Here is a 60,453-nt window from a genome sequence, read left to right on the forward strand (position 1 = left end):
GTGTTTTGTTGGTTCGTTCGTTTGTTTGTTTGTTTGTTTGTTTGTTTGTTTTTGTTTCGTTTGTTTTTGTTTCGTTTGTTTGGTTGTTGGTTTTTTTTTGTGTGTGTGTGTGTGACTGTATTACTTTACTACAGGTGATCGAGGGAACGAAGTTGCTCTTCGATGGAACGAAGATCCAATCCAGGAAAGAAAAGAACTGAACAGAAAAGAGACCGTCAAGTAGGGCGCTCCGCGGAAACGGGGGGGGGGGGGGGGGGGGTGTGGAGAGGCAGGCCTAGGGGAGGCTGCAGCCCCCTCCCCACCTTGCCCCACCTTTATAGCGAAGTGATACCACTGATCTGGGGTTGTCGTTATACTGGCCCCCTGGCCCGCATTCATGCACCCCCCCCCCCCCCCCCATTTGAAAAACCTTGCTCGGCCCCAAACAAAACAGTATGCACGCTCATTACAGACAGCAGAGAAAAGAACAAAGGAGCGCTATACTTGAGTATGCGTCATAATCCAAGCTATATTCACTTTAATTTAATTTGTCAGAAGACCAGACTCCAATGCTCGGATTTGGCATTGCAACAACTGTGCGAATTAGTGAATGAAAAAAAGAAGAAGAAACAACAGATATGAAAGATACTGCGACGAAAATGATGTTTTTTTTATTTTATTTTGAACAGCACAGGTCCATGGTAAAACTATTTATATGAAAAAAAAAAAACCAACTCGAATTTCTCTAACAACTAACTACAGTGTACTAGCATTCAACAAACAAGATAGTACGGGTTGGCCCACAAACTTTACTGAAGCTAATTTCATCAAGTACAAACTTGATCACATCGAGTACCGTTACAAAACAAAACGATACAATACTATAAAACACTAAAGTTTTAATGTCAAATTCATCAGTACTAGTATCCCCATGATTGTACTTGGGTACTGCGTAACTGAGTAAGCATAATTGAATGTCAAAAATTAATTTGACTAGCCCCATCTACGTTTCAGTTTGCCCAATCCATGATCCGCCCAACTTCCGCCGCCAGCTCAATCCCGAGCTCTTTTCCCATTCATTTGTACATGATCTTGGTGACACGCCATGCTATCGTAAGATCTTGGTGGAGGAAAAAGGTGGGTGTGTTCGGACGAAATTCAGTGAGTATCACGAATTGTTTTGTGTAGTATAATCGCAACAGTGGACTGAAACATCCGTTAGTATCCCTCTAAATGTTTATGTGCGATTTTCTGCATGTGCAGCTACATGTATCTTGATACGAACCTCCCTTTGAGCATGATCGAGACGATTGTACAGTGAAAAGAGTGTGCATGCATACTGGCAGTGCAAGTGAGTGCTTTACACTGATCTTACCTTTGAATACATTGCACAGTAGTGGCAGTGTGCAGTGCAGCGCGATCAAACTGCAGTGCAGGAATGGAATCTAATGTAGAAGACAGTAGAGTATCTAGTCAAGTAACTGTTAGAGACCCTAACATGAGTTACTGTCTAATTGTAGAAAACTGTTTAAGAGCTACATATGCAGGAATTCCAAGTGTAACACGAAGGAAAGATCATGATCATGAAGAACCAGAACAGAAGTTGAGAGCTAAATATGTCTTAATACTCTTATGATCTATTCTAACGTTAGGATTGCACAAGTCGAGACAGAAAAATCTGTCTGGAGGAGTTCTTATCATTTTTTTTTTCTTGTACAGCCCTACTTTGTTTAAGGGGATTCCGTGGGCTACCCATTCCGTGAAGCCAAACGTCTCCGCGGAACATATCCCCGACAAGATACAGACCGATTGATCTTTCGATCGAGCACAGGTCGAGCAACAAGAAACATTTGTTATCATGGTTCAATAGGATTAGGAAGATGCACTTCTGGGGTGTCGGTGTCAGTGTCATTTCAAGATATAATTTAATATAAAGCAAGCTGCCCATAATTTGATCATAAGGCTGTCCAAAATTCCACCACCTGCTACATGTAAAACCTATTCTTTTTCGTGAAAAATTTTAGGTGGAACCCAAGTTGGTGCATAATAGGCTCTACATGTAGACTCTATCAATATATTTTGTTCAGTTATGAATATGATAATGCCCAATGGTGAAGACCCCTTGACTTGTCCCGTGGATCATGTCTCTTTGCACCCCCTGTTTAATTTCCCTATAACATTTCATCATTTACATGTAACATGTAGTGTATACGCTATAATTTTCGCGTACATAAATTTTCGCGAATTGTCGCTGTCACACATTTTCGCGAGTGGTTAAATTCGCGATTGGGGGACAGAAAATATGAAGTGGCAAAGAAAGTGTGAATTTTCAACTTACTAGCAAATAAGAATGACACTAGTTAGAGTATACACTGCATGAAAAAGACTTGCCAAACTCTACGAACTAGTAAGTTAGAATTCAACATTTTTGAAGTGGTTAAGTCTGTCGCGCTAGATTTCTGACGAGTGGTCCCCTTGCGATAATGGATTGGCTCTCTACAGTATTCGTAAGTAGACGTGGACGTGCGTAAACAAGCTTAGCCAGTATGGTCTGTTCGGTAAGCCGTGACATGGTATACTAGTACTGAAATGTTCGTATCACCAAGGCAAGGGATTCATTTTGGAAGGTTATATTTTCGCGTGTTGTTAATTTCGCGAATAGCTCCCGACTCGCGAAATTCGCGAAAATAAAACCCCCGCGAAATATATAGCGTATACAGTACAGTAGATAGATGTTTAAACAGCATGATGATAATGATGAGACCTAAACAGAGAAAGTGTGCTTGGAGTTTTGCTTGTATCTTGATGTGAATATCTAACGTCAGATAAATATTGCGGAGAGGTTTGTCTTCTTCTTCTTCTTTCATAATCTTCAAAAGGCTATGCAGCCTATCACGAAGATGAACTTGACTTCCATGTTTGTTTAGGGGAGGCTCATATTTTTGGCACAAGTTTACTACACTTTTGTAAATATGGTATACACATGTGCTGGAGATTGTTTTCTATGTAGACTGTACACATAATTAGATTCTTAGTAGAGGCAAACAATTTGCTCAAAGTAGATCTATCATTACTAAAGTGCCCACATTTGTATCAGATAATTGCCAGGAAATCATATGAAAGCATATGAATATTTTTTTACCAGCTCAGCAGTGCTTTAGTAGCTGAACTAGAGATCGTAATACTACAATTTGTACATGTACATACATGTACAATTGTACTAGTACTGTTTACCTGCTACAGTATGCAACAATACCAGCCATCATATTACTTCACTTAAATGTACTTTAAATATTAATCCACTAATGATGTCGGACAATGCCTGTGCATCATTCCACTTCAATCTCAATGTTTCTACATTTTCTTGGGACTTGTGAAGTTGAATGTGATTCTTTGAATCAACAATCCATGAGAAAATAAAGCCTCCTTAAAACACAAATATATTGTAATATTTTGTGTGTGGCCTCCATCTCCAAGTTGGAAAATGGCCAACTTTTCTCCTGACAAGTGCTAATACTCCTTCATGTTGTCAATGTACAGCTTGATTGGGAATTCAAGTTCAACTACGGTACTTGTGAAATTGTCTTATAATTCCCAATTTGCAAAGTATGCTGTGTTATACACTCATTAAATATATGGTGCATACAGTAAACCCAGATATGTTTATCATTGTAGTGATTTATTATCACACACTTTCATTCAGTAAAGAAAAATGGAACACATAGTTCCAAAAAATGTTGGTGATTTCAGTGGACTTAATAAATGGAACAGATCAATAATGATGACCAGAGAGATTGATTCTTTGCAGAATTTGTGGGAAGGAAGCAATGTATTGTTTTGTTTTGTTTTCTTGGAAGATGTACTGATGAAATTATGTTGTATCCTTGATGAATACATCCTGTGCAGAGTCACAGAATAAATATTATTCAAAGGTATATTCTGTTTGTGATATTCCATGCATGAGACAAGCATACAGTGATATTGACTGCTTTGTGAGATGATGAATATGCTGACATAAGCTGAAATATTTTGGAAAGTAGCAAACTGAACTGAACAAAGTAGTTTTGGTATTATAAAATGAATGGCTTTTATTCACTTCTTAAGTTTCCTGTTAAGTACAGATATTAGCCAAGTGTACAGTGTACTTTGGAACTGAAATGCTTTGTGCTGTCTCTGTGGCTATAAAGAGTTGTAAAACTCTGAAGGTATTTACTGGTAAACACTGTAGATGTGACTGACCTACAGTACACACACACACTGTACTAACTTCTCTTTTGTGAATGTGTCCACAGGATGATGAGCTAGCCGAAGATGTTAGGAGGACTCTTTATATACAATCACAAGGGGGAGGTCCTCATATCACGAGTATTTCGAGATGACATAGGGTGAGTGCTGAGTAAAATGTGATGTTTTCCTAAGTGGAGAGTCTTGTGAGGTCGTATTTGAGGCTACCTTCTTGTAGAATTGAAATTACGACAAGGTACAATGTATTCAGGCAAAGGTGTTTATGTTGACTTTTGGGAGGTACAGTACCTTGGTACTAGCTTTATACTTTGAAATTGCATTGTGTACTTTTTACAGGCATATGTACAATTTTATTTCTTGGACTGAAATAATGCAGCAAGAATTCAAATCATTTTCAGATATCTACCCTAAATGCAGAGATGCCAATGGCTACATTTTTTGATAGTATTTTTTTTATTTTTATTTTTTTTTTGGGTTGGGGGGGGGGGGGGGGACCAAATTTTTTTTTTTTTTGGGGGGTGGGGGGTGGGGGGGGGACCAAAAGTACAATGTACTGCAGATTTCATGGATAATACTGTTTTTCCCTAATTGTATTACGACTCATACAATGTCTATTACAGGAAAGGTACAAATACTGTTTTGCCACCAGTAGTATGCCTTTTTAGCCTTCAGAATATTGCAGTGCTGTTTATACAAGGTTAATATCTGTGTTTATGTAGTACACCTGTATCATGCACCATGTAGCAAGCTTTATATTGATGTTCGTGTGTGTGTGGTTTGTCTTCGCTTGCAGACGTAATGCCGTGGATGCGTTCCGAGTGAACGTCATCCACGCGCGCCAGCAGGTGCGCTCCCCGGTCACCAACATGGCCCGCACCAGCTTTTTCCACATCAAGCGGGGCAACGTCTGGGTCGCCGCGGTGACCAAGCAGAACGTCAACGCCCCCATGGTCTTTGAGTTCCTGGCCAAGCTGATGGAGGTCATGACCTCGTACTTTGGCAAGGTCACGGAGGACAACATCAAGAACAACTTTGTGCTCATCTATGAGCTACTGGATGGTAAGATGAGGCAACAAGCCCTTCCCCTTAATTCTTTAGAACAATCATTTCTCTGTGTACAAGTGTGTAGCTGTAATAAGATGACATGCAATCGTAGTATAAACTGCACATGCTACGGTCCAAACTCTGACAGCGGAAGACACTCGCTGTACTAGTGGCTTACTATCAGAATTTCATAGTTGTTCAATGACATCTCTATGCAATCTTACATTGCATCTTACACCTAAATGAAACTTGACATGACAAGTTTCTGACACTTGTCCAAAGTTGACTGTAGTTCTAAAGAAAGCGAACAAAGCGAGCAAAATCACTACTTGCTTATCACTAAACATGTAGTTCTACGTTCCTCAACATTCCATCTCTGTTTAATCAAAACTTGGGCTTACCTCTGGTATAACAAACTTGTGATATTATTAACGCCATGAGTTACCTGCAAAATTAGTGTCGAGGGCTTTGCGTGTCAGAATTGCATGTAACACAGTGAAATATAGCAGAGCTCAGAACCTGTACTCAGAAATGTGCTTACCTGTTCATGAGAAACTATCGCAATGTCACTTTGTACTTTGAAATGTCATCCTGCTGAAAATATTTACTGATAAGTACTCGCATGTGACTTGTAGAGCATTGCTTGTAATTTTGTCTGACTTGTTTAAAGAAAGAATGAGAATGAAGTTAACATTCCCTAATATTTTTCCTGTCAGAAATCCTGGATTATGGATACCCACAGAACACAGATACAGGCATTCTGAAGACCTTCATCACACAACAAGGGGTCAAATCCTCGGTGAGTTTAGATACCTAGAGGGGTCAAGGGACTCTTTGTCCCCACTGGCCAAAGGAAACTAGCCCTGGGACTATTATCCAGAGAATGTAATTTGCGACACACAGTTGCCACCGCTAAATCGAGACTTTCTCATTGTCCTTGTTAGGCAAGTGTCCAGAATTGAAAGCAGATCTGCACATTTAATCTTCTGCATATTTTACAAAGCTCAATGCATGAACCTACCTTCGATGCAGTAGCTTGCTCAAACTTGGATATCAATTAACAAGCTTTAATATGCTGCGCTATTAGTTACCTGTATACATTCATCAAAGACAATTATTTTAGAACCAAATTTGACAGCAAAGGTTGTTACGATAGTGTTACCTCTTACCTGAGTCTGAGTTACGTGATGGTAGTTGTACTGGCACAGATTCAATTTCATAGTACTTTATAACAACACTTTTAAACTTATTGGAGATGGCCAGGCTATGCAAGCCAACAGAGAATCTGCAATTACAGTTTAATATCAGTTCTATGCACAGTGCCAAGCAATTGGGGGAGGATTTTGATTTAATGAATTTAACCTCACTTGTTGTTTAGGGGTAACAAGTAGATGAATCTATCAAATTATTCTGTTCCTGAATGAAATTTAGGGGATTAGTGTTCATTTTTATACATTTAAAGTGTTTAAATGATATTATGCTGTGTGCAACAGGGCAAAGATTAAATGGGTCATATTACAGAACCAACTGACAAGCTATTCATTTCATTTAATTCATTATCTCTTCCATTGTTGTCACTTAATCTAAGAATAGGAAACATTATCTGGTTTTCTGATAGTGTAAGTAGCACTCAAGAGGAAAAACCAGAAAACCAAATCTCAAACTTTGCACCACATGCCTGATGAAGTATTTATAAATCTTTGTCTGTCTGTCCGTCTGTCTGTCTGTGCAGAGTAAAGAGGAGCAAGCTCAGATCACCAACCAAGTGACCGGTCAGATTGGCTGGAGGCGGGAGGGCATCAAGTACCGCCGCAACGAGCTCTTCCTTGACGTGCTCGAGAACGTTAACCTGCTCATGTCGCCGCAAGGTGCGTGGTTCAAAAGGGTGTCTTTGCTCTCATGATCCAGTCACAAATGCAGAAGTACTGCACAACAAATATTTCTTGGGGTTTTTAGTTTTCGCGAATTGTTCCAAGTTGCGTGCTATTTGCGAATTTGATAAAACACAGAAATTTAACTCTGATCTGACATTCGAGTGCAATCTGCACGCGTAGATTTCATCATCCGTTGCTGTACTCCATGTTTGCAGATTTAGCCACTTGCTTAAAATGTCGGGAATTCCTTATTCATGAAAAATTTGACTTGCTAAATATATGTCACTTTTACAGGAACTTCCCTTCCCTCCCCGAGAATCGAAGAAGACAGATATTGTATGGGCTCTCGATAAAGAGAAGCTTACTACTTCAGTTTTGACTGGCATATGGCATATCCCTTTACATGTATGTACCATGTACCCAGGCACTTCATGTAACTTGCCATCAGTTTTCATCAGCAGTCAGCTAATTCCTCAAAACTCAAATCTACCAGTTAGCTGACTGTTAGCCCTTCCACCAAGGCATAACAATGTGCCTCAGTTCACCTGGGGACACACTAGGGATCAAGGGGATTTATAGGCAATCTCTATTCATTGGCACTTAGTTTGAAGACATTGCCAGCAGGCGTAGGAAGCATTCCTGTAGAAATGGTGATCAGTGAATCAAGCACAGTAAAGCTTAACAAGCGATGCAGTTTTCAGTGTTGATATTAACCCGTTGAGGACGAGTCCAGAGTATACTCGGGCAGGTGTGTATGGGAAATACATGTTGTAGCAAAATCAGTCCGTCCTCAACAGGTCAAATAGAATGGTACCATTGTACTGGTCAGTATGTGTTGTCAGAAACAACTGCAATGTCATCTAACATTACATCACCATTGACGTGGTAGATGATTTGGGCGTGCCTGATCTATTGCCTCTTGTCAGAGTGGTTGATTTTTAGCTCACCTGAGCCAAAGGCTCAAGTGAGCTATTGCGATCGCCCTTCGTCCGGCGTCCGTCGTGCGTCGTGCGTCGTGCGTCGTGCGTCGTCCGTCGTCCGTCGTCCGTCGTCCGTCGTGCGTCGTGCGTAAACTTTTTACATTTTCATCTTCTTCTTGAAAACCCCAAGACCGATTTTCATCAAACTTGGCAGGTAGCATCCCTAGGGGGTTAGGAACTCAATTTGTTAAAATGGGCACCATGCCCCACCCAGGGGGCCCCCAGGGGGCCCAAACCCCCCAAAATTAAAGAATCTGTAAAAATCTTCTTCTCTAGAACCAGAAGTGATAGAGCTAAGTTAATACTATGAGTTAGTACATTGATGACTGTAGTTTCAAGTTTGTTCATGGCAGAATCAGGGGTGCCCCCCTTGGGACCCAGGGGAGGGGGGTGGGGAAGGGTTCTAATGGGGCCTAAATTGTACATTTTCATCGTCTTCTTGAGAACCCCATGACCCATTTTCACCAAACTTGGCAGGTAGCATCCCTAGGGGGTTAGGAAATCAATTTGTGAAAATGGGCACCATGCCCCACCCAGGGGGCCCCCAGGGGGCCCAAACCCCCCAAAATTAAGGAATATCCGCAAAAATCTTCTTCTCTAGAACCAGAAGTGATAGAGCTAAGTTAATACTATGAGTTAGTACATTGATGACTGTAGTTTCAAGTTTGTTCATGGCAGAATCAGGGGTGCCCCCCTTGGGACCCAGGGGAGGGAGGGGGTGAGGAGGGGTCCTAATGGGGCCTAAATTGTACATTTTTATCTTCTTCTTGAGAACCCCATGACCTATTTTCACCAAACTTGGCAGGTAGCATCCCTAGGGGGTTAGGATCTCAATTTGTTAAAATGGGCACCATGCCCCACCCAGGGGGCCCCCAGGGGTCCCAAATCCCCCAAATGAAGGAATCTTTATAAATCTTCTCTAGAATCAGAAGTTATATATAGAGCTGAGATAATACTATGAGTGAGTACATTAATGACTGTAGTTTCAAGTTTGTTCATAGGAGATCCAGGGGTGCCCCTCTTGGGTAGGGGGGGGGGGGGGGGTGGTGGTTGGAAGGGTCCAAATGGGGGCCTGAATTGTACATTTTCATCTTCTTCCTGAAAACCTCATGATGGATTTTTGTCAAACTTGGCAGGTAGCATCCCTAGGGGGTCAGGATCTCAATTTATCAAAATGGGCACCATGCCCCACCCACAGGGCCCCAGGGGGCCCCCAATCCCCCCAAATTAAGGAATCTTAAAAAAATTGGGCCCTTATTGTACATTTTCATCTTCTACTTGAGAATGCCTGGTCAAATTTTGGTAGAGCTGTGAATAATTTAGATTAGTGACTGCGTGAAAGGTGAACTTGCGATACTCAGGTGAGCGCTAGACCCGCGGGTCTCTTGTTATTTATTTACATTTTTTTTTTTTTGGGGGGGGGGGGGGGGGCAGATGTTGCATTCTCAAAATGTACCTTCAATACATGGCATGTAATCCAGATATTGTGATTGACAAGGTGGGATAACACTGTGTTGCAGAGTGCTGTGGGAACTACATCATGGCAGTTGGATGCTATGTAAAAAACGCAAATGTCCTCTTTTGTTTTCCTTCTTTTTCTTCTTCTTCTTCTTCTTCTTCTTCTTTTCTTCTTCATTTTCTTCATTTTCTTCTTTTTCTTTTTTTTTTCTCCTTCTCATCTCACTCTTGTGTACTATTATTATCGTAGTAGAAGTTGTAGTGAAGTAGTAGTGAAGTATTTGTAGCTGTGGTTGTAGTATAGTGCTCACTCGTTGATTGGGAACCGCTTTAGCGGGAACATGGCATAAGTGCAACAAAACTTGATGTAACAAATTTTTGATGTGTTATTTCCACCGCTTAATCGTAACCATGAACTGCTTTATCGGGACAAATCTGGCTGAAACACTTTCATAGTTCAAATCATTAATGTCTAAAAATAATGTCTATAAAGTGTCTATAAATGATAAACGGGAGAAATACTTGTCTCCCTACCCCTCTCGTTTAAGCAGTGAGTACTGTAATAGGAAAAGTAGTTGTAGTAGTAATAGTGTCATCATCATTATCATCACATCAGCATCATGTATTGTTGTTAATATCTGAATTTCCGTTGTTTCCTTTGTTGGTATTTATAGGTCAAGTGTTGAGTGCCCACGTGGCTGGCAGGGTAGTGATGAAGAGCTACCTGAGCGGGATGCCCGAATGCAAGTTTGGCATGAACGACAAGATCACGCTAGACAAGCAAGGAAAGGGAGATGACCCAGCCAAGAGGTTAGTCCCACTTATTTACTTTGGTGTGAATGTCTGGTACAGTGAGGGAATACTTTGACAAGTCACTCCCATGTCTTTACATTGGACTTTGTACAGAAATGCATTAATAGAAGGATGGTGGTAATGTGAAAATCACATGTATATCTGCATTTCTTGCAGTTTTTAGCTCACCTGAGCCCAAGGCTCAAGTGAGCTATTGCGATCGCTCTTCGTCCGTCGTGCGTCCTCCGTTGTGCGTCGTGCGTTGTGCGTAAACTTTTACATTTTCATCTTCTTCTTGAGAACCCCTTGACCGATTTTCACCAAACTTGGCAGGTAGCATCCCTAGGGGGATAGGATCTCAATTTGTTCAAGTGGGCACCATACCCCACCTAGGGGGCCCCCAGAGGGGCCCAAACCCCCCAAAATTAAGGAATCTTAAAAAATCTTCTTCTCTAGAACCAGAAGTGATAGAGCAAAGTTAATACTATGAATTAGTACATTGATGACTGTAGTTTCAAGTTTGTTCATGGCGGAATCAGGGGTGCCCCCCTTGGGATCCAGGGGAGGGGGATGGGGAGGGGTCCTAATGGGGCCCAAATTGTACATTTTCATCTTTTTCTTGAAAATGCCACTATGAATTTTCACCAAACTTGGCAGGTAGCATCCCTAGGGGGAAAGAATCTCATTCCCATCAAATGGGCACCATGCCCCACCTGGGGGGCCCCAGGGGGCCAAAATTTGGACCGAAATTGTAAATTTTCATTTTTTTCTTGAAAACCCTATCACTAATTTTCACCAAACTTGGCAGGTAGCATCCCTAGGGGGATAGAATCTCAATTCCATCAAATGTGCACCATGCCCCACCTGGGAGGCCCCAGGGGTCCCACCCCCTCCTGTAAGGAATCTTTTAGAGATTTTCTCTAGAACTGGAAGAGTGATTGAGTTAAGTTAATACAATGAGTCAGTATATTGATGACTGTTGTGTCAAGTTTGTTCATGGGAGAATCAGGGGTGCCCTCCCCAACCCCCACCCCCTTGGGACCCAAGGAAGCAGGATGGGATGGGGGGGGGGGGGTCCAAATGCGGGCCTAAATTTTCATCTTCTTGCTGAAAACAACACAGTGGATTTTCACCAAACTTGTCAAGTAGCATTCCCATAGGGACAAGATCTCAAAGTGTTTGTATTGGCACCATGCTTTCCTTGGGGGCCCCAGGGGGTCCAAACCTCCTAAATTATTGAATATTAAATAATATTTTTCTCTAGTTCTAATCAAAAGTGATAGGGCTTTAAGTCTTTTTTCCCAAGCTGCATAATCCAACATTCTATAAAGTACAGTGTACTTGGCAGGTATTTTTACTAGTGTGATAGAATATGTAAATGGACACCATGGCCCCATTCTCAAAGCTACCCCCACCATAAGTTTCCAATGTTCTCAGGTAAGAGTCTGCAAGAATGCATCGAAGGTGAACTTGCGATACTCAGGTGAGCGCGTGACCCCCGGGTCTCTTGTTGTAGAGATGATTTGAATTGAGATTCTTACTCTTCTTTTGTAGATCTTAAATTGTCTTTCTGAGATACAAAGTTGGACAACTGATGCTATGCAGTTACCTCTTTTTATGTGCAAATTTTCAGGCTGATTGTGATGTTTTGAAATACATATACCTTTTGTCACAGATGAATATTCCATTCTGTCTTTGGACAATCTTTTCTTGTTAGTGATACAGCTCTCCTGAAAAGGTTTCATTCTGTTAAATGTGATGGCGCTCCTTGATTTGCCTTATATACCAGTTAACCTGGCTTTTGCCATCAAGTCTTGAAGTGTCATCCTCCTCTCTGTTTCTCCCCACAGCAAATCGTCGATAGCCATTGATGACTGCACATTCCACCAGTGCGTGAAGCTGAGCAAGTTTGAGTCGGAGCGCAGCATCAGTTTCATCCCCCCTGACGGCGAGTTTGAGCTCATGAAGTAAGTCTTGTACACTGATTCAGTGTACTTAATTGTGAGCTTATCCTCGAAGTTAGCTTATTGTCTAGATTAAAGATCACCATCTAAATGCAATTGCTGTCTATTTTTAAGCCGTAATTTGGGGGGGGGGGGGGGGGTTGGTACATTTAATAGTACTTGATTTATGCACTTACATAGCAATGCACCACACTCATTGCATAATGATACATAATGCCCATCTTCTCTTCTCATGTTGGACCCCCCCCCCCCCCCCCCCCCCATTATGGCCATCATAAGTTACAGTTATTGTGAAGCCAAATTAATGTATTGTGAAGGCTACTCTACACATCTGCCTCTGATTGGTGCTGGATACATTACATTTTTTAGGTGTCTGTTGTGGTCATGTGAAAAGGAGGCTTTTTTTATTGACTCTAAACAGCAGTGAAATTAGCCTGACTTGATGGTTGGATAAGACTTCAAGAAATCAACGTTTCTCAGCTATTTGTTGGTCCAGTTTTGCTTGATATGACTTTGTGAAAGTATGAAATTTTTGTTTTTGCTTTTTCTCTGAATGAGTGTGTAAGCAAAGCCCAAATGTGTGTATGATGGATTATTCCACCATATTAAAATGTCCCCATATCAAAATGGTGTCTCCCTTCAGGTACCGTACAACCAAGGACATCAGCTTGCCATTTAGGGTCATTCCATTGGTCAGGGAGGTGGGTCGGACAAAGATGGAGGTCAAGGTTGTGTTGAAGTCCAACTTCAAGCCCACAATACTCGGGCAAAAGATTGAGGTATGTATTTCTGTGGTTTAGTGAATAAGACTGGACCCTTGATAGGAGATCCTGTAATGTCAGTGACATTGTATGTAATGAGGCAATCTAGGATGTTCATAGGTTACTATACTAATGTATTCAGGATTTCTTCAAATTCAAGAAGTTATAACTCTTGAAACATTTGCCAAATTTTGCCTACATTTTCCCCTATTTATTTGTGTTTTCTATTTTCCTTTATAATTCTTTTATCAATTCTTCTTGAACTTTCTTCTTGCAATACAATATTGGTACTTATTTAGTGCTCTCAGGAGTGATCATGTAACACAGTGCTTCACAAAATGATATCACACATTGTACCTTAAGTGGGTGGGGAAAAATTTCTAATGAAAAGCACAAAATAAACATAATTTGTGAATTAATTATTAAAGAGAAAAGTCTTCAAGGACTCTTGAAAAACTGCCAGAGACAGTGATTCTTGGATGCTCTGGAGAAGCTGATTCCATGGGCGTGGGGCAGCAGCTGAGAAGGATTTGTCTCCTGTATGAGTAAGAGTCCATGGAGAAAAAAAAGAAAGAAAGAAAGTAAAACAAAGAATACTATCAAATAGTGTGCAAACATGTGTTATGTTCATGTGGTCATTCAACCATGATAAGCCGTTTTCATAATGTATTTAAGTTCATGGATGTTTCATTCCCTAGAACGTAGAGACGAGCAATTCCATTAACCTGTTCTTAAAAGAAATGCAATTCCTGGTATCTTGTTTGCATGTGTTACTTGTTGGTATGTCAGACAAGCCTTGGTAAAGCTTTCAGGTGGTTAGAGAACAACCTCTGCTTAAAAGGTGAGGATAATATTTGCTTATACAGTGGAAACTCGATATAACGAGATGGTCGGGACCGAGTCATTTTCCTCGTTATAGCCGATATCTCGTCATATCAGTAGGCATAAAAGAAGGCATAATATAAAGACATTAATTTGCACATGTGGGACTACCCATCATATTTCAATCAATACCGGTACTGATAACTTTATATTGTGTGTGAGGGAATTACTCACCTTTATGGGTAAGAAGATGTTTTTCGCCAAGGAAATCCAATATCAAGAATGTACGTGTTTCTTATTAATTGAAGATGTTTGAATTTGTAAATTTATAGCTTGCGATTGTATCAAGATCGTCTGTGGATTGGTACATTTGTATGTGGTTATCGTATGGGTGTGTGTTGTGTGGAAAGCTTGACAATGCTGTGTGTGTATGTGACACATCCTGTATGTACATTATGACTGCGTGTGTGTGAAGATGGGGAATTCCCTACGTAGAAGGCCAATCACAGCATCAGATTGCCTCACACCTGCTTAACGTCATGATCATGTCATGTATACAAATGGCCGTCCCACCCTGTGGTCCCACCACATTTTCTGTATGTATCAGTGTGCGCGCACACACACACACTTACACGTACTGTACAGCATGCAGTGCTAGCTGGAGTGCACTCAAGAAAATGATTATGTGTGTACAAGACAGTTTTTGGCGCATCAAGCTTTACAATCTCGGAAGATGATAGCACAGGCGAAGTAAAGCTTTACCGAAGGCATTTTACCTCGCTATAGCAGGTTTGATTGACTATAATTTTCTTTGTTTGGAAGTCACAAAATTTATCTCGTTATAGCAGTTATTTCATTATAGCCGATCGCGCTATAAGAGTAGCATTTTACATAGACGTGTGCGGAAGGAAATTTGGGACCGGGAAAATTTCCTCGTTATAACCGATATCTCGTTATAGCAGTGTTCGTTATACCGAGTTTCCCCTGTATCATTAAAACTGCCTATTGTTTCGAAATCGGCAGGTGCGCATCCCGACACCCCTTAACACCAGCGGCGTCCAGGTCATCTGCATGAAGGGCAAGGCCAAGTACAAGTCCAGCGAGAATGCCATAGTCTGGAAGTGAGTATTGGTCACCTCTTCTTCAATGGTTTCTCCCTCTCCCCTTGCCCTTCTTCCACCCTCTTCTTTCTTTTCCCTCTTCCTCATTCCCCATCCTCTCGCCTGCAAATTTCATTTCATTTATTACCTCTACCAAGGAGGTTACATTTTAGTCGGCATTGGTTTGTCTGTCTGTGTGCAAAATGACTCAAAAGTTACAAATGGATTTGGATGAAATTGGCAGAAAAAGTTGATAATGCCACAAGGAACAGATGATTAAATTTTGGTAGTGATCCAGGAATTTCTTTGAAGTTATGAAGGATTTTGTATCCTTTGGTAGATAGGGTCAGTAAACTTGGGAGTTTAAGCTGGCAGGTATTGAAGGTTTGCACATGCACACTGAAGCGCTTGCTCAGCTTGGGCGAGGCACCATGCAGCTGGAAGCTGATAACGTAAACAAAAAGCGATTTTCAGCGTGCATGTATGTGTGGAAATGAGCTGCTTGATGGAGGTCTGCGCTCTCCGAGTGTTTTTCTAGTTTCCACGTAAAAATGTGTACAGCAAAAAGTGATGTTTGAACAATATAAGAGTGTGTGGGACCAATTGAAGCACATTAGGCCTGTTTATAAAAGGCCTCATACGAAGTACTAGTACAGTCCGACCCCGGTTATCCTCTCTGTCACTTTCCTGGATCTCTGTATTATCCTTGCATGGACTGAACATGATTATCTTTGCATTTTCAGTGTGAAACCTTTCTGGAAGTGCAAAACAATGATTCTCTTGCAAATAAAGGATGTCTGGACATTAATGCTATTGCTATGATATTTATACCAACAAAAATACTGTTTCTACCAAGAAACAAAGATGAAGGGGAAGGTACATTTATACTTTCCGGTATTCCATTTCACTTCAGAATTTGAATTATGAAACTTGCTGGTATATAATTCATCATAGTGGATAGAATATCAACAAAGCCATATGTATCTATGCAACACAACTTTTTCAAAAGTGAGCTTATTCCACTTATCAGGCCATGTAACTTATCCGGATTGGAGCCCATGCTGACATGGCTGTGTAACTGAAGTTTTGCTGTAGTTATATTTGAATTGTCTTTATGGTAAAATGGCTCATTCATTGGGTTGCCCTGGATTGGGCGAACAATCATTATCATATGATCTCGCTTGAACAGTGATTGTAAAATGAAAAACCCTTAACAACCTCTGAACGAGGAACCAACAAACAAGCAGCCAGTATAAAAGATTGTAATATCTGGTAGAAAGCACCAAGCGTGTGCTGCGAGAGATAGAACGATCGTTAACTTGACGTTCTTTCCGTCCTTTCTGCAGGATCAAGAGGATGAGTGGCATGAAGGAGTCTCAGATCAGTGCTGAGATCGAGCTGCTGCCGACCAACGACAAGAAGAAGTGGGCCCGCCCACCCATCTCCATGAATTTCGAGGTCAGTATGCCTCCATGTACTCCTCATAACGGCTCGCCAAATGTCCACTAAATGTTCTGATTCCAAGTGTATTTTATTCAGTGAGAATATCCAGGGACTCTTCTTCCTGTTTGTCTCCGAAAGGTGTTGAAAAGCTGGGAAGGGTTTGGGCATGATGAAGACGGCGACCAGAAATGCAGAGAGATTGCTGGATGAATGCAAATTTAATATGTTTGTATTCTGCATCTTGTCCAAGCCCTAGTGGATGTCAGGCTTTAAGACAAATGAAATTGTGATCATGTGACAGCCAGCTGTCAGTGGTATTATGTTCATTTGTTTTTTGTGGGTGCTAGTTTACTCAGACACAAGCGCCGAAATAACAGAGTTAATTGAAATTAAAAACCATGGTTTAAATTTAGTCCATGAACTAAAATGAGCACATAATAGGTGTACCTTTCACATGCACGTATCAGTGCGTGTTCATTATTTAGTGCCTGTCGGCGTATGCAATCTCTGGCGCACAAATGCAGACGAAATTTGCATAATCCATATACTAACTTGAAACTACCTTTGTGAAATCGGTCCAGTAAGACCCGACTGTTTCTGAAAGAAATATAATATGGTTTTGTATTTGTACACCCCAGGGAGAAACCGACCTGACCTGATAACTTGGGTCGCACTGTAATTTAGATTGTGATGACACCTTCTTGTGTAGGTTTCTTCGAGGCAAGCTCGTTGGCTCACCTCCTTTTCTCTTACCCCCTTTTCTCTCTAGGTCCCGTTTGCCGCCTCTGGCCTCAAGGTGCGCTACCTGAAAGTCTTTGAACCCAAACTGAACTACAGTGACCACGATGTCATCAAGTGGGTCCGCTACATCAGCAGGAGTGGCCTCTACGAGACGAGGTCGTGACCTGCGTGATGCAACGATCCCGCTCCGGTCGACAGAGGTCATTTATTTGCAGGGGTAGGGAGGGGGAGGGAGGGACTCTCCCCTGTGGATGAGTGTTGGAAAATACAATTATCATGGGAGACAAAAAAAAAAGAAAAAAAAAAGAGAGAGAAGAGAATATTTTGGAAGTGATAACTGTAAAATCAGGAAGATGTAGAATGTGTGACGTCATCCCTGGTAGTAAAAACCTCACACCGCTACAAAATATCGTTTGCCAGTGACCGGAGCAAGCATATGGGTATGTCTGCAGTTTAGCAGGTTACCGTGCTATCACCTACAAAGAGCTTGGATCATGCACGCGACTCCAAAGTATTATCGCGTTAAACTCTTGCGCACATACGTTACGTTTTATCGAGAGTTTTGTGTGCACAAAGATAGGTTGAATCACATTTTATTCAACGTCATTTTACGTGGGTCTCTTGGCGCTACCGATTTCCCCCGTTCCCTTTCTTCTCGTAAAATCTCGCTTTAGGTGATGTTTCCTCTTACAGCATGCTACAGACTCTCTTCCTGCTTTTACAGCTATCATTCTTATCTGGAGTAGAGGTGCATTGTAGATTCTCTTGAACTAAAAAAAAAAAAAAAGAATCCCCTCTTTAAGTGATGTTACCATTTAGATCTATGAAGAAATGATTCTTAGTATTATATGTATAAATCCCAGTGTTCTTGTGTCACATCTCGTATATTTTTCACTGAGACTTGCTTGTGACATGTACACTGGAAAAAAGCAAACAGCAACAACAACTAAGTCAATTTTGATGTTTGGCTGTAATATTAGCTTTCAAAGAGAAACAAAAACAAAAAAAGGTCACACAGACATTCTACTGGGCTATTAGCTTTGCAGTGATTATGTAGACACAATTTGCTGGTGAATATTGAATGCGTATTTGTTGATTGTGCATTTCACGAGGTGAAGCGATTCTTCGCGGGTGCATGCGACACAGTATGGCACTCAATATGTTGAGGTGCCCCAAATGATGAGGATCTGATTCTAATAGAGGGTATATGGATTGATGTGAAGAATATAATGAATGAAGCATGTCGGCACTGCTGTTGTCTTTGATAAAGGTGTTGTGTACTATGTGAATACGATAGATCTATCATTCCAGAATGCTTGAATATTTCATGTGTTGAAACGCCCATGCTCGCGTAGGGTAAATGCAAAGTTTTAGAGCAAGATTTGAAACAAGATTTGCCGTTGCTGGTGTGAAATAACTTCAATTCCCACATTGCTGTATAGGCATGATATCTTTGTACTGTATGCATTGTATATTTTGCGAGGTTTTTATTTTCGCGAATTTCGCAAGCTGGGTACTGTTTGCAAATTAAAAAAAACCCCCAAGAAATAAGTAAATATGACCTTTACATGAATATGATGTGCATGCGTACATGTGTCCTTTCATTGCTGCACTCCAAGATCGCGAATTCAGTCGCTCCCGAAATTTGCGAAAAATTAGACTTGCTAAATATATGGTGTATACAGTACATGTGTAGGAGACCGGGGTAGTTTGGGATTTACCAAAGGACAGCAAAATGATCTGAATCATGTCATGGAGCTTAAAATTAATTGTCAGACAAAAGCTTGCTTATGCTCTCATGATATAGTGTAAAAAAGCAAGCATTTTATATGGAAATGATTGAAGGCTGCATCATTTTTATTACTTCCAAGGAAATGAGAGTGATTAGAATAAGAAACAAAGAGAACAAAAATGAAAGAGATGGAGAGAGAGAGAAAAACAAACAAACGCACATGATTGTTTGTCAGACCCGGCATCAATTAATTTTACCAAAAAGTATGAAGTCTTTTGGAAAGGAAGTGAAGTGTCTAGACTAACGAGCATTTACAATGCATGGAACAGTAATAATCCTGCAGTTTGTATGTCCTGTTTTTGTACAACTAATGAACTGTCCAAAAGAATATTTAATCTGTTAGTTTGCTCCTCTTCAGAATGCATGAAATTGATGAGAAATTGAGAACAAAGATATATTGGATGTGTTTTCAATTCATATTGCATTATAGGCCTTCGTTTCTAATGTCAAGTGGTGTAATGAACGTGTTTTCACGCACATATCTGTACCACAAGTCCTCGCGTTGGAGTGTAACTCATCCCCACGTAGTGTCGTGGCCGTAGCAACCCAGGTAAACATTGAACTCTCTGAAATTGTGTATGGCACTTGTCAAGCTGTTGTAGAATGTGAAAATAAAGATATGTTGACAGACAGAAAACAACAACATGTTGATGTATCGACGTTTCAGACTCATTTGAGCGAAAACACTCATTTTCTCTGACTTTGTACAAGCTCTTGCCCACTGATGCATCCAGGACATGAAATCTTGAAGGAAAATTAAGATAAAGGATCATTTCGTGCACTTTCACTGTCACCGTTCTGCATGCACTTGTAAACATGAATTACGCTGGAAGGACAAGTGGGCAAGTTTATCTTGTAAGCCTTTGAATTATGAGTAAAACCAACATCTCTTGTCAGTTTCATTTTGGTCTGAGACAAATCTTGATGGGGATTAGGAAAAAAAAAAGTAAAAATGTTGAAAAAAAATCCCGATGATATTGTGAATATAGTTGCTCTTTTTGTGAAATTGTTATTATAACTATTATTGATCATTTTTTTTGTTTACCTGTGGAGTTGCTATGGTTGCACACATGATGTCATCAAAGAGGTGAATGGATGAGCCAGGGCACTATGTAATGGCTGTGTTCAACCACAACATTAGGTCCTGCAGTGTACGTTTGTGAGGATTTTTGTTACTTGTCTTTTTGTTTTTGTCTTATTTTGCACTGTTCCTTTGTTATAGTGCCACCTCGTTTGATATATGGTTGTTTATGATAGTCCGATGGAAATCACAGTATACTCATTGAAATGGTGCGATACGTGCTTATATTAACCCCCCTCATACAACAAGCATTACATGTACACATAATGTACTTGGTCATCCCATAGTGAACATTGTAAAGAATAGTATCCTTTTTATGGATGTCTCACCAACCAAAATAAATATATAAATATATACATATATCTGAATGTAGTTCCCCTGAAGTGTTGTATGTCAAATATTTAAAATGAGTTAACAGTCAAACAATTTTGGTGAGTTGGTGTCTAAAAACATGAGTGTGAGAAAAAATGAGACATAAGCTATACTCAAAATAAAATGCGACATAAGGCATAGTGTGCCTTTGGGCAACAGGACAAAAATGTAGCTCCAACAAAATCTGAACATAGGGGCCCAAACTATTAGGTATTTGAGGACATCCAGTCCGAATTTCAGAGACTGTGTAGATCTGATTTGAGCTGAATTTCAGTGACTCGATTATTCAACCTGGAGAAGGGGCAAAAAAAATGCCATGCTGATTGGCAACACCTGGGAACGTTTTGAAGCTTTAAAGTGGTTGGAGTATCGCGTGACAGAAATGAGCCAGGAACACAAACCATGCCTACATCTTCCAAGTATGATTGGCGATTTAAAAAGAAACCCACAGCAGCAGCAAGACCCCTGCCCCCGACTGTTAGGGTATCATAATTATCAGACATTATGTTTGTAAAATACAAGTCAAATCGTCTTTGAAATGATAATCACTGCCGACGAGTGCTATGGTCCTTGACCATCTCTCGTCCGCTTGGGCAAAGTTTTGTAGTGAATTTTAGTGAGGCTATTCAAGCCGCGCTTGGGTAGTCACCTTCCTTTTCCAGCAGTGGCTGTTACAGCTCATGGGTGGTTCTCTTCTTCCCAGATGGAGCAAATACACGAGATGAAATTTTGTTAAGATTTTCATGGCTTTGATTGTAGAGAATCAAGGGCTGCTGTTGTAATACGTCATTTCAAACCTGCATCAAAAAGTGCTTAGTCCTTCAATGATAAAGTCTTACATCTGTGCTGTGATAATTAAAAAAAAATGAGGCACTTTCTTGAACATTCTAAGACTGCTTAATATGCTCTTAACTGTCTAGCTTTTTTTCTATCCATCATGTTGCGAATGTCTTTTGAGTCAGCTTTGAGATCCTGTGTCATAGAAACAATTAGTGATTTCAGTTTCTCGTCATTATCTTGCGTTGTGTATCACCTCTACGTTATCTGCTGTCACCTTAGTTTGTAGTTAGAGAATCTATATCAATGTTTTTCATGCAAATAAATCTTCGTCCTGGATATCAATCCCAGACATCACACGCTGTTCTTTGTCCATTGTGTCCAAGGAGTGTTTGAAATTGGAAGTGTGTGTTTGATATACAGCACATGAAACACCACCATGTATATCACACAGAATTACGTTTGTTCTTTATAGAGACTTTCAACCTGTTCCCTACAGGAACTTGGTGAGCTGTGTGTTAATTCTATGAGGATTTCAGAATTCAGTATGGAAGAGGTTAAGTATATGAAGAGTTTGTTTGCAAAACCCGATAAGTCCATATTTGCAAAATGGAGATATTTGCGATTAAAGGTCAAGAAAAATAATCAGAATAAGAAAATTTTTGCTTCTTTTGACCATAATTTCAAAACTGTACCTGTATGTAGTGACCAATATATAATTTAAAAGGTATTATTTTGTACTTTATGATGGAGACCGTACTTCAAGTTCTTCAAAAATGGACTTATCGGTTTTTGCGAACAAACTCTTCATGTTTCCTAATTTGCTTTTTTTATGTGTGTATGTGTGTGTGTGTGTGTCTTTTTAAATTTCTAAAGTGTGTTGGGATTAATGCAAAAGCTTTGCCTCAACCAGAAATCCGCCTTGAATCGAAACAAAGGACAGAGCAAACCCTTATTAGACTTTCACAAAGTTGTGGTGCTACCTGGCATACTGTGCAAAATAATCTACAGTGCATTTGGAGAGATATGGAGTGAGATTTACTCATGTGTACTTGTAACATATTGTTAGTTAAGAAAGATAAGAGCATTAAAGGGACTGTACAGTACTGGTTGAGGTGGGGATTCATGTTTTGAGCATTTCTAAGTGCGATAATGAGAAACCTTTTTATGAAATGTGAAAGAGCATGTAATTTTAAGAAGGATTCAATGTTTATTTGATGAAAATTGGTTTTCAAATGGCTGAGATATCCCAAAAAGTGATAATAATAAAAGGCGACAAGCCATGCCTTTTATTAGGATCTCTTTGTTTCACCTTGTTTTTGGATTTCTCAGCCATTTCAAAACCGATTTTTATCAAGTAAACTTTTGATACCCCCTAGAATTGCATGTTCTTTGACATCTCATAGAGTGGTTTCTGAATATGTTGCAAAACGTTAAAAGCTAAATCCTTGCCTCAACCAGAACTGTACATACCCTTTAACGCCATAGGGTTAGTGTAGCCTTAACGCCCTTATCTTTCTCAGCTGAAGATATTAACTTAAATTGAAAGACACAGTACACATAATTCCAGTTCACAAATCAACATATTTGTATGTTGCAAATATCCTTAATTATGTTTTGTGTGTGTGTGTGTGTGTGTGTGTGTGTGTGTTTTCTTTTCCAGGTGCATCCACAAAAAATCTCCACACTTAAATCTACCAGTAACCTGTTCTCTTTCAAAGAGACTGTATGATATGTAGCCTCTGGCTACTGTAAAACCAGAATGATACAGTACATTTATGGCATGAAACTTTCATGAATCGGCAACTAACATTTAATGCATAGCATAGACAAAAACTTTCACGAATCTTGGCTCCTTGCGAAATTCGTAAAAGTTACATACCAGCGAAAATTTCTGGTTCTGCAGTATGCTACACTACTCGTACAGCAATGCACTATCTCATGTCCATCTTCTCAATGTAAATTTGCATTATTAGAGCCATTGACATTAAACATTTTATGCATTGAACTCCCGACAAAGGACACTGACACAAAACATGCTGCATTATTACAAGTATTTTAATTGTTTGATAACTTTAATTCTCTTTAACATTCTATCAAAAATCTGATGCATTTTTTTAAATACACTGCATTTCACATCCTTCCAATGGTACATGTACAAGTACCTCATTTTCTTTCTAAAGCACAATGAATAATACAAACATTAAAGGATAAGTTCACCTTCATAAACATAAGGATTGAGAAAATGCAACAATATTAGTAGAACACATCAGTGAAAGTTTGAGGAAAATTGCACAATTGATGCAAAAGTTATGAATTTTTTAAATTTTTGTGTTGGAACCGCTGGATGAGGAGACTACTACAGCTTGTGAGTCATATGCGTACAACAGTGTAAAGAAAATGTAAAAGAAAATTCAACATATTTTCACTTTTTTGGCATAATAAAAGTGCACTTGACTTGCCTCTTTCTAAAGGCAGGGGGAATAATATTACCCATAACATTTGTCGGTAACGAGTCAGGGGAATGTGTACTTTTTTCAAAAGATGGAATTTTGTGAAATTCTCTTTATATTTTCCTTATATTGTTGTACGCATGTGACATCTAAGTTATTCATACACTGCAGTAGTCTTCTCATCCAGCGGGTACTGCACAAAAACTTCAAAAATTCATAACTTTTGAACGGATTGTCTGATTTTCCTCAAACTTTCAATGATGTGTTCTACTAATATTGCTACATTCTCTCAATCCTTATGTTTATGAAGGTGAACTTGTCCTTTAAATTCTTGTCCTGTGCCTGTTAAACATACATACATGTATTTTCATGTTTCACATGTGTATTAGCTTCTGTGTGTGAAGCTGCAATATTTGTTACATGTTGAATTGAGAACATCTGCCACACAATGTATTTCTGCTTTCACTCGAGTGCATGGTTGAGAAGTTTGCATGGGAATCATGTTCATAAATATATGCAATTTACTATTACAAACAGAGCATGCCTGCTCTGTCTAGCACCAATCTAGATGATACAACAGGTGACTCCTGTTAAAAACGAAGTTCTCAGGACTGGCAGGTTTCTTTCATTAAAGCTGAACACAACAATATGATAGATAATTTGTATACTTTGCAACTGATTGACATACATGTATTGCCCTACATTGATGTAAATAAGCACTGAATTGATCAGTATTTTAGTAGTAGCCAAGATAAAAAATCATGAGCGTACATACTCGAGCAGGATTTGAACCTACAATCTCCTGATCTCCGGACAGGCGTCATCTCCGCTAGACCACCGAGCTTCCGCCTGACAGCAATGTTGGTTCTAATCCTTATAGCGTGCAGTGGGTACTGCGTAATTATTCATATTCATGAAATTTTTTCGTCGAGGTGTTTTCATTGCTACTGACTTTTTATTATGGCTACTACTAAAAGACCGATCAATTCAGTGCTTATTAATGACGATGTAGGGCAGTTTGTCAATCAGTTGCAATGAAAACATCTTGACGGAAGAATTTCAGTGCCTATTTAAGTCGATGAATATGAATAATTACGCAGTACCCGCTGCACGCTATAAGGATTAGAACCAACACTTGCTGTCAGGCGGAAGCTCAGTGGTCTAGTGGAGATGACGCCTGTCCAGAGATCAGGTCATAGGTTCAAGTCCTGCTCCAGTATGTACGCCCATGATTTTTTATCATGGCTACTACTAAAACACTGATCAATTCAGTGCTTATTTACGTCGATGTAGGACAGTTTGTCAATCAGTTGCAATGAAAAGATCTTGATGGAAGAATTTCATGAATATGACTAAATTACATACTGTTTGTAGGTACACAATAACTTTGGGACCTGAATTTTTACTTCATTGTAACGAGAATTTTGCTATATCCACGTCCGTTTTAACAGGAGTGCACTGTACGCACTTTAAATTCCTAATGAACTACCAAATGGGCCATGGTCTCTTTGAAACAAAACAGCACATGAAATGAACATGATTGTGCTAAGCACGCATCAATGACCACTCCCTATGTACTACTGTATACAGCAAATATTTCACGAGGTTTTTATTTTCTAGAATTTCGTGAGTCTGGTACTATTCACGAGATTAAAGACATGCGAAAATACTGACTCTGATCCTGATATGAATGTGACATATGCATACATTTCTCTGTATTCAGTAAAGTACTCAATGATCGGGAATTTATCTGCTTGCAAAATTGTTGGGAAGTCCCGATTCTCGAAAATGTTAACTTGCTAGATATATGGCGTACACAGTAAGTCATTTACATACCATTATTGCACTGGTAGCCACACATTCATCATCAGAGACTCCAACTCTCCCGCTTTCAACGGGAGATCTCCTGCCAAAAGCCCATTTTTGCAAAATCTCCCATTCTCCTGCTTGAGATTTAATTTCTCCTGCCCTGGCTCTATGTCTCCCGCTTGAAATGATTTCTTACTTAGTGTCATCGTATGTTGAACAATAAGCATGAGATAGCACAAGAAAGCATCTAGAACCTTAGAGCTTCCAGGGCCCTGGACCCCGGCCGCAAGGAACTTTGCACTTCACGCACATCAAGTTGGAGTCTCCTGTTTGCTAGGGGTTTCAGGCGGGAGAATCTTCAGATCAGAAGGTGCTTTGGGGTTGGAGTCTCTGCATCACTCCGTCACAACAGGCAAGCTGTTGCTTTTATATATATACAAATTGTATATATATACATGTACTTTCTTTTAATAAGTTGTAAAAGTGTAGACTTTTGAGCTGACTGATGCTTCTTGAAGGATTGAGCAGTCATTGAGCACATCTAAGTATCTTGGTACATGGTTTTTAAGCATTGTCTGTGGTTGCTAGTGTTAAGCAGGTGTTTGCTGTACACATGCAATGCAAATACACAGTACATTGACTTGTATTGATTCATTCATAGTACCCTTGTCATCACTTATGTGGGCAAAAAAAAAAAAAATCTAAATATGTGTCATATATTTTATAATTTGGTCAAGCAGTGTAAACACTTGACCAAATAAGCCTGAGATTTTACATCCCATTATCTAAAGCGCACATCACAACAGCGTGCGCACCACACCACTGTGTGAAGAACAATAGATTTAACGATCAGCAACTAGTGGGTATTTCTGTCCCTGTGAACACTTGCAAAAAAATGTGAGATTTGTGAATGTGGCTAGTGTCTTTTGTTTAATCATATTAATAACATGAGAACATGCAAGTTATGCTCAGACTAGGGAAAGGTACATTCAAATTTATTTTGTTGAAATAATGTTCATAGAGGTTTGATTAGTTGGAATACTAGGATAGGAATTAATGCTTACAGGTATGTTTTTTCTTTGTTTTTGATGCGTATGGGTATAGCGAGGAACCGGTTATAATGAGGTAATATCAGCGGTCCAAAGGACATTGTTATAATGGGGTTACACTGAATCTTTCGTTGGAATGAAAGTGGTGTATGTTAAACCAGAAATAAGGAGCGGTCACCACTTTACTGCCTACTTTGGAAGAACTCCCTGCTCAACTAGTGGCCGCGTCATGTTCGCAAAAGTTCCCTAATGCTACTTTAGATGACAGCGTCCCAAGTATGGCCACAGCTACTGCAGATGGCATTAACTATCAACCCCGTCAATACAAGCTACCTCAGCAACAGTATATATCAATCAGTGAAGGTAGGCTTCAAATGTTTGAGACAAGTTTCAGATTTTTAAAACATTGCACAGATGCCAGCATCTTTGCTTTGGGTCAGCTCATTTGGCCCTCATTCTGAGAATTATCTTCACTTTCTCCACAGTTCTCCGAGATGTGAAATCCTCTATCGTGCAGAAATATATGTGGACCTGATCTGTTGCCAACTCCAAAAAGTTTGTGGTCTATTCATCAAGTTTTTTGTTTTTCTCCAGAGGGTAAAGATTTGCATCCTCCGTTGCCTGGCAACCGTCACCTGTGGAAGTCCTCCGTGAGGTAGAGACGCCGATTCACCTCGCTGATGCTGATATCCATTATTGGCGGGATGGCATCCGGGGCTGGCGCCACCTCGGGCCGGTCCTTGGCAAACTTATCTGGAACGCACGAAAGAGGGATGCCAGTTTGAAATTTATCTGCTGAAGCCATACATAAAAGGAATCTGGAATCTTTTCTGACAGATTTTATGGTGGTAACCCCCTGTTCATATAAGCTTTGTGAATCAGATACGGATGAAGTATATATGTATCTATATAAAAATTTATGAATTTTGATAACTGACTGCAAAAAGTGGAGATCAATTATGAAAGTCATGAACTATCAGCCATGACAGAAATGTACCAAGCAAGCAAAGACACTTACAGTGCACTCCCTTATAATGAATACAATTATCACAAAAATCTTGTTACAATGAAATGAAAATTGAGGACTAAAAATTATCATCTATACATCTAAACATACTTTATTGTTAGGCTATAATGAAATTTTGATAAAATGAAAGAAAAGTACCAGTCCCAAGGACTTCATTACAACGGGAGTCACGTGTAGGCCTACATTGAGTTGTAAAGGGCAACTTACCTGTCAGGGTTTTCATAGAGTGTGGGGGAGGGGTGATGAGGAAGTTGTAGCCAGCATAGAAGACATATAAGAAGGAGAGGCAGACACAAATGTAGACAGGTAAAGCAAGAGCCCAGTACCTGCATTCACGGACAGAGTAGACAAAGAAAGAAACATGTATGCTACCAAATATGATGCATATTCATAAAAACATGAAATGTTCTTCAACAGTATTGCAGTATGGCTCAAGAAAAGGAAATATAAATGCTTTCCCCTCTAAAATTTTATGTTACTGCTGATGTTGAGCATAAGCATACTCAAGCATAAGCACACTCAAGCATCTGCTGTTGATAAGCTCATAGTGATACAGGCGACATCTTATCTACAATTCAAATATATTATACTATGAATACATGTATAAACATTATGCTGTTCTCAGATGTTACTACCCTACAATAGAGTTCCTTATACCATGTGCAGGGGAATTATGCTCTTATAGAAGGAACGATTCAGATAAATGTGGTGTTCATAAAGAATAGAGATACAGCTGTATAACTACAATTGCATGTAGTCATGACCCATCATGGATCTAGGTACATAGCAATCATACACAATCTCTATTGGAGTTTATAGTAAGATAGCTTTGTTTGGAAAGTTTTAGAGGTTGATCACAGAAAGCTGAATAGTAATCTCCAATGCTACCCCTTTCTATAGATGCAGATATATACACTGCACAATGCTACTCCATGTCATATCCAAGAACATTTCAGGAGTCGTAAGGATGAAAATATCATCACGTACTTTTACTAAAAGATATGAATGACAATGAAGATGTGTCACATCAGAAAGCAATGCTGTATCATCTGACACCAACTTTTATTTCTGGTATCTAAAAGGAGAATAAACCACAGAAAGGTGTCATTACTATCAAACATGGATTAAAGCTATGAACTGGTGAAAGTTTAAGGACAATCTGACCATGTCATCACAAATGAATGTATGTTCATTCAAATGTTACCTAATAGATTTTGGAGTATCTTGTCCTGTGCACTAAATAATACCTTAATCATTTTTAATGATAAACAAAACCAGTATGTATTTTAAACATGCTTACCAAATTTCATCTATAAATATAATTCTTAAACATTCTTATCATTCTTCACACACACAGGATATCAATTTGCTATTTCATTTTTCTTTCTAATACATGTATATATCAACATCAAATAAATTACATTATCTAAATGTTGATGAAAAAAAAAAGATGACCAAACATACATTTAGAAAAAGGGAAGGCATGTAAACATTTTCTATCAAAATTGACAAATAGCATTATCTACCAAATATTCTGCTTTTATCTCTCACATAATAGTCACATACCATGAGAAAGTAGCTAGAACAGACAAGGTGAATACACAGTACACATATCGTATACATTGAATGCACATCTACCTTACATCCCAGCCCTCAAAAATATTCATTTTTTTTTTTTTTTTGCAACTGACTCCGAGGAAGCCAACACTCAAACTTAAGAAAACAGACGTGTAATGGTGATATTGATGTCCAGACTTCGTATGATTGTTCATAAGGTTTTCAAAACAGAATATAAGAGCACATGAAAACAGGAGGAGCCTAAAAGACAAACCACAACCACCGAAGGCCAAACACGTTATTGTTTTTAGCTCTCACGTAATCGCTCTTTTTTAGGCTTTGCGTGTGATTGTCTTGACACGACAACATATCAGACGAAGAACATTTTTTCCCCATTGATGAGTTAATGACTTCTATGTGATCCAGAGCTGAAAAGACTCACACTAGGGAGCTACATATTCAGCTTTTTTTGTTTGTTTTTTTTTTTTTAGCCACTTGTCCGGTTGAGCAAGCAGATTTTCAAATTGTTGGAGAGCACTTGCCTAAACTTGAATTTTACTTGCCCTCAAGGAAAGTCCAAAAAATATGAAAAGAAAGGATATAGAAAAATCAATTGTAAATCAAGGGCTTGATAAAACACAATCATCAGAATAAACAGCACATGTTGATTCACAAACACTGAAGTGATAAACTTGGTTCGATTGAATGCTGGTGATGCATTACATTGGGGCTTCTTAATGTAAGTGTTGGAAAACTGTTGAAATGAAATTAAAGTGCATTGCATCAGTTAATGGTCATAATCTTTGGGCTTCTGTCTGGTTGACTTTGCAGGCTTGAAGGTTGCGGGTGGGGAGTGAAAAGAGGTTGGCTTCAAAACTTTTTCTCACCTGATTTGGGCAAGCATTTTTTTCTCATTGCTCCAAAACAATTTTGACTTGCCCCGGGAAATCGCTTATGTACATACCGGTGTACAATGTAGCACTTTACTCAAACAATCCAGCACTCCTTTGCTAAATTTTGGTGGCAAACACCAAAAAGAGATAAAGTATGTCAAACAAAGAATGATTAGTATCACTGGGATAATCATGAAATTATCAAGTAAAATCCATGCAGTTGACTCAGGAGCCAATTCTTCAACATCTTAATGGAGAGTATGACACAAAAAATTGATCAAACACTTACTTCTGAGGCCAGTAAGTGAGACCCACGGAGTAGAGCCACTGATCAGGGATGTATGCCCAGATCAGGTACAGAACTATACAGAGTAATCAGGGGAACAAAATGAGAGAATTGGAAGGCTGAAGGGAAAATTATGCAGAAAAATGCAACAAGTAGATACATGATACACATTATGGTATTCAATGGCATTAAAGAAGAAATATGTGGTAATATGAAAATTTATAGCAATACAAATGTGTCAAGGCACTTAGCTTAACCCATTGAGGACGAGTCCAGAGTATACTCGGGCAAGTGTCTATGGGAAATGCATGTTGTAGCAAAAATCAGCCTGTCCTCAACGGGTTAAATTGTCAAGCTTTTTTCTTTCTTTCTTTCTTTTTTTAAATCAGCAGCATTCAGTAATCCTGCCAAACTTGACCTCATTGTTGAGTTACCAAGCCCATTCAGGTGTAGTGATGCACCTCAGTCCAACAGGGAGGACATGGTGACATAATAGGGATTAGAGGGATTAGTTAATCTTGTGACAATGACAATTAGTTTTCAGACTGCTGTGCCAATCATTAAAGCATGCACTCCAGCGTTAATAGCAAACAAAGCACAGTACAGGCTAAAGCACAATAATTTAGTCTGAATGTCTTGAAATTCCACAATTTTTTTTTTTCAGTCCCATTTTACTTTTTTTAATACATTCAATACAATCAACCTGTGAATGGACTGTTCTTTCTCTTAATGCCAAGAATCTACCTTTATTTTTTTTTCTTTCCCTGTGCATACAATCAATCTTGTTCTCAACTTTTAGTGCAAAATTAATTACACTGTCATAGCCTTCAAACACAATTCTGCACAAATAATTCTCAAAGTCCTCAAGTACCTGTGGCTTGAAAGAATTATTTTGCCTGCTTGCAGTGATTTTGGTTTAACCCAATACATTATGTGTATTTCATCCCATACTTTGCCAGTATCGTAAAGAGCCTCTTCATCCACATTTTGATTAAATATCGAGGTGTGACCCTTTAAACGTGTAGGCTCCCTGTGAGTTCCTATGCTGGCAACATAAAGTGCCAGTAAGGCTGGTTGGGGTACCCCTCAGGTCCTAAACATTAATTAGGTTCCCAATGCAAGCATGTTGGCAGCAGCAGTAACTAGTGTCCACATCACAGGTAAGGCATATTTGATTTCATCACCTTACTGTATTCCTTGCGAGGAGACTTTTAACCCATTGAAGACAAGTTCCGAGTATGCTCGAGCAGGTGTCTATGGAAAATGTGTGTTGCAGCAAAATTAGCCGTTCTCAATGGCATAAAAACTTCAGGTTTCATTGTTTAGTTGCAATTGCACACAGATTACTTCCTTTGAGCACACATAAAACTAAAATCAATCCATGTTTATGCTTAAAAAACAAAATATCATGTGAAATCTATGACACTAATATGATATAATTTGATGATATAATCTACGATATAATTTGCACAGGCTATTTACTGACAGACCAGCATGCTCATCTACACAATATCAGACAGGGCTCATCATGGCCTAGTGACTCAGGGTCATTAAATACAATGTATTGATGTCAGACCATCAAATTAAAAAGAATATAAATATCTTTTGGTAGCCTGATTGGACCACTGAGATTCTACATACATTGTAGATTGATATGTTTCATTTTTGTTAGTGTAACTAAATTTGTTTTTTCCCGGCCACTAACATTTCAAATTCAATGGTTTAAAGGTGCATAGTCCCGGTAGTGTAGAGGGCGCTGTTGATGATACTGCCGATCACCGTCAGCATTGATACGAAGATAGCCGAAGGTGAGCTGTCATCAAGAGTAAAGCGCGTAGGTGTTGCTGAGTAACGTTGCCTTCGTTGTCTTCTCTGCGCATCACGCAGTCTGTAGTAATGCCAGGGTGCGTGCATATGTGCTTGTTATTATGACATCACAAAAGAAGTTTAGAGGATTATATTATTAATCAGGGCATCTGCCCTTCTCTTTCAACTGGCAGATACCGTGTTCATTGTTGGCTATAGCACCTGAAGGTACGCAGCTTTGAAACAAAGAGACAGAGTTCTTATTTATGAACACGGTATTGTGAACTTAATTCGATCAACTCGCCAACATGCCTGCGGTTAGCTGCCCCATACCCAACTGTGACTACACCACACCAGACCTTGACGCCGCCATCGTAGCTGCCCTCCTCACCGCCCACACTGCCATTCACACCTCTGGACAAGCTGCCAAGGTAGAGAAGGTTAAGAGGCCAACGGTTGCTGCTGCTGGTAACAGCGAGGAATGGAACTACTTCACGTCACGGTGGTCCGACTATGTGGATGCCACAAAGATCACAGGGAAAGACAGGGTCGTACAGCTCCTTGAATGTTGCGATGAACCCCTCCGGAAGGACCTCACAAGAGCTGCTGGTGGCAGCCTCACCAACAAAACTGAGGACGAGGTGCTGGCAGCCATCAAGAAGCTTGCGGTTTGTGAGGAGAACACCATGGTCGCCCGTGTAACGTTCCACAACATGCGTCAAGATAGAGACGAGACAGTTCGCTGCTTCAGAGCTCGCCTACGAGGTCAAGCAGACATTTGCAAATTCATCATAGCATGCCCCTCCTGTGGTGCAGATGTTAATTATACTGACGCAATTATGCGGGATGTGCTAACCAGGGGAATCGCCGACTCTGAAATCCAACTCGATCTCCTAGGGGACAAAAAACAAGATATGGGCCTAGAAGAAGTCTTCCAGTTCATTGAGGCAAAAGAGGCCGGTAAACGCTCTGCCTCCTCACTTTTTGATTCGCACACGGTGGAAGCAGCCAGCAGTTCCTATAGGAAAGCAAAGCAGGCACATCCCAAGGAACGGCAAGAACTATGCGTCTACTGTGGAAAGAAGGGGCACGGACGGAGCGCTCCCACTCGAGTCCTCAAGTCGCAGTGCCCAGCGTACGGACATAAATGCGGACACTGCGACAAGTTTAATCATGTTGAGGATGTCTGTCGCAGCAAAGGCAAGCCAAAGGTCCCACAGTCGCCCCCATTGACCACCATGTATATGATGACATTTCCAAAGCATGGCACAGGAAGAGATCGAAACCTCAACCTTACCTCAACGTGACCGTACAGGCTGTCCCAGGGGACTACCAAGCTCTCGGATTTAACCTCTCATCCCCCTCGCAAACCAGTGCCATCCCAGCCATGGCGGACACTGGGTGCCAGAGCTGCCTCGCCGGTCTGAAGGTCCTCCACCGCCTCGGGCTACGCCAGCAAGATCTCATCCCAGTTACCATGGAGATGCACATTGCAACTAATGGTGGCATTATGATCCTTGGTGCTGTTCCTCTACGCCTATCGGGCAGGAATCCCCTTGGCCATGTCGTCGAGTCTCGGCAACTGACTTACATCACAGACAGTTCTGATAAGCTCTTCCTCAGCAAAGAGGCCTGCATTGATTTGGGGATCATCCCTGACAGCTTCCCCATTTTTAGCATGGCACCAGGTGCACCCCAATTGGACACGGCCACCACCATCAAGGAGGCCCCTGAACAGATCGCCTGTACCTGCCCTCGACGCCAAATGCCCCCACCGCCTCCTACCGAACTGCCATTCCCTGCAACTGAAGCAAACCGGGTGAAGCTCCACCAATATCTCCTTGACTATTACCAGTCCAGCACATTCAACACATGCGAGCATCAACCCCTGCCGCTCATGGACAGCCCCCCTATGAAATTGATGGTGGACCCAGATGCGGAGCCAGTCGCCCATCACACGCCTGTGCCAGTCCCGCTCCATTGGCGCGATGCCGTCAAGGCTGGCTTAGATCAAGAAGTACAGTTGGGTGTACTGGAACCCGTCCCCATTGGAGAGCCCGTTACCTGGTGCCGCAGGATGGTGGTGTGTGCTAAGAAGGATGGTAAACCACGCCGAACAGTTGACCTCCAGGCTCTCAACGCACACGCTACCCGTGAAAGGACAAGTTCACCTTCATAGACATGTGGGTTGAGTGAATGCAGCAATATTAGTAGAGCACGTAAGTGAGAGTTTGAGCAAAATCGGACAATCCGTTAAAAAGTTATGAATTTTTGAAGTTTCTGCTCAGTCACGGCTGGATGAAAAGACTACTATAGCTTGTGATGTCACATGAGTACAACGATATAAAGAAAGAATAAAGAAAATTCAACATATTTCCATTTTCTCCCATAACAAAAAGAACACTCGACTTCTCTCTTTCAGAAGGCAGAGGGAATAATATTACCCTTAACATACGTCAGTAGCAAGTCGAAGAACTCTGCACTTTATTCAAAAAGTAAAGTTTTGTGAAATTATCTTTTTATTTTCCTTATATAGTTGTACGCATGTGACATCATGCACTGTAGTAGTCTTCTCTTCCAGCAGTGACTGCGCAGATACTTAAAATATTCGTCACTTTTGAACGGATTGTCCAATTTTCCTCAAACTTTCACTGATGTGTTCTACTAATATTGCTGCATTCTCTCAATCCTTATGTATATGAAGGTGGACTTGTCCTTGAAACACATCACACTCCATCGCCCTTCATCCAGGCACGATCCGTTCCTCATGGCAAGAAAAAGACCGTACTTGATGCATGGAACGGTTATCACAGCGTCCCCTTATGTCCCGAGGACCGACACCTCACCACCTTCATTACTCTGTGGGGCAGGTACCGCTACAAGACAGCCCCTCAAGGTATATTGCCTCTAGAGATGGATACACCAGGCGGTATGATGAGATTGTCTCCAGCATCCAAAACAAGACGAAATGTGTTGACGACGTCCTCCTGTGGGCTGACACGCTGCGGGACAGTTTTTTCCAGGCTGTCGAATGGCTGGATATCTGCGGCCGCAATGGGATTACCCTCAATCCCAAGAAGTTCATGTTTGGTGCAGATGTCGTGGAATTCGCTGGATTTGAGAAGTACTTACAGGCAATCCTTGACTTCCCTACGCCTACTGACATCACGGATGTGCTCCTGGTTTGGTCTCATCAATCAAGTGTCCTATGCCTTCAGTATGGCTGAGAAGATGCTACCATTCCGTGAACTGTTGAAGCCTAAAACACCCTTCGTGTGAACTGCAGCCCTCCAGAGAGCATTTGACGAGTCCAAGGCTGCTATTGCCAGTGAGATTGAAGAAGGTGTGCACATTTTTGACCCAAGCAAACCCACTTGTCTTGACACGGACTGGTCCAAGGATGGCATCGGCTTCTGGCTCCTGCAAAAACACTGCAGCTGCAACGACATTAAACCCTCCTGCTGCAATTCGGGCTGGAAGATCACCCTCGTCGGCAGCAGGTTCACTCATGCCGCTGAGACAAGCTATGCTCCAGTGGAAGGCGAAGCCCTTGCTTTTGCTGATGCCCTGGACAAGGCGAGATAATTTGTCTTGGGCTGTGAGGACCTCATCATAGCGGTTGATCATAAACCCCTCCTCAAAATCTTCGCAGACCGTGCCCTTCAGGACATCCCAAATCCCCGCCTGAGGAATTTGAAGGAGAAAACCCTGCACTACAGGTTCCGCATGGTTCATATTCCCGGCGTCAGGCACCGTGCCACAGACTGTCTTTCTCGCCACCCAACTGGTGAACCTGAAAAACTGCACCTGCCTGATGACACTGCCGCGATCGCATTGACCCCCCGCCACGTTCCTGCATTCCGCAACCCTCATGACGGATCTCCGCACCATGACCCCCCACGACAACTCTGTCGAGGTTTGCATGCTCTCCTCTGTCACATGTGCCCTGCAATCCCTCCACTTGAAGTCAGTCACGTGGGACAGGGTCCGTACTGCCACAGCCAGTGATGACAACATGCAGGCGCTCCTCAATGCTATCGAAGCTGGCATGCCAGAATTTCGTCATGAGCTCCCCACAACTATCCGGGAATACTTCCCATTCCGGGATGCACTTTCTGCAGTGGATGGTATCATCCTCTACAAGGATCGCATTGTCATTCCACCATCTCTCCGGGAGGAAGTCCTGGCTCATCTGCATGCTGCACACCAAGGAGTCATCTCTATGACTGCCAGAGCGGAGTCCTCCATCTTTTGGCCTGGGATCACTCCAGCCATCGCGGCCCTCCGTGCACAGTGTCACCAATGCAACAGGATTGCACCCTCCAACCCGAGTGCACCACCAACTCCTCTGTTGTCTCTGGCCTACCCCTTCCAATGTGTCTGTGCAGATTACTTCCACTACAAAGGCTGCAACCACTTGGTCATTGTAGACCGCTACTCCAATTGGCCGATCGTTGAGCGATCCACTCAGGGAGCACCTGGACTCATTTCTTGCCTGCGACGGACATTCACCACCTTTGAGATTCCAGAGGAACTAGCATCAGATGGTGGACCTGAATTCACGGCAGTTACCACACGCTGCTTCCTCAAGGACTGGGGTGTTAATCACAGACTTTCTTCTGTCGCATATCCACATAGTAACTGTCGGGCTGAGGTAGCCGTCAAATCTGTGAAGCGCCTTATCATGTCCAACACCAGCCCTACAGGTGCCCTGGACACTGACGCCTTCCAACGTGCCATGCTACAGTACCGCAACACCCCCGATAGGGACACCAAGCTGTCTCTGGCAATGTGTGTCTTTGGCCATGCCATCCAAGACTTCATCCCTGTTGCTCCTGGCAAATACTTACTGCACAAGGCATGGCGTGAAACCCTGGTAGCTCGGGAAGAGGCACTTCGCACCCGCCACATGAGAGATGCGGAACGTTGGGCTGAGCATACCAAACGAATCCTCCCCCTTGCTGTTGGAGACCATGTCCGCATTCAGAATCAGACAGGACCACATCCACTTAAGTGGGACAGGACCGGGACTGTAGTTGAGGTCCGGCAGTATGACCAATACGTCATTCGGGTTGACGGTTCTGGGAGGGTCACCCTCCGTAACAGGAAATCTCTTCGGAAGTACGTCCCTGTTCAACAGCGCCCACCCCCACTGACTATGGAGGTCGACATCTCTGCTCCTCGCCGGCCAGCACCCATACCCCTCTCCAGCCCTGCGAGATGCGTACCACCCTCACCACACCCCACCGGCGCTGCTGATGTTCCCCACTGCAACCCCGAACCAGTTCCCAGTGATCTTCCACCTCAGATGACGGCCAGTGATGCTTCTCCTAGACGGCGTCCTCTCCATACGGCCATCCCCCCTACTGCGGACTACCCAGGGACGCCACGCGAGACACCGTCCTCCCGCGCCTCCTGACCCGGTTCCAGCTCCTGCACTCGTCACTTCCCCCTCGCCTGGCACCCCTGCTGCACCCCGACGCTCTGCCCGTCGCACCAGACAGCCTGCTTGGCACTCGGATTATTCCATGTGATTTCGGCCATGCAGTTCCCTTGAAACTATTGTTGTGTTCCTGCATTATAGTTGTGCTTACCTGCAGTTTTGGATTTTGAACATTGTTTTAACTTTGGTTTGTTTTCGCGTTCCTACGTTCAGTGTTGTTATTATGGATTTTACTCTTTTGTGTATGGAACTTTATGGACCTATTCCCAGCGTTATTAATACCACACTGCTGTATTTTACTGGATCAGTCTTTGTCACGTTTTGGATTCTTGACATTTTCTTCGCGCCAAAGACTTGGGGGGAGATAGAGGATTATATTATTAATCAGTGCATCTGTCCTCCTCTTTCAACCTGCAGATACCGTGTTCATTGTTGGCTATAGCACCTGAAGGTACGCAGCTTTGAAACAAAGAGACAGAGTTCTTATTTAAAGTTTGCTGAAGCTGTCATCCTCCTCAGCGGAATCATGAGCCGAACTGTGATCCGACCACTGACTACAGTGAATCGGACTTCTTCGGACTCGGGGAAGTGGGCCAAAGCGTAAGCGCTAAAGAGGAGTCAATAGCATAGGTCTCTATAGGAAACTTGCGCCGTGCGCCCGTGAACGCATTTGACTAAAACACCGGGACCATGCACCTTTAAGTTGCTCGAATGGGCCACCAGAGAACAAGGAAAGTGTTGAGCCCTGCAATATCATTACATATGAATGGATGATAAGCTGGACCTAACCTCCTTGACACTCAATTCAATTCAATTCAATTTTTTACTCAACCATTCAGTAAAAACATACGTATACATGCAAGCCAAAAAATATACATGAAATTATAAGAAAATGTACATACAATGTATAAAAGACATTGAAAGGTAATGGACCCCTGTGTAGCAGGACTTGCATTAATGGGGCCCAGTAACAAAATCTTATTCTGACACAAATCAAACTTCATATTATACAAACATTTTAAAAGTTTTACACAGACATACCCACCCACTCACACACAATCACTTTTCAACATTTACAACTAAACGAAAATCATGTTTAAACAGATTTTATATCTAAAAATGTAGTAAAATGTATAAACTCAACAGTTTATTAAAGTGACAGATACTGATGTCATAAATCTCTAGATAAAACCCAACCGCATGACTCGATCTCAATAAGCAGCTCATAAACAGAATTATCCTGGGATGGTAGGCCTTGCGTCACTCTCGACACAGAAAGCCATGAAGTGTAATTCTTTGTCATCAGATTTGACCATGTGCTGGTGACATATTTCATGAGGTCCAGAAATAATGCTATATCCCCCCTAGATACAAACACCATTGCAAATGATTGCTTTACCACCATTCTTTTTATTTAATTGAATATTAGAATTCAGGCAAGACTTCCTATAAATGAGCCCAAGAATACCCAACCACTTGCCAAATGTGTGTGCATGCATCCATGCATAAGCTAACAAGGGTAAGTACATTAAAGATGGCCCTTCCCTTTTGCATTCCTTCCGGTTCCCAAATAGCACAGAACATGATATATTCCACCAGAATGACAAGACTATTGTAAATCTATAACATTTCTGTGATATTTGAAGGTTGTTAGCCATTAAAATTCAAATAATGCACCAAACGCTCACCGTAACGTATTCTGTGTACTAGGCACAGCTGCATACATTAATCCTCCTGTGGTTGTAATGATACTTATACTTCGAACAACAGATAATATGCATGTAAAAGCTCTCAGAAATGAAGAATTCACTAGCTTCTCTTACTTTGTTACCAATGGCAAATAACACCACACCACTTACATGAACTACATGTACAATAAGTGCATCACACAGGTCTGTAAAACTAGACTAGTATTTAGATTTGTAATTTTTGCGAAGTTTGCAAAAATTATTCAAATCTTAACGGTCAATTTAACTAAATAAAGACCCTCTTGAGTTCAAAATTTACAGGAGGTTTCAAAATACAGTGTAGTGTTTTCTTCAATACCTAAGTGTTCTCACCAATTTTTCAAAAATTTGCATGCAAAAGGGATTGGCTGTCTTTAATGTAGTGGCATAGCAAAATAGGGGGTGGGGTGGGGGGACATTAGGAAGTCTTTTCAGAATTCATTGGTTTTTATAAGCCACAACCGGTGACTAATGCAGGGACAAGTTGTCAAGACATCTGGAGTACTACTACTTTCAGGTTTGAGGCTCAAGTTGTCCATCATCTACAGCCAAGCAGCAACATACACCAAGTAGATCTTCGTACAGAGTAATCATCCCTGTTTGCGACAGGGTGCGTATTTGCAGCAGGGGTTTTTACTAACTGCGACCAGCAGCCCCATACGCATAGCGTAATGGGGCTGCGGACTGTAGCATTCAGGATCATGACAGGGTAGTATCGCGGACAAATATCAACTTAAAATCGAAAAATTTCTTCAATTTGAAGACTTACCAGTGAAGTTGAAGTATTGACAACAGGGTTCGTGCAACGTTTGGTTTTGCCAATAGTCCCTTTCTGTTCGAATTGATGACTTAATGTGACTTGGTCGAGAGGAACCTGGGAGAGCTACACTGAATTGACGGCCAGCGCATGCGCACACATCACATGCGCACAAATTTCATCCACTGACTGGATAAGATGTCTGTGTGCGCATGCGCTGGCCGTCAATTCAGTGTAGCTCTCCCAGGTTCCTCTCGACCGAGTCACATTAAGTCATAACCGGAGGGCCAAACCCCAAAAAGTCGCTTACTTAACGAGTGAGTTGCACTCTCTCTACAAACTAAGTAGACCATGCTTATTTTCAAGTTTTTATTGTAACAAACAATATTCCACTGGTCTACCTCAAAAAATTTGTTGCGAAAGCCTCCAAATCCAAGATGGCGTCCAAGATGGCCGCCATATTTACTGAATTTGTTATTTGAAAGATAGGATTTGATTGAAACATCAGATTTCAACAAATTTGATGTCATGTGAAAGAGAATAAAATTTTCTACAAGTTGATACCATTTTTGTGGGTTATTGTGATAAGTAGATTGAGATTTTAAGGAAAAAACACTCATTTTTTTATATTTTTCTGAAAAAAGGAAAATCATGAAAATGCTTGATTCAGCATAAATCAAAGAAAGACTGAAGGATTATCTTGAAACGTTTCAAGAATTTTATTTGACATATAATTAATATTTGAAGAAAATTAGGGGTCAGTACCGTTTTCGGTTCAGGAGTTATAATGTCTCAAACTTGAAAACTCACTATGTAAAAATGGCCACTTTAGTTGTGACAAGACCTTGTTGGTCGTAAAAAAAGCCTGCGCGCACCAAGACTACTACACGCACCACTGCCACTGGCGCTTGTAGCAGTGCCGGTGGTGCGTGTGGTAGTCTTGGTAAACGCAGACTTTTTCTTTAAAAAACAAGGGTTTGTGCCTTCAAACTAACTTTTCATACCAAGTGGTAGCTCAGGTGACGCTGATTGCTATTATTTCAAAGTAGATTGTTCTGAAGCAGATGAGATGAAGCAAAAAATATCTTTCAAATAGAGGTAGAAGCTTGAAACAACTTTGCTATAGAAAGTTTAAAACAAAATTTGGATCAATCACTCAAAAAATTCAAGATTGCAGGCCATCAAAGCTGACATAGTGTATTGCGCCAAAGTAAATGTATCATTTCGATTTTGATACAATTTTGTCTGTTTTGTTGTCTATTTATATGGTTTTTATATATTCTGAACATTTTAATGCCATTTCAAACCATCTTAGGTTTTTATGGAGACATTTTTGAGAATGCACCATGAATATTTCTCTAAAAAGTTTTAAAAAATAAAATTAAAAATGTTTATGAAAACCATACAGAAATTAACATCTTTCCCATATAATCAATATTGGAGAAAATCAGAGGTCAGTATTGTATTTGGTTCAGGAGTTATAATGTCTCAAACTTGAAATCCCATTTTACATAATATGTTATTTACACGCATCTGTTCCCAAAGACGTCACAGAGGGTCAAATCCAAGATCGTGCTTACTTTTCGAGTTCCACTCTCTCTATAAACAAGACCATACATAATATTAAGCATACTAAGCAATGTTCCGTAAGTACACCTCAGTAGATTTGTTGCAAAGTACAGATGCGGTCCAAAAGGGCCGCCATTTTATTGAAATTAACATTTCAAACATAAAATTTGATGGAGACATTGGATTGCAACAAATTTGATGTCATAATGAAGGAGAGTAAAACTTTCTAAAAGTTGATACCACTTTAGCTGTGTATTGTTATAAATTGGGGGGAGGTGTTTGCTTCTCTTTTTTTTTTGGGGGGGGGTCCATATTTTTATATTGTTTTGAAAAAAAGGAAGAAATGTAAAAATGCATGATTTAGTATTTATCAAAGAAGAACTGAAGAATTATTTTGAAACCTGCGATTGAGATTGAGATTTACTGAGATTGAGACATAATTCATATTTCTGGAATTACAGGCATTATCATACACTGTTGACAAGTTAACATCTAAAACTTGAAAAAATTATATTTATGCGTGATAAATTTTGCTTACAATGTGTTTACATGGTCACATGTAATACTGTAATGGTCTAGTGACTTGCAAGTACCTGCAAACTAACTTTTCATGCCAAGTGGTAGGTGACGCTGGTCGCTATTACTGTAGCATTTCATCATACAAGCGTGTAGTAGATTGTTCTGAGGCAGATAAGATTGAACAGAAAGTATTTTCCAAAAAGAGATAGGAGCTTAAAATTTGGCACAAATTTTGCCAATGTGTAATATTTAGCGATAAAAATAGTATCCACACAAAATTCAAGATGGCGGTAATTAATCGAGGTTGTCGTTCAAGGCATTATTTACCATTGTGCACGTAAAACAAAAACCCAGCTTTACTTAATTCCTCAAACTAGTTCTAAACTGTGAGTTATAGGGATTAATGTACAAACTCAAATCAGTATAATTAATGCTAAATATTGTTAGATATACTAAATAGATCTGATAAGAATGGTTTTTTTTTATGTCAACAGTTACCATAGTTATGGTTTCTTGAAAAGAAATGGTGATATCTCCATATGTTTTAGGCTTTATTATAATTTTTTTACATGGTAGAATGTTTTGTAATACAACTAACCTGCACATAAATCGAACGTGATATCTCTCCCAATGGTAAACAATACCTTTAGTGTGTTGCGTCAAAGTTAAATCTCAACTTATAACTTATAATTTGATATGTTTTTTAAATCTTCTTATATTGCTGTCTATTACATGTTTCTATACATCCTGACGATATTATACTAGTGTAAACCATATTGAGGGTCTTTTTTTTTTGGGGGGGGGGGTGGAGCTCATTCCAGTGTTTGGGTAAGGCCCAATCTTTGATAAAAAAGAAATGCTTCTGTATCAAAGATATGCTTTTTTACTTGTATGTTACTCTGCTGTTGTAGAAACGTGAATGATGATGGTTTATGTGTAATAATGTCTGATCCGTAGATGTCCTTGAAAGCCCTTCTGATCCGAACCCCCCCCCCAAAAAAAAACAACAACAACAACAACATGGCGGCAATTTCTCAACTTTGCTCTTAAATGTGTTGTGCGAAATTACTTTTCAGTATATTGTTCGAATAAAATTGTCCAAATTGATTATTCTTGCTGTATATTCACATTTACAAATAAGCATGCTGAAACTGTATTTTCCGTTATCAGATTTTTCTTACATTGTTTTTAGGCTGATTTCATGTGGGTTATAGTGTCACAATTGATTTGAACTTAAGCCATTGGTAGATGCTTTCCTATATTAGATATCAGGATCACTCGAGAGTGAAAATGTTCATTTTCATTCATTTTAGAGTGACCTCGGGGATCACTCAAAGAGTGACGAGTGATCCCTAAGGCAGGGCTCGACACTAACGGTGGTCCGGTGGCCCGGGGCCACAAAAAACGCACGTCGGGCCACCAAAATGTCAGAAATGAAGAATTTGGTGGCCTGATCGGGCAACCAAAAAAGGTCGGATATTTGCCTTTGGGCCACCAAATATAAAAGTTAGTGTGGAGCTCTGCCTAAGGTCACTCTAGAATGAGTGAAAATGAACATTTTCACTCAAAAGTCACTCCAATTTTACTCTAAATTCACCGTTTTCTGTTATTCACTCCTCACATCAAAAGTAAAAACTTCCACTCGATTTGTTTTTTCTTTTTCGGAGAGTAGAATATCACTGGTTTAATAAAAGTGTCCATAAAAACTTAAGACGGTTTAAGATAGCACAACAGACAAATTTGTATAAAAAACGAAATAATACATTTAATTTGGCGCAACACACTATGTCACCTTTGATGGCTGTCATCTTGATTTTGTCTTTTTGAGCGGTTGATCTAAATTCTGTCTTAAACTATCTATAACAAGATTGGTGCCAAGTTTCAAGCTACTACCTCTATTTGAAATTTTTTGTTGCTTCATCTCATCTGCTTCAGAACAATCTACTTTGAAATAATAGCGATCAGTATCACCTGAGCTACCACTTGATATGAAAAGTTAGTTTGCAGGCACAAACCCTTGTTTGTCAAAGAAAAAGTCTGCATTTGTCAAGACTACTACACGCACCACCAGCACTGCTACAAGCGCCAGTGGCAGTGGTGCGTGTAGTAGTCTTGGCGCGCGCAGACTTTTTTACGAACAACAAGGTGTTGGTCACAACTAAAGTGGCCATTTTTACATAGTGAGTTTTCAAGTTTGAGACATAACTCCTGAACCAAAAACGGTACTGACCCCTAATTTTCTCCAAATATTAATTATATATCAAACAAAATTCTTAAAACGTTTCAAGATAATCCTTCAATCTTTCTCTGATTTATGCTGAATCAAGCATTTTCATGATTTTCCTTTTTTCAGAAAAATATCAAAAAATGAGTGTTTTTTCCTTAAAATCTCAATCCAATTATCATAATAACCCACAAAAATGGTATCAACTTGTAGAAAATTTTATTCTCTTTCATATGACATCACATTTGTTGAAATCTGATGTTTCTATCGAATTCTATCATTTAAATAACAAATTCAGTAAATATGGCGGCCATTTTGGACGCCATCTTGGATTTGGAGGCTTTCGCAACAAATTTTTTGAGGTAGACCAGTGGAATGTTATTTGTTACAATAAAAACTTGAAAATAAGCATGGTCTACTTAGTTTGTAGAGAGAGTGCAACTCGACCTCTGTTTTTAGCTTTTGGCCCCCCGGTTATCATCAATTCGAACAGAAAAGGACTATTGGCAGAACCAAACGTTGCACGAACCCTGTTGTCAATACTTCAACTTCACTGATAAGTCTTCAAATTGAAGAAATTTTTCGATTTTAAGTTGATGTTTGTCCGCGATACTACCCTGTCATGATCCTGAATGCTACAGTCCGCAGCCCCATTACGCTATGCGTATGGGGCTGCTGGTCGCAGTTAGGGTCTTTACATTCTTTGATAAATAGGCCCAATCATCAGGTGTGTGGGTCAGAGTACTCTCACTTCCCATAACTTGCGAGTAACTCCCACTTTGGTTCTAAAGTGGAACTAAGCACACATTCATGATGCTCTTTAGCTGCTTTTATCACTGAATGAAACTACCCCTGCCCCAAATAGGAACCCTACAAACAGGGATGATTACTTGGTACTTGGTACTTGGTTGAGGTCCTCCTGAATACTCCTACTGGAGTTTTGACTGGAGGTGCCGGAGGGTGGACGTTTAAACAATTATTCCATTTAATAACATCTCCTTAAATTTAACCGAGTCGGTTTGTGTGATTACGGAAGAGGAAGTTCATTCCATACTTTAATTGTGCGGGGAAAAAATGAGTTTCTATGGACTTCCAGTCTGGAGGATGGTACTTCAAACTGATGAGAATGTCCGCGTCTACTTCTAATAAGCTTGGATTTAGTGTGTGATAAATAATCAATATCCAATCTATTATTCAACATTTTGTGAAAGCAAGTCAGGCGATGTGCTTCTCGTCTTGCTTGGAGTGACTTCCATCCAAGGGAGATCAGGAGTTGAGTGACGCTAGATTCCTTGCTGTAGGTGTTGGTGACAAAACGTGCAGCTTGTCTCTGGATTCTCTCGATGGACGAAATATTTTCGTCAGTGTAAGGATCCCATGCGGCAACAGCGTATTCCAAGTGTGGTCTTACTAGGGTAAAATATAATTTTTGCTTGACAGTGGATGAACAATGATGGAAATTACGCCGGAGGAAGTTCAATACACTCGCAGCTTTAGAGGTTGAGTAGTGAGTATGGCAATTCCAGCGTAGGTCGTTTTGGATTTTGATGCCTAGGTACTTGACCTCCTTAGTTCCTTGGAGAGTAACACCACTGATGTTGTAGGATGTTTTACCTGGAGACCTCTTTCTAGTAACTCGCATAGATTCACATTTGGTAGGATTAAACTGTATGCCCCATCTGTGAGACCATTTGACCATTACGTCGAGGTCCTTTTGGAGATCACTCATGTCATTCGGTGATTTAATTGGGCGATATAATAAACAATCATCAGCGAAGAGCCTAGTGGTACTGGAGACTTCTTTCTGGATGTCATTACTATACAGTAAAAACAGATGAGGGCCAAGCACTGTACCTTGTGGCGTACCACTCAAGACTGGATACCATTCAGAGCTCTTCCCATTTACACATACATGTTGAACACGCTTGGTAAGGAAATTTGTAATCCATCCCAAAATGTTAGAGCGAACTCCATAAAAATTCAACTTCTGGATTAGTTTTTTGTGTGGGATGACATCAAAAGCTTTTAAGAGATCCAGTGCAAGAACATCTGTTGGGATGTTACTATCCAAGTTCTTTGCGAGGTCATTTACAGTGAGTACAAGCTGTGACTCGCAAGATCTGTGCTTCCAAAACGCATGTTGATTGTCGGAGAGAATGTTTTGTTCACTTAAATGATTCATTAATTGACTGTCAATTATATGTTCTAAGAGTTTGCAGCATGTGCAGGTGAGAGAAATCGGACGATAATTTGCAGGGTCAGTGGTAGAGCCCTTTTTAAAAAGAAGGGCAACATTTAATAGCACTTTTCCAGTCAAGCGGGAGTTCCCCTGAGTCAAGGGACTGTTGAAATATGAACTGTAAAACAGGAGCCAATTCATCAGCAGCTATCTCAAGGGCTTGGTTCTGAATTTCATCAGGACCGATGGCTTTGATGTATTAATATTAAGCAGCAGTTTATGTACACCATCAACACTGATCTTCATAGGTGACATTTCGGGAAAAGGACTCTGTCTCATTTTCTCAAATGTAAAAGTAACTTTTACTACCTTGCTTGGGGTAGTAGTGTTTAACTTAAGTAGACTTAGTCACTTTATCTAATCTAGATTAGTTGAAACAATTTATCTGATCAATTCTGTCTCTACAATGAAAAGGTCTAACAGTTAGGGCTAGGTAATTGCGAAACACTGCCCGAACGCCGAACGCGAAGCGTACCCACAGTATAACTGTGTACAAGGAGCGCCCCGGGGTTAAGGGCAGCAAGGGTGATCACGTTAAAATTCATGATGATAACATTGATAAGATGTTATCACCCTCGAGGTTAGAATAGCGACAAAATTGCATCTATTTTTGGATCTGACTCACATTCACATGTGTCTACTGTTTTTTGTTTTCATGGTGATGTGCGATGTTTAAAAAAAAAATCAAATACAGTACAAGCCTACACATAAACTGGTATGTGGGACTGACGACATCTCGGCAGCTCAATAACGGGACACTGTGACGGGTTTCCGAACCGAATGTGATGTTACAAACCTTACCAAATCCAACAATTGATCCTAGATACAACACAAATCCATAGATTGCTCTTTCTGGCGTGGGCGCTGGATTATTCGTCATGATCTGTCAGCTGTTCTGCAGTGTACCGTCTAATTGTCTGGAAGTTCTTCCCCTTGTCAAACTAGCTCTCGACCCGTCTCTAGCATACACCGCACGCACGGGCGGCGGCCGCGGGCCAGTCCTGTGATCTCCGGCGCGCGGCGGGCAGGGTGTCGAGTCACGCACCCATGCATTCGACAGCACGAACACAATGGGCGGAGGTCGGTGATACCAAGGAGGTACTAGGCAAGCCTAGTACCTCCTTGCCTAGTACCTCCTTGGTGATACAGGGAGGCAGACTATCCGGTCAGCCGATGGGGGGAGGCACAGGCAGACGCCAGTAGACCCAACCCAGTCTATTTTTGTACGCTTCCCCACGGCCGCTTGAAAGTGGTATAAAATCTTATTTGAACAGCATGCATGCGCCCCAACAAAATGCTTTCAGATACACGCATGCCGGGTACCGCCGCTAGCAATTGGGAGTATCAATCAGCGTTGCCAGGTCCCCACAGAGCAAAATCACCAAAAAGCACGTGAAAAATCACCAAAGCCATAAAAAAATCACCAAATTTGGTAAAGCGTAGGTAAAGCTTCAATTTCAAGACAAAATGATGTCCATTGTCAATAAACCTTTATCAAACACTCTGCGCGCGTCTCGGTGCAATTTACGGCGTGCCGTAGTCACACACACTTAATGCAAAATTTGTACGATATGTGTATGGATATATGAGTGTTTATGTGTGGTCAGTGGTGGTGAGTGACAAAAAGGGGCACATGTTATGTTTCTACAGGAAATAAGGGTAAAACTTTGGGCAAGATGCATTTTTGTTTTCAATTAGTGTGATTATTTTTCTTTGGTCTCAAAATCACCAAAAAATTACCAAAAATCACCAAATTTTGATTTGGTTACCAGGCTAAAATTTTGTCACCAAACAACTTCAAAAATCACCAAATTTCACCCTTTTTGGTTACCGAAGTCACCATCTGGCAACACTGGTATCAATGCACTCTACTAAGTACTCAATCGTACATGTGTGGTCACTGATTGCGCAATCTCTAATCAGTACAGCGCCGCGGAAACCCCTAAGTACATTTATCATGTGTGCGTTGGATTTCTTCTTTTCGAGTGACGCAAAGAATAGTCCATTTGGTAGTTTGTGAAATTATGCGAGTTCAAAGACTTCGAAAGAAGGTTTTGAATCTCCACATACAATGCATGTATTTCCAAAAATACTCGCTAGACCTACTTATAGCTCAGTCATTCACACCGCGACGACGAAGCTGGAAAGGCCGGGCATGATAATGTCACCAATTTATGAAACTAACTGTAGTACCTTCTTTCTTATACCTTTCATGGTGAACTGCGTAATGATGATGATGATGATGATGATGATGATGATGATGGTGATGATGATGATGATGATGGTGATGATGATGATGATGATGATGAAAACTGCAGTGAAAAATAATATCCATAATGCTTTTGACAAAGTCAATGGGATTTTTTTTCCATTAAAGCGACAAATCCAAAAATTCACTGATTGTCTTGATTATCTTTATGATCGTGGTGATAAATTTTGGTGATGAAAACGGGAGACTCTGGTCACGCGAACAAGAAGCGCGACGTCAATTACGCCCTTGCGGCCGGAGACCGCTTATAGCGGGCCCTGATGGAACTGACTCTCGGGTGAGATGCTCTGTGTTAAAGGGTGTGTACAGTTCTGGTTGAGGTGAGGATTTAGCTTTTAAAGGACAAGTTCACTTTCACAGACATGTGGGTTGAGTGAATGCAGCAATATTAGTAAAACACATCAGTGAAAGTTTGAGGAAAATCAGACAATCCGTTCTAGAGTTATGCACTTTTGAAGTTTCTGCTCACTGAAGGCTGGATGAGAAGGCATAGCTTGTGATGTCCCATGAGTACAATGATATTAAAAAAAAATATAAAGAAAATGCAACATATTTTCACTTTCCTCGCTTAATAAAATGTCTTTTGACTTCCCTCTTTCAGAAGGCAAGGGGAATAATATTACCCTTAACATACGTCCGTGACAAGTTGAGGAAATGTACACTTTTTTCAAAAAGTAAAATTTTGTGAAATTCTCTTTTTATTTTCTTTATGTCGTTGTACGCATGTGACATCATACACTGTAGTAGTCTTCTCATCCAGCAGTAACTGCGCAGATACTTTAAAAATTCATAACTTTTGAACGGATTGTCCGATTTTCCCCAAACTTTCACTGATGTGTTCTACTGATATTGTTGCATTCACTCATTCCACATGTATATAAAGGTGAACTTGTCCTTTAACGTTTTGCGAGATATTCAGAAACCACTCTTCTATGAGATGTCAAAGAGCATGCAATTCTAAGGGGTATCAAAAATTTATTTGATGAAAATCGGTTTTGAAATGGCTGAGATATCCAAAAACAAGGTGAAACAAAGAGATCCTAATAAAAGGCATGGCCTATCGCCTTTTATTATAATCACTTTTTTGGATATCTCAGCCATTTGAAAACCAATTTTCATCAAATAAACGTTGAACCCTTCTTAAAATTACATGCTCTTTCATATTTCATAAGAGGTTTCTCTTTATCTCACTTAGGAATGATATAAACCTGAATCCCCACCTCAACCAGTACTGTACAGTCCCTTCAATAGCTCACTCAACCTTATTATTATTATTATTATTATTATTATTATTATTATTATTATTATCATTATTATTATTATTATTATTTGATATTCTTACAAAGCTAAAGTTGGTCAGGAGAAGCTAGAGGAAATACATCTTGATGGGCATGATGGGGAGAAACACAGCTGGAGAATTCGACTGACTCAAGCAAGATATTTTGCTAACAAGAGTTGGAATCCCTGTTTTAGTCATCGCCTGTCATTTTTTTTCTAGTTTATGCTTTATTGGAACAATCATAAACAATCACATTATTTACAAATGATTTGCGTGACTGAAATAACAAATCACAGAACATAAAAAGGGAAGTAAGCGGAGAAAAAAAAATAAAGACAAAATCAGAACATCAAGCTACAAGTCAGACATTATTCTAGAGCGAAGTTGGGGGGTTGGAAACGGCGCCCTATATTATAATGATCGCCACTGACCCCAACCCACAAAACAAGTGACCAATTAGCAGTGTAGATCAACCTCACTGACAACCTGAAAGAAATACGAGCATTGCACAGAGACTGGAATAGGCAAGGCCGAAGGGCAGGGGTCATCGCCTATTTTATAGGCCTTATGCAGCCTCTGTCGGTGTCGTGGTTTCTTATAGGCATGTATTGTTTCGTTATAGTGGGCACGCGAAACAAAAATAAATCAGGTCAGGTAAAGCAATAACTATAATGACAAGTACTTTCTACGTCCGACTGTATACACTACACTTCGCGTACTACACTAAAAATACTGAGCTGTATCATAATTTTGGATAAAGAAAATAACTCTCGAGTGATTTGTTTAAAGAGCTTAACGTATTTTCGACAATTTCATAACGTTGACATGTTTGACACTCAACGATATAGGCCTACTATTTGGAAAATTACGTCACGTTTTATGACAATTTTCGTAGTTAATTTTGTAGTACACTACTTGTGAAATGATGTCACAAAGCAATTGTGACATCACAAAGAAAATGTGGTATAGCGCGCTGCTTCGTACGGTCACTTTTTGTGAATGTAACAAGTGATTGTGACATCACAAAGCAAGTCTGACGGTGTCTGACACAGTACGTCGCTTCGTACGGTCGCGCTATATAGGATCCCTTCACAAATCGCATCCACAACACGACTTCTCGCCACATTTCTCTTTCTTTGATTTAAATCTTTAATCCCAAAATATAAAATAAATTTATTCTGCCTAATTTCGAGTTTCTGCATGGTTAAACTATGGGCCTCGGGGATCGGTGCCTCGATCGCTTCGGGTCTGCGTCCCTTCGTGAATAGTACTATTTTGGAGTCACCCCTACTCATAATCCATAAACGCGCAAGGCAATATACTTCTATACTATCTACTTCTACTATACAACTCAGGCTCTTGCTGCTATCCGTCACCAGAAGTGGTAATAAAACTACTATCAAACAACACAATAGGCTTAATGTCATGTAAAACACCCATATGAGGTGACGTAGTCCAGTTCAAAAAAATAATCCTGAAATAATACGGTTCAGTAAAAGTCCACGAGAAAAGTACTCCAATGAAAGTTCAGTTTACTGCTGATGATTCACTTTCTTGCAGGTGGAAAATCTTGAGTGTGAAATATCCAAACAGGTCTCAAAATGTCCGCTGATAATCCCAAAATAACCCTCAAATCACCCCCCAAAATGCTTGCATCACACGAATGCATGGGCATTCAAATAGCAGGCGATAATACCCCCTTTCAAGAGCAAAATTTTGAAGAACTTTCCTGGTTTGGGAATTCAGTCTATATCATTACACAAACTCAAGATTCTGGAAACAGCTTATACCTATACCGTTGGAAATGAATGCGTGGCACCTTCTGTAACATGCATGTAAATGGTTATAATTCTTATGAAAAATTAAATGAAATGAATTACCAGTTGCCTAAACATCAGAGGGCGCGGAATGTGTTTGTTTTGGGGCGTGCGTGCGTGCGTGTGTGTGTGTGTGTATGTGTGTGTGTGTACTGCATTTTGTCTTTGTATAGTGTAATATTATACATCATTTTGTACAATGTTTGTGTGTAATGCAGTTTGTCTTTGTATAATGTTTTGTTTTTGTTTCTATGTTGAACGAAATTCGAATAAAGAATTAAAAAAAATTGTGTGTGTGTGTGTGTGTGTGTGTGTGTGTGTGTGTGTGTGTGTGTGTTGGGAGGGGGGGGGGGGTGCTCGTGGTTAGCTTGGTGGTGGTCAAGTCCCTGCCCTCCCCCTCCACTTCATGGGAATACTAAATCGAGGTGGAACCTTCGAACTTCAAGGGTTTTCATGACTTGTGTTTATTTTTATACTATGTACTTTTGATTTTTCCTGTTATTAAGACTTAAAATGGTATTGTATAGATACGTGTGTGTGTGGGGGGGGGGGGTGGACTCCGCGGCCCCTGTAAATTAAGATACATAATCATATAATGTAGGCCTATACTATCGTGCATGTGTATAGTTGCATGCTAATATCAGTGATGCGCTCCGAAAGGTTTCGCATTCCTGATGACAGAGACTTTTATTGATACACTTTTTGTAGGTACAGCGTACTATACATACGATGAATGCGTGTGCATAAAATAGCGCGTGCAGACAATCTCATAGAGCTGTATAAGTATTACAGCTCTATTGTGGATAATATACACAGGTAGGCCTAAATAACCCGTACGCACAAGGCATCGTTAGCTCTCAATTCAATAATGAGGAAATGGTACGTGGGTTTTGACTAAAGAATCATGCACACTGGAGACCGACGGACTGGTTTTTATACAGTCACTTGCAGGGCAAAGTTTACACGTGGTTATTTATAGTTCCTTTAACATTAAGGCCATGCAAACCCATGCACGATGACCTTTATTGATTTTGATACACCTCGCACTTGATATAGTGGTGTTTGTATTTAACTTAAAGATTAGTTTTCATACAAAAAGACTGGCATACTGGAGTTTTTCAATATGAGTTCGCTGTGTTTATTTAGTATAGATGTTAAAGACACTAATCCCCACCAGTGGCGTATCTAGGGAAAACGGCGCCCGGGGCAAGCGCGAAAATTGCGCCCCTAATTTCTGAAAAAGTGTTCCACCCCAACCCCATCCCAGTAGGGACTTTAAACACAGTCCACATGATGTACTTTTTCAAGCACTTAAAAGGGGTCTTTTTGAGGGTGATTTAAATGTAATGAATGTTGATAAATTTTAGCGAGCGAGCGCAGCGAGCGAGCCGAAATTTTTTGTATTTCAGCTAACAAAACATGGAATTCTTGTCATTTTTTGCTTATTAAATCTTACTATTCTAATCAAGATATAGTGACGACGATAACGATTTATACCAACAAACTGAGGACTTTAAAAAATGCTCTAAATTAGTACGCGCGAGTGAGTCGAAATTTGTATATTTCTGCGTCATCATCACGTTTTGTTCTTATCTCTTTTTTGGGGGATAAATTTTGGCGAGCGAGCGCAGCGAGCGAGCCGAAAAACTTTGTATTTCAGCTTACAAAACATGAAATTCTTGTCATTTTTTGCTTATTAAATCTTACAATTCTTACAAGATATAGTGACGACCCAAACTGAAGACTTTAAAAAATACTCTAAATTAGTACGAGCGAGTGAGCCGAAATTTGTATATATCCGCGTCATCATTACGTTTTGTTCTTAATTATCTTGTTTGTTTTGGGTTGTTTGGTTTTTTTTTGCGCCCCCAACCCCCCCCCCCCCGTACTATGTTCGAAACCGTTGGCGCCTTCTTTTGATCCAAATGGCGATCGCTTCAGAACGAAAGAAATGGCAGCCGCTGCTCCGTGAAACATTTGCCTGCTAAATATAAAGTGACATGTGTGAACACAATAGACATTGTCATTTTGTCCATGTCATCATCACGTTTTGTTCTTACCTTCTTTTTTATATAAATTTTGGCGAGCGAGCGCATCGAGCGAGCCGAAAATTTTTGTACTTCAGCTTACTTACAGAACATGGAATTCTTGTGTGAACACAATAAACATTGTCATTTTGTCGGCGGCATCATTTTTTTTTTTTGGTCTTGTTTGATTTGGTTTTCTGCCCCCCCCCCCTTTTCCGGGCGAGTTTTTTTTTTTCTTCTTCTTCTTCTTCTTCTTTTTCTTTTTTTTTTCTTCTTCTTCGTTTTCTTTTTCCTTTTTTTTTCTTCTTCTTCGTTTTTTTTTCCTTTTTTCCCTTCTTCTTCGTTTTTTTGCGCCCCCGGGGAGTGGCGCCCGGGGCACGTGCCCCCCTTGCCCCCCCCCCTAGATACGCCACTGATCCCCACTCCCTGTCTTTATAGAAACCACAGTGCCCCTTGTAATCCAAACAAAAGTATAGATGTTAAAGACACTAATCCCCACTCCCTGTCTTTATAGAAACCACAGTGCCCCTTGTAATCCAAACAAAAGTTTTATATCTTTCCAAAAACCCTATTCACAACAGGTAATTTGATTGTTTGTTTGTTTGTTTGTTTGTTTGTTTGTTTTAATATGTGCATGGCGCATGGTCAACGTTTAGGCTCATTTATCATATTTTGTTTTAATCATTGTTACAGCAGAATGCAATGATTGTATAGGCCTATTATAGGCCTATGTGTGTGTGTGAGTGTGTGCTGAGATTGTACTCCAAGGGCAATTGAAAGTGTCATGAGATATTCGTGTATTTATGGAATTCTGCCAAGATTTACGGATCCCGTTCGTCCGGATAGTAAATCATTGTTAATATAAACATCAACGCATCAAATGTTTTATATACAGAGTATAGGTAGAATATTCCGCGAACTGGAACTTGTGGGTAAATTTTGCGAGTATAGTTGAATTCGCAATCGAGAACCTCACTAAAGGCTTTTTAAAGAAATTAAGCAGTGTCCGACCAGGGACTGTGAAAAAAAGTTACTCCCTGATCCGACCCGGACTATGCTCTGCTGCAACCTGTGCTATGGGAGGCATTTTCGAAAGTTGTTTATTTCGCGGATATCAATCTAAATCTTGAAAATAATTATATAGAAACACCGCAAAATACACACGTGTATATTATATTCCCTTCGTTATTCGGAAGTTGTTAATTCTTGATGACGATTACAATCTATCTTATAACTAATCATTGTAACACATCATTCCTCGTTAAAACTGAACATATATATCATTTTTCCTATAAACATTATAAACAACGTTGAGTGAGGCTTTTTCATTCAAGTTTTATCACTTTCATGTTGTAGGGAGAGCTAAATGCTTCATGCTAAATGTATATAGCGATGAGTGAGTAGAAAATATATGATTATGATTATAGAAAATGAATGATGATAGAATGAAATGCAACATCATTTACAGTTATACTCTGGATAGCAATGCTGATGAATGTTATAGTAATAATTGCAATTACATATAGAATAATGCCAAGAATGACGATTATTTATATTATAAAAACATCAACTATAATATACAGTATAATGATAATGAATGTTGCTATATCATAGCACTTGTGAAAGTGCATTTAACAGAATTTCCACGATTTTCTTTTTTTTTGTATCTGTTCTCCAATCATCCCAAAACACATACATACACATGATAAGAGGAAACATAAAGTGAGGTACATCCTCTCTATCTCTGTTTCTCTCTCTCTCTCTCTATTTCTCTTTAAATGCAATAAACCTCCCGCATGAGAAGGTGATCTTTGATCGTCCTGAGAGTTCAGAGGGTTATTGTTTGTACTCACATTTCAAGTCTTAAAGGTAAGCACAATATTCCTAGCTACTCAATCTAACAATGTTTGTAATATTTACGAAAATACTATCTCTCCGATAAAATGTTGCTGTGCAGTTAAGTTTGTATCGAAACTATTCCTCTTCTTTGTATCCTTGTCCGTTTACTTCTGATCATTGACAATTAAAATGTCATCGCGAAAACTTATATATAAAACTTTTATATATTTAGCTATAATCGATAAAGTTACTAACAACGATTGATGTCGCGTCTTGAACTGAATTCTTTTTGACCCCGCCCCCTCCAGTTGCTTCACTCAATTAAATATGCCTTACAACTATTAAACAGTTATATGAATCTTTACAGGAAAAGTTAATGTCAGTCATGACTGTGAGAAGTTGCGGGCGCGCTAATTTTCTTGATGTTGATGCATCAAGTGTAATATATGATATTGACAAGCTGAGTCTGCTCCATCAAGCCCCCAAGTTATATACTTGCGTCATGATATACCATTGCATCAGACCGTTGCACCACTTCCTTAAGCTTAATTATGTGAGATCCTTCCACAGATCCTGTATCACAATATTATGGCGTCATTCCTCAGCTGACACAGCTTGACGCCATCAGCACTGATTCCAAGCTGACGCATGGATCTGCATGGTCAACGCACGCACGCACGCGCATGCAACGATTATTCTTTTGTTTTACCACGGCAAAGACCACGCTTTTGTCTTTTATCTTGTCTGCAGTGCATCTAACAAAACACATTCAGCTACAATGATTTCGTATTACATTGTCTTCATTTTGCCCAGAATCAGTAGATATACGATTATCATTATTTGCACGAACGATAACATCGTGAATCACGATTTGCTGGCACATCGATGGGATGAGAGCATGAGGTGTTCTCCGGGGTGCACATAAATTATCCGGGAATTTAACGAAATTTGTTGTAGACGTTCAAAATTATCCTTCTCCTTTTGTTTGGCTGCATTTAGTAAAATTAACAACAGACATAAACAATGAAAGCTTAATTAAAATTTGCGGAAACTATTATAGATATAGATACCTTTTTTGTTTCTTGACAGAAAGGTATCGGTCACATCGGTCTTATTAGGGATGAGGTGACATGATGGACTTATCTGTCTCTAATCAACTTGCATGGGATAAATGTTCATTTGATTCAAACTTCTGGACATGTATCGATGGTAGATATGCTCGTATAGTTGTTTACTTACATGCCAGTTTTGTTTTCACTTAGTAGTTCTTATTCTTTTTTCTTCTTTTTTTGCCCTTTGTACACTGGAAAAACATCGGTGTTAGATTTAACACCACGGGTGTTAAATCTAACACCGATCAAACTTCAATAAAGGACCACACCCACAGGTGCTAAAAATGCACTGTGATGGTGTTGAAAAGTGTTCACCTGACACTTCGGGGTGTTAATTTGACACTGTATCTGGTGTTATTTTGACACTGTACTGGTGTTAATTAAAAAATGACACCACATGGTGTTGATTTGATACTTGTTGGTGTTAATATCAATGGTTTAACACCCGTCCAGCTTCAATAAGAGACCACACCAGCTGGTGTTACTTTGGTGTAAATTTATTTTCACATTTTTTCAAAAATCTAGTATTTTAATGTAAAATTCTTGATCGTCTTGTTTAAATTAAAAATCAACAAGAAGTGCAGTTGCTAAGAAACTCTTCAAAAAACAGTTTAAAATTTGGAAATGACACCCGGAGGTGTTAATCTAACACCATAAATGAGCACCAAAAATTTAACACCAGCTCGGTGTTCACTATTTAACACCGGACTTTTTGCAGTGTACCCTTCTATGTCAACACTAGGACTACTTTGTGTCATATCTCTATATTGCAAAACGTATTCACATTGTTGTTTCTGGAACCCGCGGTTGGAATTAGTTTTATACTTTGCGATTAATTCATATTTCACATCTTATTGAAATTAGTCTTTTAGATAGATATACACTGACACACTTTCTGGTTATGATACACTTCATAAAATCATTTATATTTTTAGTTTTGTTTGTTTGTTTGTTTGTCTGGTTTTTCTTATTGTATTCCTTTACTGTCAAGTGAAATATGAAAGTAAACGCGCTGAAATTGTTCATCGTGTCTCGAGTGTAAGACCGGTGCAGCTTCAGTAATTCAATGAATTATAATGAGGAAAAACATTCATCTTTCATATCAAAATTTTGATCCAGAAATTTAACGATCTGTAACAATGACGAGTGCCTTTTGGGCAGGAATCAAAGATGCTGAATATGTTATATTAAGGGTTTTTATTTTCATTATGGTGATTTCTCTCCCTTGAAAGGGCTGTGATGACATCACTCCTGATGATCTGAGTGATAAAATTGTAATCAATTTTATCAAATTCGTACAAAGATGTCAAACTTAATAAACGCCAAATAGCTTTCTGATTTCAGATTTCATGAAAAGTCTATCGTTGAGTTTGACTTTATTCTTCTTGACTTCAGTTTGAGCATTGAGTAGAGTTTCCCTTCACATATAGCTTTCGTTTTAGACCTTCACAGGTTGTGGGTAATTACCATCCTTTTCATTCGTCGTCTCCATTTTGCTTGTAAACTTAAGTTCAAAACCAGCAACTTCGGTCGAAGGATTCAGATCGAAAAGTAACGGGAGCGCGCACTCGGGCATCATGCAAGTACACAACACATGCAAAGATAACGGGACCATTACAAAGTATAAGAATTTAAATCATGAAGATCAATGTATACCTTTAGTCTGATAATCAGATTTCAAAAACTATACCGTGTCTTCATAATTTTGAGGAACCACAGAATGTTGATATCACAGAATCGTTGCCCCTCTTTGTATATTTAAATACATCACCTTTGTTTGACCTCCATGGTATAGTTCTTGTCTCTATCCTGGTAGTGTGTGACTGATGTGTTTGCACTCTTGTTTGGAGACACGGTTGCATGCTTTATACTCAGGAAAGTATTTGAAATGGGTGACCTTCAGCCGAATTATACCCAAATTTGGGGACTTATCACAGACTGACGTGTGTATTTGATGATCGTGTGCACAGGGAATACTTGTATATCGTTCACACATGAACACAAACAAACAAACAAAAAACAAACAAACGACAGCAACAGTAAACATACAAACAAGGAAACAAATAAACAAAATATTGGCTGCTAGAGGAGGTCAGGGTGTGTTGCTGTCTGTCGGTCAGGTCGGAAAGGTCATTTTGTCCCGTCGATAGAAAATGTTATTTAGTTCACGTAAGGCCCTTACCAAGTTACTTCGTAACACCAGTCGTGGCGACAAACTGAACAAAGTGTCACTTGATTCTCATTTGTGATTTCGCGTCACTATAATTCTTTTTGAATAATTGAAAAAAAAATAATTAGAAGGACAGATCGATGGCTTTTTTTGCAGGGAAAGCTCACTCAGCCAACTATGAAAGCAATATCAAAGGCATACTAGTACTACATTGAAACTGATTTATGAGTGTCATTGCTAATGACCAGACATGACGAGAGGACCTGATCATAGGACAATCGGATCAAAGATCGTGCAAACGCAATTCAATCAGTCAATGGAGGGAAGAGCTATAACAGCTGCCTATTGTTTTTTTTTGTCATTTAAGAAATTAAACCAAACATAATAGTCTATCGTAATGATGTGAGCCCATAATTCCAGTTTATTCTTATCATATTCAGACGAACTCCACAGAATGTTGTCTTTAGCTATATAGCTCTCAGATCATGACGAATTTTACTCTGATATATAGGCCCTATATACACGGTGTCAGGATGCAATAGGTTGTTGACAAGATATTTTGTTTTGCTTGCTACTCAAACGAAAAACTGTTTGTTTTATAGATGTCATATGAAGTTCGATACGTTATCACAATTGGATAGAACTGGACAGAACCAATCAATGCGACAAAAAAAAAATATCTCAGCAAAGCAAAACATGTATATCATCCTTCTTATGTCTATGCCTCTTGAAGTGCATATCAATTAGGCGCCTAATATTTGTCATTATTGACACTGGTTTTAAAAAAATAACAACTTCCAAACTTATGTCTGTGAAAAAGATATGGCTTTAGTAATGTACTACAGGCCTATTAAATCTTGTGGCTGTGCATGGTAAATACTGTTTCATCAGAGGATCAAACGAGGAAAAGGAAACTTTTGTTTCGATTATCAAAAGTAAACCCAATTAAAGTCTCTGCACTCTGTTACATCATGACAGTACCAGCGACGCTGATAGACAAACAGTAACATCACCACCAGCAGCGCAATAATCAGCACGAGCACGCAGCACCACCATCAGTAAAAGCACCGCAGCACCACCAGTACCACCATCATGCATCATCACAACCACCACCACCACCGCCAACACAACACAACCACAGACACTATTAACCACCAGCGCCGCATAGTGTGTACACTGTAAAAACATCGGTGTTAGATTTAACACCACGGGTGTTAAATCTAACACCGATCAAACTTCAATAAAGGACCACGCCCACAGGTGTTAAAAATGCACTGTGATGGTGTTGAAAAGTGTTCACCTGACACTTCGTGGTGTTAATTTGACACTGTACCTGGTGTTATTTTGACACTGTACT

At 40.0% G+C, this 60,453-nt stretch overlaps 2 protein-coding genes across 2 annotated transcripts; one reads left to right on the forward strand and one right to left on the reverse strand.

Annotated features, from left to right (window-relative positions):
• The first annotated feature begins 1,012 nt into the window (after positions 1–1,012).
• LOC139708269 (AP-2 complex subunit mu) lies at positions 1,013–21,570 on the forward strand. The gene is made up of 11 exons (XM_071620241.1): positions 1,013–1,140; positions 4,272–4,364; positions 5,018–5,283; positions 5,985–6,067; positions 7,001–7,136; positions 10,255–10,390; positions 12,223–12,339; positions 12,980–13,115; positions 14,943–15,040; positions 16,366–16,477; positions 17,232–21,570. Exons 2-11 carry the CDS (start codon positions 4,291–4,293, stop codon positions 17,364–17,366), a joined length of 1,293 nt encoding a protein of 430 aa, XP_071476342.1. The 5' UTR covers positions 1,013–1,140; positions 4,272–4,290; the 3' UTR covers positions 17,367–21,570.
• A 5,597-nt stretch (positions 21,571–27,167) lies between these two features.
• LOC139708255 (phosphatidylinositol N-acetylglucosaminyltransferase subunit P-like) lies at positions 27,168–47,504 on the reverse strand. Its single transcript, XM_071620229.1, has 4 exons — positions 47,385–47,504; positions 30,303–30,375; positions 27,771–27,889; positions 27,168–27,289 (listed from the first exon to the last, which is right to left on the reverse strand). The coding sequence occupies exons 1-4, from the start codon at positions 47,461–47,463 to the stop codon at positions 27,168–27,170; spliced, it is 393 nt and encodes a 130-aa protein (XP_071476330.1). The 5' UTR covers positions 47,464–47,504.
• Positions 47,505–60,453: the final 12,949 nt, after the last annotated feature.

This window comes from Diadema antillarum, unplaced genomic scaffold (genome assembly GCF_040938485.1).
Source record: "Diadema antillarum isolate AM-2024a unplaced genomic scaffold, OU_Dant_1.0 seq00001323_RagTag, whole genome shotgun sequence".
NCBI lineage: Eukaryota > Metazoa > Echinodermata > Echinoidea > Diadematoida > Diadematidae > Diadema > Diadema antillarum.

Coding starts and splice junctions, on each gene's coding strand:
- LOC139708269 (XM_071620241.1), top strand. CDS start 4,291: ATGTTAGGAGGACTCTTTATATACAATCACAAGGGGGAGGTCCTCATA. Junction 6,068..7,000: donor AACAAGGGGTCAAATCCTCG/GTGAGTTTAGAT, acceptor CTGTCTGTGCAG/AGTAAAGAGGAGCAAGCTCA. Junction 7,137..10,254: donor CCTGCTCATGTCGCCGCAAG/GTGCGTGGTTCA, acceptor TGGTATTTATAG/GTCAAGTGTTGAGTGCCCAC.
- LOC139708255 (XM_071620229.1), bottom strand. CDS start 47,463: ATGACGAATAATCCAGCGCCCACGCCAGAAAGAGCAATCTATGGATTT. Junction 30,376..47,384: donor AGGATCAATTGTTGGATTTG/GTAAGGTTTGTA, acceptor TACTCTGTATAG/TTCTGTACCTGATCTGGGCA. Junction 27,890..30,302: donor CTCACTTACTGGCCTCAGAA/GTAAGTGTTTGA, acceptor CCGTGAATGCAG/GTACTGGGCTCTTGCTTTAC.